The sequence below is a fragment of the Triticum dicoccoides genome, chromosome 4A (genome assembly GCF_002162155.2).
Source record: "Triticum dicoccoides isolate Atlit2015 ecotype Zavitan chromosome 4A, WEW_v2.0, whole genome shotgun sequence".
Lineage (NCBI taxonomy): Eukaryota > Viridiplantae > Streptophyta > Magnoliopsida > Poales > Poaceae > Triticum > Triticum dicoccoides.
In genome coordinates this window covers 234,345,060-234,414,181 of record NC_041386.1, presented here as the reverse complement: position 1 = coordinate 234,414,181, position 69,122 = coordinate 234,345,060, and the positions used below count along the sequence as shown (strand labels likewise).

At 42.4% G+C, this 69,122-nt stretch overlaps 1 protein-coding gene across 1 annotated transcript; it reads left to right on the top strand.

The window, feature by feature from the left end:
* Positions 1-54,306: 54,306 nt before the first annotated feature.
* On the top strand, positions 54,307-61,134 carry LOC119285709 (RNA polymerase II C-terminal domain phosphatase-like 3). Its single transcript, XM_037565035.1, has 11 exons — positions 54,307-55,179; positions 55,259-55,397; positions 55,472-55,527; positions 55,618-55,678; positions 55,764-57,152; positions 57,386-57,976; positions 58,057-58,203; positions 58,295-58,584; positions 58,670-58,781; positions 58,871-59,175; positions 59,286-61,134. The coding sequence occupies exons 1-11, from the start codon at positions 54,572-54,574 to the stop codon at positions 59,344-59,346; spliced, it is 3,759 nt and encodes a 1,252-aa protein (XP_037420932.1). The 5' UTR covers positions 54,307-54,571; the 3' UTR covers positions 59,347-61,134.
* The last annotated feature ends 7,988 nt before the right edge of the window (positions 61,135-69,122 follow it).

The following is a 69,122-nucleotide window of genomic DNA, read 5'->3' as shown; positions in this document are numbered from 1 at the left end:
AACAACAACAACAACAACAACAACAACAACAACAACAACAACAACAACAACAACAACAACAACAACAACAACAACAACAACAACAACAACAACAACAACAACAACAACAACAACAACAACAACAACAACAACAACAACAACAACAACAACAACAACAACAACAACAACAACAACAACAACAACAACAACAACAACAACAACAACAACAACAACAACAACAACAACAACAACAACAACAACAACAACAACAACAACAACAACGCCTTCCAAATCAAGTGGGACGGACACTGCGCATTCCCCTTGAGCCTGGTCAAAATTCTAGTGTCGCTGTTGATGCTTCTGTAGCTCCTGCTGCTACTGCAGAGGTGGAGGACCATTACGAGGATGAGGTTGATCAAAATCAGAACTACGTGCAACCACCAGCACCACCGCCACCAGGTCGTCCTCATGCATATCATCGCAATGGTAGGGATGCACAACCACCTCAGGTACGTGATCATGACCATCTCCCTAAACTGAAATTGAACATTCCACCATTTGAGGGTAGATATGTTCCAGATATATATCTTACTTGGGAGTTAGAAACTGAACAACGATTTACATGTTTACAATATCCTGAGGAGAGATGTGTTCCTGCTGCTGTTTGTGCTTTCACTAGCTTTGCATGTGTTTGGTGGTCTGAACATTGTAGATTATATCATATTCCAGCTACTTGGGATGCTTTGAAAACTGCTATGCGTACTCGTTGGGTTCCACCATACTATCAACGTGAATTACTTCAAAAATTGCAGCGTTTAAAACAAGGAAAAAATTCCGTAGAAGAATATCATCAGGAATTACAAACTGGCAGGATTAGATGTGGCATTATTGAGGAGAATGAAGCTATGCTTGCACGTTTTATGGGTGGATTAAATAGAGAGATTCAGACCATTCTAGAGTATAAGGAGTATACTAATATCACTCGTTTATTCCATCTTGCTTGTAAAGCTAAACGTGAAGTGCAGGATCGACAGGCATTGGCGTGAACTAACTTTTCTGCAGGTCGATCTTCATCATGGACACCACGTGCATCCTCTATTTCCACTGCACCAGCACCTCCATCAGGTGCCACCTCCAGCCGTGATACAAGAAAGCAAGCACAACCACCACTATCTGCCAAGAGCATACCTGCTGGGCCTACATAGAGTTCTTCTTCTTCCATGGCATCAACAGGGCACATAAGTGATATTATTTGTCGTCATTGTAAGGGAAGAGGACATTTTGCGAGAGAATGCAAATCTCAGCGTGTGATGATTGTTACTGAGGATGGTGGGTATGAGTCCGCTAGTGACTATGATGAGGAGACTTTGGCTCTTATTACACATGAAGAACACGGTGGAGAGGATTCTGATCATGAGACGCAATACATGGCTGTTGAAGATGCTGACAAGTATGAATGTTTAGTTGCTCAACGTGTTTTGATTGTGCAGGTTACACAAGCTGAGCAAAATTAGAGGCATAACTTGTTCCATACAAAGGGAGTTGTGAAGGAACATTCTGTTCGTGTCATCATAGATGGAGGGAGCTGCAATAACTTGGGTAGAATGGAGATGGTGGAGAAGCTATCTCTCACCACAAGACCACATCCACATCCTTACTACATCCAATGGTTCAACAATAGCGGCAAGGTTAAGGTAACATGTACTGTTCGTGTGCATTTTAGTATCTCTACATATGCTGATTATGTTGATTGTGATGTGGTACCTATGCAAACATGTTCCTTATTACTTGGTAGACCATGGCAATTTGATAAAAATTCTGTACACCATGGTAGAAACAATCAGTATACTCTTGTTCATAAGGATAAAAATATTACTTTGCTTCTGACTCTTGATTCCATTTTGAAAGATGATATTAATAGAGCTAATAAAGCAAAACGGGAGAAAAATAAGAGTGAAAATCAGATTGTGGCAAAAGAATTTGAGCAACAAATGAAGCCTAATAATAAACCATCTAGTGTTGTTTCTAAAATTAAATTGAAAAGTGCATGTTTACTTGCCACCAAATCTGATATTGATGATCTAGATTTTAGCAAATTTGTTTGCTATGCTTTTGTGCGCAAAGAGGCATTATTTTCATTCGAGGACGTGCCTTCCTCTTTGCCTCCTGCTGTCACTAACATTTTGCAGGAGTTTGTTGACGTCTTTCCACAAGACGTGCCACCGGGATTACCACCTATTAGAGGGATTGAGCATCTAATTGACTTAATTCATGGTGCATCATTACCCAACCATGCACCATACCGTACCAATCCAGAGGAGACGAAGGAGATTATGCGTCAAGTACAAGAACTGCTCGACAAAGGTTATATACGCGAATCCCTTAGTCCTTGTGTTGTTCCTATCATTTTAGTGCCGAAAAAGGATGGTACGTCACGTATGTGCGTTGATTGTAGAGGCATTAATAATATTACTATTCATTATCATCATCCTATTCCTAGGCTAGATGATATGCTTGATGAATTGAGTGGCTCTACAATATTCTCCAAAGTTGATTTGCGTAGTGGATACCATCAAATTCGTATGAAATTGGGATATGAATGGAAAACAGCATTTAAAACTAAGTTTGGATTTATGAGTGGTTAGTCATGCCTTTTGGGTTAACTAATGCACCTAGTACTTTCATGAGATTAATGAACGAAGTTTTACGTGCTTTCATTGGACGATTTGTGGTAGTTTACTTTGATGACATATTGATTTATAGCAAATCTTTGGAGGAACATTTGGAACATTTACGTGATGTTTTTATTGCTCTATGTGATGCACGTTTGTTTGGTAACCTTGGAAAGTGCACCTTTTGCACCGACCGAGTATCTTTTCTTGGCTATGTTGTTACTCCAGAGGGAATTGAAGTTGATAAAGCCAAGATTGAAGCTATTGAGAGTTGGCCGCAGCCCAAAACGGTCACAGAAGTGAGGAGTTTCCTTGGACTCGCTGGATTCTATAGGTGTTTTGTGAGAGATTTCAGCACCATTGCTGCACCTCTCAACGAGCTTACAAAGAAGGATGTGCCTTTTGTTTGGGGAACCGCACAGGAAGAAGCCTTCACGGTATTGAAAGATAAGTTGACACATGCTCCTTTACTCCAACTTCCTAATTTTAATAAGACTTTTGAGCTTGAATGTGATGCTAGTGGAATTGGATTAGGAGGTGTGTTATTACAAGATGGCAAACCTGTTGCATACTTTTCTGAAAAATTGAGTGAGCCTAGTCTGAACTATTCTACTTATGATAAAGAATTATATGCTCTTGTTCGGACCTTAGAAACATGGCAACATTATTTATGGCCCAAGGAATTTGTTATACATTCTGATCATGAATCTTTGAAACACATTAAAAGTCAAGCAAAACTGAACCATAGACATGCTAAATGGGTTGAATTCATTGAGACTTTCCCTTATGTCATTAAACACAAGAAGGGTAAACAAAATGTTATTGCTGATGCATTGTCTCGTCGTTATACTATGCTTTCACGACTTGACTTTAAAATATTTGGTTTGGAGACCATCAAAGATCAATATGTGCATGATGCTGAATTTAAAGATGTATTGCAGAATTGTAAGGAAGGGAGAACTTGGAACAAGTTCGTTCTTAACGATGGATTTGTGTTTCGTGCTAACAAGCTATGCATTCCAGCTAGCTCCGTTCGTCTTTTGTTGTTGCAGGAGGCGCATGGAGGAGGATTAATGGGACACTTTGGCGTCAAGAAGACGGAGGATATACTTGCTACACATTTATTTTAGCCAAAGATGAGACGGGATGTTGAGCGTTTTGTTGCTCGCTGCACTACATGTCAAAAAGCTAAGTCACGACTCAATCCTCATGGTTTATATATGCCTTTGCCTGTACCTAGTGTTCCTTGGGAGGATATATCTATGGACTTTGTTTTAGGTTTACCTCGAACAAAGAAGGGGAGGGATAGCATATTTGTTGTCGTGGATAGGTTCTCGAAAATGACACACTTTATACCATGTCATAAAAGCGATGATGCTGTTAATGTTGCTGATTTGTTCTTTCGTGAAATTATTCACTTGCATGATGTGCCAAATACTATTGTTTCACATCGTGATACTAAATTTCTTAGCCACTTTCGGAGATGTTTATGGGCTAAGTTGGGGACTAAACTGCTTTTTAGTACTACTTGTCACCCCCAAACTTACGGACAAACTGAAGTAGTCAATGGAACATTGTCTACTATGCTTAGGGCTGTTTTGAAGAATAACAAGAAAATGTGGGAAGAATGCTTGCTTCATATTGAATTTTCTTATAATCGTTCATTGCATTATACTACTAAGATGTGCCCTTTTGAAATTGTGTATGGTTTCCTACCTCGTGCACCTATTGATTTGTTACCTCTTCCATCTTCGGAGAAGGTTCATTTTGATGCTAAAGAACGTGTTGAATTGATTTTAAAAATGCATGAGTTAACTAAGGAAAACATTGAGTGTATGAATGCTCAATATAAACTTGCTGGAGATAAGGGTAGAAAACATGTTGTGTTTGCACCTGGAGATCTTGTTTGGTTACATTTGCGTAAGGATAGATTTCCTAATTTGCACAAACCAAAGCTAATGCCACGTGTTGATGGTCCTTTTAAGGTGTTAGAGAAAATAAATGATAATGCATATAAACTTGAGCTGCCTGCAGATTTTGAGGTTAGTCCCACTTTTAACATTGCAGATTTGAAGCCTTTTTTGGGTGAGGACGATGAACTTTCATCGAGGATGACTTCATTTCAAGAAGGGGAGGATGATGAGGACATCAATACCATTGTTACACCCACAGCCCCTGCTGCTATACACACTAGACCAATTACTAGAGCTCGCGCATGCCAATTGAATTATTAGGTACTTTCGTTTCTTGGTAACGATTCTAATGTTCATGAGAATATGATGTTGCCTAAATTGGATACATTTGTTTTGCTAACAAATGAAGGGCCTAGCTTGGACAAGAAAGATGAACCTTGGAGCAAGTTCAAGCATGGAGATGATGGCATGTGCAAGGGGATCAAGAACGGAGTTACAAGTGATGATTTCAGGACTTTGAAGCCACCATAAGGAATGCATGAAGCCTTAGATGAAATATACAAGATGCCACTTCATAAATTTCGTCCAGAGGCTATTTTAGGTGCTGCATCACCTCATTATTGGGCCAGGCCCATGTATTTTCGAAATACTTAAGTATAGGTTGTTTTTAGAGTCTGTATGTGTGGGGAAACAAGAGTTAGGGTTGGTTTCGGACCCCTCCTCCAAGGGCCATGAAATCCCCCTCTTCCTCCATATATGCATTATTGTATATTTCATAGCCGCAACTTCGTGTACTTCGTTTGTGTCCAACGATGATGACCCACAAGTATAGGGGATCTATCGTAGTCCTTTCGATAAGTAAGAGTGTCGAACCCAACGAGGAGTAGAAGTAAATAATAAGCGGTTTCCAGCAAGGTATTCTCTACAAGTACTGAAATAAGTGGTAAAAGATAGTTTTGTGATAGGATAATTTGTAACGAGCAACAAGTAACAAAAGTAAATAAAGTGCAGCAAGGTGGCCCAATCCTTTTTGTAGCAAAGGACAAGCCTGGACAAACTCTTATATAGATAAAAGCGCTCCCCAGGACACATGGGAATATCGTCAAGCTAGTTTTCATCACGTTCATATGATTCATGTTCGGTACTTTGATAATTTGGTATGTGGGTGGACCGGTGCTTGGGTACTGTCCTTACTTGGACAAGCATCCCACTTATGATTAACCTCTATTGCAAGCATCCGCAACTACAAAAAAAGTATTAAGGTAAACCTAACCATAGCATGAAACATATGGATCCAAATCAGCCCCTTACAAAGCAACGCATAAACTAGGGTTTAAGCTTCTGTCACTCTAGCAACCCATCATCTACTTATTACTTCCCAATGCCTTCCTCTAGGCCCAAATAATGGTGAAGTGTTATGTAGTCGATGTTCACATAACACCACTAGAGGAGAGACAACATACATCTCATCAAAATATCGAAGGAATACCAAATTCACATGACCACTAATAGCAAGACTTCTCCCATGTCCTCAGGAACAAACGTAACTAATCACAAAGCATAATCATGTTCATAATCAGAGGGGTATTAATATGCATATAGGATCTGAACATATGATCTTCCACCAAATAAACCAACTAGCATCAACTTCAAGGAGTAATTAACACTACTAGCAACCTACTAGCACCAATCCCGGACTTTAAGACAAGAATTGGATACAAGAGATGAACTAGGGTTTTGAGAGGAGATGGTGATGATGAAGATGTTGATGGAGATTGCCCTCTCCCGATGAGAGGAGCGTTGGTGATGGCGATGGCGATGATTTCCCCCTCCCGGAGGGAAGTTTCCCTGGCAGAACAGCTCTGCCGGAGCCCTAGATTGGTTCCGCCAAGGTTCTGCCTCGTGGCGGCGGAGTTTCGTCCGAGGAGATGGCTTCTGATTTTTTTTCTCGTTGAAAGACTCCATATATCAAAAGATGGACATCGGAGGGCCACCAGGGGGGCCACGAGGTAGGGGCACGCCCAGGGGGGTAGGGCGCGCCCCCCACCCTCGTGGGCAGGGTGTGGCCCCCCTGGTGAACTTCTTGTGCTCGGTATTCTTTTATATACTCTGAAAACGTCTTCCGTGAAGTTTCAGGACTTTTTGAGCTATGTAGAATAGGTCTCTAATATTTGCTCCTTTTCCAGCCCAGAATCCCAGCTGTCGGCATTCTCCTTCTTTATGTAAACCTTGTAAAATAAGAGAGAATAGGCATAAGTATTGTGACATAATGTGTAATAACAGCCCATAATGCAATAAATATCGATATAAAAGCATGATGCAAAATGGACGTATCAACTCCCCCAAGCTTAGACCTCGCTTGTCCTCAAGCGAAAGCCGAAATCCAAAAATATGTCCACATGTTTAGAGATAGAGCTGTCGATAAAAGTAAAATACGGACATGAGGGCATCATGATCATTCTTAGAACAGCAACTTACATAATTCTTGTCATATGATTTTTTATGCTAGAGTAATAATTCAATCACAATTTCAAGTATGAATCATAAACTTCATTGAAAACTAACAAACTATAATCTCAGTCATTGGAGCAATTGCAATTTATCATAACATAGGAAAGAGTGAATGTATAAGAGCTTTTCAGCAAGTCCACATACTCAACTATCATATAGTCTTTCACAATTGCTAACACTCACGCAATACTTATGGGTATGGAGTTTTAATCGGACACAGAGAAAGATGGGGGCTTATAGTTTTGCCTGCCAACGTTTTACCTCAAGGGTAATGTCAACAATAATAGTTCATGAAAACTCACATCCAATTAGCCATATATACCAGGATCTTTCCAACATACTGTGCTTGCCAAAGGATAAAATGTAAAAAGGAAGGGTGAAGATCACCATGACTCTTATGCAAGGTAGGAGATAAAAGTAAAAGATAGGCCCTTCGCAGAGGGAAGCAGAGGTTGTCATGCACTTTTATGGTTGGATGCACAAAATCTTAATGTGAAAGAACGTCACTTTATATTGCCACTTGTGATATGGACCTTTATTATGCAGTCTGTCGCTTTTATTTCTTCCATATCACACGACCGTATAATGCTTATTTTCTCCCACACTAATAAGTCATACATATTTAGAGAGCAATTTTTATTGCTTGCACCGATGACAACTTACTTGGAGGATCTTACTCAATCCATAGGTAGGTATGGTGGACTCTCATGGCAAAACTGGTTTAAGGGTATTTGGAAGCACAAGTAGTATCTCTACTTGGTGCGATGAATTTGGCTAGCATGAGGGGGAAAGGCAAGCTCAACCATGTTGGACGATCCATGACAATCTAATTTATCTCAGATGTAAGAAAACATAACCCATTACGTTGTCTTCCTTATCCAACGTCAACTCTTTAGCATGTCATATTTTAATGAGTGCTCACAATCATAAAAGATGTCCAAGATAGTATATTTATATGTGAAGACCTCTCTTTCTTTATTACTTCCTATTAATTGCAACGATGACCAAAACTATGTTTGTCAACTCTCAACAACTTTTATTCATCATACTTTTTCTATGTGAGCTCATTACTCTCCATAAGATTCACATGATCTATTTGTTTCTTTTTATTTCTTTCTCTTTTCTTTTATTCCCTTAGGATCATCACAAAATAATCAAGCCCTGACTCAACACTAATCTTTATTATATAGCTCACGGACTCGATTACATAGAAGGATCATAAAGCAAAACTCAAAACTAGATCATGTCATAAACTTTATTCTACTAGATCAAGATATTACCAAAAGGATCGAACTAAGGAAAATGGTAAAGATAAAAGTGATGGTGATACCATACCGGGGCACTCCCCCAAGCTTGGCAGTTGCCAAGGGGAGTGCCCGTACCAGATACTCAATTCTTCTTTGTTGGTGAAGAAGGTGATGGTTTTGTTGATGGTGTAGGCTTCTTCCTTAATTTGCGCTTGAGGGCAGAATTTTGGTCCCTTAGGTCCTCGATCTCCTGTTCTAGGCTCAGTATCTTTTTGCATAGTTCCTGCTTGTTTTCCTGCAAGAGGCGAAAAGGGATAAAGTCGATCTTAGGTTTCTTTACTCTATCCGAGAGGCTTGACTTTTTGAACTCCACATGCATGTCCCTAGGTTGAGGTAGTGGGACTTCATCTTCATCTGAGCTCGTCTCCTCCTTTCCCTTGGGTTCATAGTCCTCTTCTTCTTCCGTAGTCCAACCCCAATGCTCCACATCCCCATAGACCTTAGGATCTGCAAGGTAATCAACCACATAGCTTTCTCCTTCCGAATCCTGGGACGACATGTTGCTCTGTCTGCAGCAGGACAACTCAAAACAAAGACAAGAGATATTTGCGTGATACAGGAGTCAAAACCTCCGGGAGATTATATAATGAATTTTTACCGACCAAAATATGTGTCGTGTACGAAAACGGAGTCCGGAGAGCGCACGAGGTGCCCACGAGGTAGGGGCGCGCCAGTAGGGTAGGGCGTTCCCTCCACCCTCGTGGAGGCCTCGTGTCCTTCCCGGATTGCTTCTTATTTTTTTATTTTTCTAAATATTCCAAAACAGAGAAATATTGCCTTAAATACTGTTTTGGAGTCGGTTTACTTACCGTACCACATACCTATTCCTTTTTGGAGTCTGAAACATTCCGGAAAGTGTCCCTTATGTATTCCTCCAGGGTTACAGTTTCAATAACATTGGTTTCAACATTTATGGGATTACCAGAGATATAATGTTTGATTCTTTGACCGTTCACCACCTTCAGATTTGTGCCTTCGGAGTTGTTGATTTTTATGGCACCGGAACGATAGACCTCGTTGATAACGTAAGGACCTTCCCATTTAGAGAGAAGTTTTCCTGCGAAAAATCTTAAACGAGAGTTGTATAGCAATACATAATCTCCTACATTAAACTCACGCTTTTGTATCATTTTATCGTGCCATGTTTTAACTTTTTCTTTAAACAACTTGGCATTTTTGTAGGCTTGGGTTCTCCATTCATCGAGTGAGCTAATATCAAATGACCTCTTCTCACCGGCAAGTTTAAAATCATAATTGAGCTCTTTAATAGCCCAATATGCCTTGTGTTCTAGTTCGAGAGGTAAGTGACATGCTTTTCCATAAACCATTTTATATGGAGACATACCCATACGATTTTTATATGCAGCTCTATAGGCCCATAATGCATCATCAAGTTTCTTGGACCAATTCTTTCTAGATCTATTAACAGTTTTTTGCAAAATTAATTTGAGCTCTCTATTACTCAGTTCTACTTGACAACTAAACTGAGGGTGATAAGGGGATGCAATTCTATGATTAATGATTAACATCATACTTAGCAAGCATTTTACGGAAAGCACCATCAATAAAATGTGAACCACCATCAGTCATTAAATATCTAGGGACTCCAAATCTTGGAAAAATAACTTCTTTAAGCATTTTAATAGAAGTGTTATGATCATCACTACTAGTTGGAATAGCTTCTACCCACTTAGTAACGTAATCAATAGCAACTAAAATATGTGTATATCCATTAGAGGAAGGAAAAGGTCCCATATAGTCAAAGCCCCAAACATCAAATGGTTCAATAACGAGTGAATAGTTCATAGGCATTTCTTGACGTCTACTAATATTACCAATTCTTTGACATTCATCACAAGATAAGACAAACTTACGGGCATCCTTGAAGAGAGTAGGCCAATAAAAACCAGATTGCAATACCTTATGTGCAGTTCTATCTCCAGCATGGTGTCCTCCATAAGCTTCAGAGTGACACTTGCATAGGATCTGTTCCTGTTCATGCTCAGGTACACAACATCTAATAACACCATCTACTCCTTCTTTATAAAGATGTGGGTCATCCCAAAAGTAATGCCTCAAATCATAGAAAAACTTTTTCTTTTGCTGGTATGTGAAACTAGGTGGTATAAACTTAGCAACAATGTAATTAGCATAATCAGCATACCATGGAGCAGTATGAGAAGCATTTATGACATTTAATTGCTCATTAGGAAAGCTATCATCAATAGGAAGTGGGTCATCAAGCACATTTTCTAACCTAGAGAAGTTGTCTTCAACGGGGTTCTCAGCTCCCTTTCTATCAACAATATGTAAGTCAAATTCTTGTAGCAAGAGAACCCATCTAATAAGTCAAGGTTTAGCATCTTTCTTTTCCATAAGATATTTAATAGCAGCATGATCAGTGTGAATAGTTACTTTAGAATCAACAATATAAGTTCTGAACTTATCACAAGCAAATACAACTGCTAAGAATTCTTTTTCAGTAGTAGCATAATTTCTTTGAGCATTGTCTAGGGTTTTACTAGCATATTGAATAACGTTTAATTTTTATCAACTCTTTGCCCTAGAACAGCACCTACAGCATAATCACTAGCATCACACATAATTTCAAAGGGTAAATTCCAATCAGGTGGCTGAACAATAGGTGCAGAGATCAATGCTTTCTTAAGTATTTCAAATTCTTCTACACAATCATCATCAGAGACAAATGGTATATCTTTTTGTAATAAATTAGTCAGAGGCCGAGAAATTTTTGAGAAGTCCTTAATGAACCTACTATAAAATCCGGCGTGACCAAGGAAACTTGTTATACCTTTGATGTCCTTGGGGCATGGCATTTTTCAATAGCATCAACCTTGGCTTTATCAACTTCAATACCTCTTTCAGAACCTTATGCCCCAAGACAATACCTTCATTAACAATAAAGTGGCACTTTTCCCAATTCAAGACAAGATTAGTTTCTTCACATCTCTACAAAACTCGATCAAGTTTGCTCAAGCAATCATCAAAAAAAGATCCATAGACGGAGAAATCGTCCATGAAAACCTCACAAATCTTTTCACAGAAGTCAGAGAATATAGCCATCATGCATCTTTGAAAGGTAGCAGGTGCATTACATAAACCAAAAGGCATACGTCTATAAGCAAAAGTACCAAAAGGGCAAGTAAAAGTAGTCTTTGATTGATCTTTGGCTGACACAGGTATTTGAGAGAAACCAGAATAACCATCTAGAAAGCAAAAATGTGTATGTTTGGATAATCTTTCTAGCATTTGATCGATAAAAGGTAAGGGGTAATGATCCTTTTCAGTGGCCTTATTTAATTTGCGGAAATCAATTACCATCCTATAACCTGTAATAATTCTTTGAGGAATCAGTTCATCTTTATCATTAGGAACGACAGTAATACCTCCCTTCTTAGGGACACAATGGACAGGACTTACCCACTGACTATCAGCAACGGGATAAATTATACCTGCCTCAAGGAGCGTTAGTATTTCCTTTCTTACCACTTCCTTTATTTTAGGATTCAGTCGTCGTTGATGATCACGAACTGGTTTAACATCTTCTTCCAAATTTATTTTATGTTGACATAGAGTGGGACTAATGCCCTTAAGATCATCAAGAGTATACCCAATAGCAGCACGGTGCTTCTTCAGAGTTTTCAATAATCTCTCTTCCTCATGCTCTGAAAGGTTAGCACTAATAATAACATGATATATTTTTTTCTCATCAAGATAAGCATATTTAAGAGTATCAGGCAATGGTTTAAGCTCAAACACGGGATCACCCTTGGGTGGAGGAGGATCCCCTAGGATTTCAATAGGCAAATTGTGTTTCATAATAGGTTCCTATTTAAAGAATACTTCATCTCTTTCCCTTCTTTCATTCATAAATATATCATTTTCATGGTCTAGCAAATATTGTTCTAAAGGATCACTAGGAGGTACGCAATAGAAGCAAGACCAATAATTTCATCCTTACTAGGTAATTCTTCTTCACGGTGTTGTCTACTAAATTTAGAGGAATTAAATTCATGAGACATATCATCTAAACCGATGGTAACAACATCCTTTTTGCAATCTATCTTAGCATTAACTGTGTTTAAGAAGGGTCTACCAAATATAATGGGACAAAAGCTATCTTGTGGGGAACCAAGAACAAGCAAATCAGCAGGATATTTAGTTTTCCCACACAAGACTTCAACATCTCTAACAATTCCCATTGGTGAAATAGTATCTCTATTGGCAAGCTTAATTGTGACATCAATATATTCTATCTCAACAGATGCAATATCATGCATAATTTCTTTGTATAAGGCGTCAGGTATTGCACTAGCACTAGCACCCATATCACATAAGCCATGATAACAATGATCTCCTATTTTAACAGAAATAACAGGCATGCCTACCACAGGTCTATTTTTATCTTTAGCACAAGGTTTAGCAATTCTAGTAGTCTCATCAAGGAAATGAATAACATGCCCATCAATATTATCAGACAAGAGATCTTTAACAATAGCAATATCAGGTTCAACTTTAATTTGCTCAGAAGGTGTATAAGTTTTAATATTGCTTTTACGAACCACAGTTGAAGCTTTAGCATGATCCTTTATCCTGACAAGGAAAGGTGGTTTCTCAACATAAGAAGTAGGAACAATAGGATCATTATAAGTGATAGTCTTTTCTTCAACTTTAATAGGTGCAGCTACTTTTACTTCTATGGGAGGATGATATTTAAACCACTTCTCCTTGGGGAGATCAACATAAGTAGAAAAAGATTCACAGAAAGAAGCTACTATCTTAGAGTCAAGTCCATATTTAGTGCTAAATTTACAGAAAACATCGGTATTCATAAAAGATTTAACACAATCAAACCTAGGTGTCATACCTGACTCCTTACCTTCGTCGAGGTCCCAATCTTCAGAGTTGCGTTTAATTCTTTCCAATAAATCCCATTTGAATTCAATAGTCTTCATCATAAAAGAGCCAGCACAAGAAGTATCAAGCATGGTGCGATTGCTATCAGAAAGCCGAGCATAAATTTTTTGAATAATCATTTCTCTTGAGAGCTCATGATTGGGGCATGAATATAACATTGATTTAAGCCTCCTCCAAGCTTGAGCGATGCTTTCTCCTTACCGAGGCCAAAAATTATATATATAATTGTGATCACGATGAACAAGATGCATAGGATAAAACTTCTGATGAAATTCCAATTTCAATCGTTTGTAATTCCATGACCCCGTATCATCACATAGCCTATACCATGTCGATGCATCTCCCTTCAAAGATAAAGGGAAGTCCTTCTCCTTAACAACATCTCCGGGTACACCTGCAAGCTTAAATAATCCACAAACTTCATCCACATATATTAAGTGCTCATTAGGATGCTTTGTTCCATCTCCTACAAAAGGATTAGCTACCAGTTTTTCTATTATACCCGAAGGAATTTCGAAGCAGACATTTTCATTTTCAGTAGGTTCAGTAGGTTGAGGAGCAACTCTTTGCTCTACTGGTCGGGGTGAAGATACCCCGAACAAGCCCCTCAGAGGATTACTTTCCATAGTAATAAGTGACAGTAAATTTCAGCACACTATATAAATTTTTCCTTACCAAATTCCACCTACCAAAGGCGCTTCACTCCCCGGCAACGGCGCCGGAAAAGAGTCTTGATGACCCACAAGTATAGGGGATCTATCGTAGTCCTTTCGATAAGTAAGAGTGTCGAACCCAACGAGGAGCAGAAGGAAATAATAAGCGGTTTTCAGCAAGGTATTCTCTGCAAGTACTGAAATAAGTGGTAACAGATAGTTTTGTGATAGGATAATTTGTAACGAGCAACAAGTAACAAAAGTAAATAAAGTGCAGCAAGGTGTCCCAATCCTTTTTGTAGCAAAGGACAAGCCTGAATAAACTCTAATATAGAGAAAAGCGCTCCCGAGGACACATGGGAATATCGTCAAGCTAGTTTTCATCATGTTCATATGATTTGCGTTCGGTACTTTGATAATTTGGTATGTTGGTGGACCGGTGCTTGGGTACTGTCCTTACTTGGACAAGCATCCCACTTATGATTAACCTCTATTGCAAGCATCCGCAACTACAACAAAAGTATTAAGGTAAACCTAACCATAACATGAAACATATGGATCCAAATCAGCCCCTTACGAAGCAACGCATAAACTAGGGTTTAAGCTTCTGTCACTCTAGCAACCCATCATCTACTTATTACTTCCCAATGCCTTCCTCTAGTCCCAAATAATGGTGAAGTGTTATGTAGTCGACATTCACATAACACCACTAGAGGAGAGACAACATACATCTCATCAAAATATCGAACGAATACCAAATTCACATGACTACTAATAGCAAGACTTCTCCCATGTCCTCAGGAACAAATGTAACTACTCACAAAGCATAATCATGTTCATAATCAGAGGGGTATTAATATGCATATAGGATCTGAACATATGATCTTCCACCAAATAAACCAACTAGCATCAACTACAAGGAGTAATTAACACTACTAGCAACCTACTAGCACCAATCCCGAACTTGAAGACAAGAATTGGATACAAGAGATGAACTAGGGTTTTGAGAGAAGATGGTGCTGATGAAGATGTTGATGGAGATTGCCCTTTCCCGGTGAGAGGAGCGTTGGTGATGACGATGGCGATGATTTCCCCCTCCTGGAGGGAAGTTTCCCCGGCAGAACAGCTTTGCCAGAGCCCTAGATTGGTTCCGGCGGCGGAGTTTCGTCCGAGGAGATGGCTTCTGATTTTTTTTTTCTCATCGAAAGACTCCATATATCAGAAGATGGACATCGGAGGGCCACCAATGGGCCCACGAGGTAGGGGGGCACCCAGGGGGGTAGGGCGCTCCCCCCACCCTCGTGGGCAGGGTGTGGCCCCTGTTGAACTTCTTGCGCTCGGTATTTTTTATATATTCTGAAAACGTCTTCCGTGAAGTTTCAGGACTTTTGGAGCTGTGCAGAATAGGTCTCTAATATTTGCTCCTTTTCCAGCCCAGAATCCCAGCTGCCGGCATTCTCCCTCTTTATGTCAACCTTGTAAAATAAGAGAGAATAGGCATAAGTATTGTGACATAATGTGTAATAACAACCCATAATGCAATAAATATCGATATAAAAGCATGATGCAAAATGGACGTATCAAGCGACCAGACCAAGACGTCACAGAACCCCACCTTGATCAATAAAGCTTTCATCTTATATTCGCAATATCCAGGTTGCAATCTCAGTTTCTTGCTTGTTCTTCGTTTGCTCGCGGGAAATAGGCCCTCGTGGTCAGGTTGATCGTGCTCTGGCGTGGTCAATAACCCCTCGGAGTTGGTTTAGCAATTGCTAAGGCGCGACGTCCTCACACGTTCGTAGTCGGATCATCAAAGTCGACTTCCTCTAAAACGATAGCCACCATCTCATCGAAAGACGGGACACCTTTGCCTCTATTAGAGTGCCTTGGTGGCAGTTGCTGCAATTGGTTCCCGATAGAGTTGGTCGGCACAGATCAGTGTGTCCTTCTTGTCAGAGTGGATGGTGATGATGGTCATTGGCCCCGGCATCTTCAGCGTGTTGTAGGCTTAATGCGACGCCGCCATGAACTTGGCTAGTGCCGGCGACTGAGGATCCCGTTGTAGGGCAAGGGGATCTCGGCTACATCGAAGACAATCCTATCTGTCCTGTAGTTTAACTCGCCTCCAAACATCACAAGCAGAGTGACCTTACCCTTCGGCTGACTCCTCCCCGGGTTGACCCCTTGAAACGTGCCCGTCTCTTTGAGGTCTTCATCAGGAATCTGCAGCCTTTTGATCACAACGGGCGAGATCAAATTCAGGCCGGCCTCGCCATCAACTAGCATCTTGGTCACCTTGAGGTTGCGTATTGTTGGCGAGACCAACAACAGCAAACACACGACCATAGTTGTGCGATCAGTGTGGTCCTCGGTGTCAAAAATGATAGGCGTGTCGGACCACTTCAGTGGCTTCTGAGCATCGAGCGATGGTTCCGCTGCTGTGATCTCACGCGCCCACTGCTTGAGCTAGCGGTGAGAGGTGTGCAGCGAGGCGCCACCGTCGATGCACATGGCCTTCGTAGCCTTTTGGAACTCATGCTCTCCGGACTCGTCATCTTCGTCATGATCATCATCTCCTTGCTTCTTGTCGCGACCCCGAGCGGGCCTCTCTTGCTGGTTATCCTTTCCGTGGCGACCTCCTTGGCTGCCATGCTTCTTGCCAGATCCCTCGGCACCATCCTAGCCCTTCTCCTTGTCCCGCCTCTCATACTTAGCTTTTTGCTTCTTAGCAAGCAGCTCGACTTGCCGGCAGTTCTGGAGGTCGTGGCCCTTGGGGCGGTGGATCTTGCAGTATTGCTTTTCGAAGCCTCCTGGCTTGTCGGCAGCCGCCAAGGCCCAGCAGGCGACGCGCCCGGCAATTTCCTTGTCGGGGTCGTCTGTCTTGGCCTTCTTGGCAGCGCCAGTGTCCTTGGATCCCTCGACAGCAAGCACGGTCTTGCCCTTGCGCTTCCTGTTGCAGCGCCGACCCTTCTTCATCGGGGTGGTTGTGCCTTCGTCTGTGGAGTCGGTTTCCGTGTCGGTGTCCTCGCCGGGGTACTTCCTCCCCTCTTCAGCTCGAGCACACCTATCGGCCAGAACATAAAGTTCGGCCACATCTTTGACCTTGTTCATCACCAGCTCTTCACGCATCTTGCGGTTGCACACATTCTGATGAAATGCACTGATCACGGCGGCAGGATGAACATCTGGGATGTTGTACTGCACCCGGCTGAACCTATGTATGTACTTGCGCAGGGTTTCACCTTCCTTCTGGGGGATGATATGCAAATCGCTTGCCTGGCCATGAGCTTGGTGGCCTCCGGTGAAGGCGCCAATGAACTCATGGCATAAGTCCAACCAAGAAGAAATGGAATCCGCCGGCAAGTGCATCAACCACGACATAACATTGGGTTTAAGTGCCAAGGGGAAGTAATTGGCAAGCACCTTGTCATTGCGGGCTCCAGCAGCTTGCATCGCGGTGGTGTAGATGCTGAGGAACTCTGATGGGTGGGTCTTGCCGTTGTACTTCTCGCCAACGTCGAGCTTGAATGTGCGGTGGGAGGGCCACTGGAACTGCCGCAGCTCACGGGTAAAGGCTAGGCAACCCACCTCGTAGGGTAGGCCGCCAAAGTCTCCTGATGTTGGGTGGTCCATAGTGGGCCCCGCCCGCCGATCTGATTGGTGGCGTGCGTCACGCCGGCGCTCGATGGTGGTTCAAGCGTCTTCATGGGCTTGCTCCCGAAGAACTTGGCGCTGATCGCGGTGGGTCTGTGGGTCGGATGACGCTATGGATACGTTATCACAAGCGCCATCACGATGGACCGGCACCCGCGGCGATGGACGTAGGGGAGGAGAGTGCATCATGGCCGCAGCACCTCCGATCCTTCCGCCACTGGCAGGTGGTGGCTTGACGGAGCGCCGGCCTAAGGGCCCCAATAGTTGTGGTTCATCTTTGTTGGCAACACCGACGAGACTCCGGATGGTGGCTCTCCACTCGTCGAGCTTTTCCGCAACAGGAGGAAAGTCGAGGAGCAACTGCGCGCGTGCCAAAGGTTCTGCTGGTGTGGGTGGCAGCGAAAGCTGCGTGGACCGTGACGCGCTCTGACTCCTAACCTCATTAGAAGGATCTCTATCACGGCCTGGCGGCCGTGCACCATTTTCGCCAGCGTCTCGGCATGCATGCTGGCCTTCTACGTCCCGCAAATGATGCACGGGACTCTTCCCACAGCGGCGCCCAGGGTCACCAGTGGGGTGACGCTACTCATCGCGTGCAACCTAGGAGGAGCGCGTCGCAGGCGCCGGTGTAGGTGCCTCAGAAGTCGCCGCGCCGCCCCTGGAGGGCCCCGCGCCACCTGCGGAGGGGCCGACTCCGTCTTTGGATTTGGTGGCATGTGGCCCGTCGTCTCGCGCATGAACGACACCACTCTCCAGGCTTTGGCTGCCAGAGCGATGCAGGTGTTCGCGGGCCGCACCTCGGCTTCCATCCGCGACCGCCCCACCACTCGCCCGCACTGGTACGGGCCATTCAGCCCGCGACAAACCGATCGCTATGATCGTCTTCTTCTTTGGAGCCATGGCGATGAAGAACTGCTAAACTTACTGCTAGACCAGATTTTCACAACTGCGCACCCCCTACCTGGCGCGCCAGAGATGTTGGTGGGAAACGATACCTATGGGGTCACTGGGATCCCCTCTATGATTGGCGGGCGCGGGGTTGTGCAAAGAGCGGGTCTGGCGGTCAGCACAAGGTCATTTACCCAGGTTTGGGCCACAGAGACGCGTAAAACCCTAGTCCTGCTTTGATGTATATTTGAGTTCTTAAGTTCTTGAACTAGCTATGGTGTCTCCCTGGTTCCAAAGATCCGAATTCCCCTCCAATACACCTCGGGCCTCCTTTTATAGACAAAGGGGGTCGCCACAGTGGCATACAGGAGGTGGAAAGGTGCATCGCGGCTGAGTCTATATTCTGGCACCATTGGACGAACGCATTTAATGCGCTGCTGACGTGCCCCTCTTGCTTTATCAGGGACAGCGAGGAAGCTCGTCCCAGCTGTCGCCGCCTCGCCTGGCTCCGACGTGCCTCTGAGCTGATTAGGCGTTGTAGCGCCACGTTGGCTGGTTGCTGGGCTGGCGTGATGGCGGAGCCTTCACGAAGATCTGCATGCCACCACGTAGGTGCTTGCTGAGTCGGTGTGGAGGCCGCACGCTGCCACGCAGACGCCTGCCCAACTGGTTAAGCTAGCAGCTGCATGGGAGCGGCGATGGAGTCTTGGCAGACGTGGGCCTGGATGTGGCCCCGCAGACGTCCTCGGCAAGGGTCTTGCTGAGGGCCCGACAAGGGTCTTGCCGTGGCACTACGGTCGTCCCTGGCAAGGATCTTGCCGGGGGTCTCGTGGGTTTCCTTGGCAAGGATCTCGCCAAGGATCATCGTCTTCTGGTTCTCATCCGATCTTGCGTATTTATGATCTCTACAAACATCTGCATGCCACCATGGAGGTGCCTCCCGAGCCTTGGTTTTGATGTGGCTGATGGCGTCGAAAACCCTTGGGCTCAAGGGTGGCGCGCTCTGCTGGCGTCAGGCAAGTTGCCCCGGCAAGGATCTTGCCGGGGCTATGTGTAACACCCCGGATATGATTTGCCCAATATGTAATCCAACTCTTGCCGTTTCCGGCCTTAAGTTATTTTATTTACTCGGGTTCGGGTCTTTGTCTCCGTGTGTTGTTATCGTTGTCATGCATCTCATATCATGTCATCATGTGCATTGCATTTGCATACGTGTTCATCTCATGCATTCGAGCATTTTCCCCGTTGTCCGTTTTGAATTCCGGCGCTTCGTTCTCCTCCGGTGGTCATTTCTACCTTTCTTTCGTGTGTGGGGATTAAACATTTCCGGATTGGACCGAGACTTGCCAAGAGGCCTTGGTTTACTACCGGTAGACCGCCTGTCAAGTTTGGTACCATTTGGACTTCGTTTGATGCTCCAACGGTTAACCGAGGGACCAAAAAGGTCTCGTTTGTGTTGCAGCCCAACACCCCTCCAAGTTGGCCCAAAACCCACCAAAACCCTCTCCATCATATAGAGCGTTCGATCACGATCGCGTGGTCGCAAACCGCACCTCATTTGGACTCTCCTAGCTCCCTCTATGCCTATAAATAGGTCCTCCTCCGAAAATTCGGATCTCTCCCCCGAAACCCTAGCCCTCTTCTTCCTCCGTGCGCCGGACAACGTCCGCCGGCGCCGGACGTGTCCGCTGCACCCGCCGCCGCCACGTGGCACCTCCCCATACGCCCGGCCGCCTCCATCCGCCGCCGGCCCGCCGAGCCCAGGCGGGGCCCCCGCAGCCCGCATCGCGCACCGCCCGCCGCGCCATCCCCGCGACCGAGCCCGACCCTCGCTGCCGTTCCGCCCGGGCCGCGCCGCCCTTCGCCGGAGAGCGCCACCCCGCGCCGGCGTCCGCTTCCTCCGCCGCCTCGCCGCTCCACCTCGCCGCCCGAAGCCGGCGACAGCCCCGGTGCTCCCTCCGGCCGGCGAGCCCCTCCACTCCGGTGCCCCGCGACAACTCCGGCGAGACACGACACTGTTCTGGCGAGTTCTTCAGCTCCGGCCGGCCATCCTCGACATCCGCGCCAGATCCGGATCTGAGATCCCGTTTGGGTTGACTTTTTCCCTGAAACCCTAGCTCATATGCTCATGTTCATTGCATCATAACTCCGCATCCGTAGCTCCGTTTTGGGCATTTAGCATATCAAAATGTTCGTCTCAAAGAGCACATCATTTCATTCCATTGCATCATTTTCATTTGAGTTCATCTTGATGCCCGAAATGCTGTTAGAAGAGTGCTACTTGAGATAATTGTCAGATCTGCTACTCCATTTAGATGTTTGTCATTTTTGCCATGATTATTGCGTGCATGATATGCCCATGAGTTCTACATATGTTTTGTTAAGGGTTTTGCCATCTTTCCAGAGGTGCAACCCATGTATTTTTGTGATGTGTGTGGTGACAAGCACAAGCTTGCAAAGTGAGGCACTTGATAATTCTGATTTCAGGGACTTAGCATTTCCACTAAGTCCTTGACCTGTTTATCTCATATGGCCATATGTTCATGTTGTTTCCGAGTGATCCGTGCCTCTTTGAGGATGATCAGTAAGGATGTTTTGTTAATCTTATAGTGCTCTATCCCTCCATGTCTTTGTTTGCAATTATGGAGCACCCTAGCTTGAGTCAATCGAGCTCTACTTTTGCTACTTCGTGAATCTGGGCAGATTGTCTACTTGTTAGCGATTTTGCCGAGGATGTTGTAGTTGATCCGTGCATGCTATGCTATTGTTCTTGCCATGTCTAGCTTGCATTTTGTGTATTCTTGATGGGTGTATGCTTAGCTTGTCATGACTTGCTCCGTAGTGAGTGCATCGAGCTCGTAAACATGCCTACTTGATATCTGTTTTCAGCATGCTCCAGTTTTCACTAAGTCTGAGAACTGATTATGTTTTTGCCATGTTCACATGCTTGCAATTGTATTTTCTAATCCCTTTTGGCTCAAGGTCACTAAGGGACTTTTGTTAAGCTCTTTGAGTAGCTCCACGCCATGCTTTACTTTGTCATGTTCAGGTCCTATAGCATATAGTTTTGTTGCTCCGAAGAGTGCTATCCGATCTGAAATTCCAGACAAGTGTTAATTTCACTAAGTCTGAGATCTGTTTACCAAATGCATTTTTTCCATGCTTGTTTGAACCTGTTAATGGATGAATTGGCCGTAGCTCAGTGCTAGACTTTTGTTAAGCATCATGAATGCATCCCTGCCATGTATTTTGTTGTCATGTTTGAATGCTGTAGCATGTTCATCTCATTGCATTTACATGACTACTTGTTGTAAATCGCAAAACATGGTCATATTTGAATTGCTTGCCATTTCCAAACCGTAACTCCGATTCCGGCGTTCTTTATATCGTTTTCAAGCGATTTCATCTCATCTTTCCAGTGGCACACTTGGATTCCCAAGTTGAGGCCAGGTTCATGCATCCCTTGTCAAATCTTGGATATGCATCCCGCATCGCATCCCGCATAGCATATCATCTTTGCATCATATCATTTGAGCTTTGCACGTGGTTGATTGTGCCCTTGCTGCTTGTTTGTCTTGTTTGGGTAGAGCTAGGAGACGAGTTTGCTAACAAGGATTCCGTTGAGTTTGCTTTCGAGGATCCAGTCAACTCTGACAACTTTGCAGGCAAGATGATCCTACCCTCGAAATCACTACTATCTTTGCTTTGCTAGATGCTCGCTCTTTTGCTATGCCAATGCTATGATGCTTACCACTTGCTTTCAAGCCTCCCAAATTTCCATGTCAAACCCCTAACCCACCATGTCCTAGCAAACCATTCATTGGCTATGTTACCGCTTTGCTCAGCCCCTCTTATAGCGTTGCTAGTTGCAGGTGAAGATTGGAGGCCGTTCCATTTTGGAACATTATTTACTTATTGGGATATCATTATATTATCTTGTTATCTTAATGCATCTATATACTTGGTAAAGGGTGGAAGGCTCGGCCTCTCGCCTAGTGTTTTGTTCCACTCTTGCCGCCCTAGTTTCCGTCATATCGGTGTTATGTTCCCAGATTTTTGCGTTCCTTACGCGGTTGGGTTATAATGGGAACCCCTTGACAGTCCGTTTTGAATAAAACTCCTCCAGCAATGCCCAACCTTGGTTTTACCATTTGCCACCTAGCCTTTTCCCTTGGGTTTCGCGGACTCAAGGGTCATCTTATTTTAAACCCCTTGGGCCAGTGCTCCTCTGAGTGTTGGTCCAACCTAGAGCACCGTGCGGGGCCGTCCCTTGGCAACTTGGGTTACGTTGGCTCCCGTACGCTTAGCTTATCCGGTGTGCCCTGAGAACGAGATATGTGCAGCTCCTATCGGGATTTGTCGGCATAGCGGGTGGTGTTGCTGGACTTGTTTTACCATTGTCGGAGTTGTCTTGAAGAACCGGGATACTGAGTCTGATCGGAACATCTCGGGAGGAGGTCTATTCCTTCGTTGACCGTGAGAGCTTGTCATGGGCTAAGTTGGGACTCCCCTGCAGGGATTTGAACTTTCGAAAGCCGTGCCCACGGTTATGGGCAGATGGGAATTTGTTAATGTCCGGTTGTAGATAACTTGAACCTTAACTTAATTAAAATGAATCAACTGAGTGTGTTACTGTGATGGCCTCTTCTCGGCGGAGTCCGGGAAGTGGACACGGTGTTGGAGTAATGTTTGCGCAGGTTGTCCTCTAGTTTCTCGCTCGCGCTTTGCCTTCTCTTCTCGCTCTCTTTGGCGAACAGGATAGCCACCATATATGCTAGTCGCTTGTTGCAGCTCCACATATTTTACCTTGCCTTTCCTATAAGCTTAAATAGTCTTGATCGCGAGGGTGCGAGATTGCTGAGTCCCTGTGGCTCACAGATTACTATTACATTAGATGCAGGGCCTGATGATTCCGCTCCAGGTGACGCGCTTGAGCTCAAGTGGGAGTTCGACGAGGACTCTCAACGATACTATGTTTCCTTTCCTGATGATCAGTAGTGGTGCCCTGTTGGGGGTGATCGGGACCATGTCGCATGTTAGGTTATCTTTTATTTTGGCACCGTAGTCGGGTCATGAGTGTTTGGATGATGTAATGTTATTTATGTACCTTGATTGATGTGGCGAGTGTAAGCCAACTATGTTCTCCCCTTTATTATTTATATTACATGGGATGTTGTGAAGATTGCCTTACTTGCGACATATGCCTTCAATGCGATTATGCCTCTAAGTCGTGCCTCGACACGTGGGAGATATAGTCGCATCGAGGGTGTTACACTACGGAAGCCACCCCGGCAAGAGTCTTGCTAGGGGAGCCCACCTCTTCCTCTTGCTCTCTTTGTGCCCCTGGTCCTGGCGTTGCCTGGCTGTCTTGCGCTCCGGCATCCCTCCTCTGCCCTGTACAGTGCGGCCGTGGGCGTGGCTCTAACTGCCCATGCACAAGTAAAGGGGTGCAAAAGGAGAGCCCCTGCTTTTGTACACCACACATTTTAATTCCATAAAATTAAAAAATGATCAAAAAAACATGAAACCTTGCTTGATGTAATGTCATGCCATCAAGATGATGTGGTAAAAAAATTGGCATTTGTGACGAAAGTTTGGACACACACCCCTCACAAACCGGAGCAACTCACTAGAAGGCTCGTGGTTCGGAGAGGGACCAATGCATGTTTGATGACGAACACGAGATAGCTTCCTCTTATGGCCTTCAATTTTTTCTACGTTTAACATGCACTACTACAACTGTAATACGAAAATTCAGAAAACTCTAGGGGTCATTTGACCTTTTAAAGACATTTAAGTGCTTTTCTAGCCATTTAATGACCATAATTCAAATTTGAACTACATCTACATACAACGCCTAACCATAACGGTTTGAAAAATCATATTTGTGTACTTGTGTGCGAGTTAATTCCATGTGTAGTAAATTACAAGGAATTTTCAAACATATTTGTCTCACGACATGGACACATGCATATGTATGCATGGAGTGCAAAGGCATTTTAATTTTGAAAAAAATAAAAAAAATATCAGAAACACGTAAAACCTTAGTTGATGTAATGTCCTGCCATCAAGGTGATGTGGTAAAAAAATTGGCATGTTTGACGAAAGTTTGGACACACACCCCTCACAAAACAGGAGCAACTAACTAGAAGGCTCCTGGTTCCAAGAGGGAACAATGCATGTTTGATGACGAACGGGAGATAGCTTCCTCTTACGGCCTTCAAATTTTTTCTACATTTAACGTGCACTACTACAACTGTAATGTGAAAATTACGAAAACTCTATGGGTAACTTGACCTTTTAAAGACATTTAAGTGATTTTCTAGCCATTTAATTACCGTAATTCAAATTTGAACAACATCTACATGCAACGCCTAACAATAACGGTTTGAAAAATCATATTTGTGTACTTATGTGCAAGTTAATTCCATGTGCAGTAAATTAGAAGGAATTTTCAGACATGTTGGTCTCACGACATGGACACATGCATATGTATGCATGGAGTGCCATGGCATTTTAATTCCAAAAAATTAAAAAATGATCAGGAAAACATGAAACCTTGCTTGATGTAATGTCATGCCACCAAGATGATGTGGTAAAAAAATTGGCATGTTTGATGAAAGTTTGGACACACCCCTCACAAACCGGAGCAACTCACTAGAAGGTCGTGGTTCCGAGAGGGAACAATGCATGTTTGATGACGAATGGGAGATAGCTTCCTCTTACGACCTTCAAATTTTTTCTACGTTTAACGTGCACTACTACAACTGTAATATGAAAATTCGGAAAACTCTAGGGGTCATTTGACCTTTTAAAGACATTTAAGTGCTTTTCTAACCATTTAATGACCATAATTCAAATTCGAACTACATCTATATGCAATGCCTAACCATAACGGTTTGAAAAATCATATTTGTGTACTTGTGTGCGAGTTAATTCCATGTGTAGTAAATTACAAGGAATTTTCAAACATATTTGTCTCACGACATGGACACATGCATATGTATGCATGGAGTGCAAAGGCATTTTAATTTCGAAAAAATAAAAAAAATATCAGAAACACGTAAAACCTTAGTTGATGTAATGTCCTGCCATCAAGGTGATGTGGTAAAAAAATTGGCATGTTTGACGAAAGTTTGGACACACACCCCTCACAAAACAGGAGCAACTAACTAGAAGGCTCCTGGTTCCAAGAGGGAACAATGCATGTTTGATGACGAACGGGAGATAGCTTCCTCTTACGGCCTTCAAATTTTTTCTATGTTTAACGTGCACTACTACAACTGTAATGTGAAAATTACGAAAACTCTATGGGTAACTTGACCTTTTAAAGACATTTAAGTGATTTTCTAGCCATTTAATTACCGTAATTCAAATTTGAACAACATCTACATGCAACGCCTAACAATAACGGTTTGAAAAATCATATTTGTGTACTTATGTGCAAGTTAATTCCATGTGCAGTAAATTAGAAGGAATTTTCAGACATGTTGGTCTCACGACATGGACACATGCATATGTATGCATGGAGTGCCATGGCATTTTAATTCCAAAAAATTAAAAAATGATCAGGAAAACATGAAACCTTGCTTGATGTAATGTCATGCCACCAAGATGATGTGGTAAAAAAATTGGCATGTTTGATGAAAGTTTGGACACACCCCTCACAAACCGGAGCAACTCACTAGAAGGTCGTGGTTCCGAGAGGGAACAATGCATGTTTGATGACGAATGGGAGATAGCTTCCTCTTACGACCTTCAAAATTTTTCTACGTTTAACGTGCACTACTACAACTGTAATATGAAAATTCGGAAAACTCTAGGGGTCATTTGACCTTTTAAAGACATTTAAGTGCTTTTCTAACCATTTAATGACCATAATTCAAATTCGAACTACATCTATATGCAATGCCTAACCATAACGGTTTGAAAAATCATATTTGTGTACTTGTGTGCGAGTTAATTCCATGTGTAGTAAATTACAAGGAATTTTCAAACATATTTGTCTCACGACATGGACACATGCATATGTATGCATGGAGTGCAATGGCATTTTAATTTATAAAAAAATTAAAAAAAATATCAGAAACACATGAAACCTTAGTTGATGTAATGCCATGCCATCAAGGTGATGTGGTAAAAAATTTGGCATGTTTGACGAAAGTTCGGGCACACACCCCTCACAAAACCGGAGCAACTAACTAGAAGGCTCCTGGTTCCAAGAGGGAACAATGCATGTTTGATGACGAACGGGAGATAGCTTCCTCTTACGGCCTTCAAAAAATTTCTACGTTTACGTGCACTACTACAACTGTAATGTGAAAATTACGAAAACTCTAGGGGTAATTTGACCTTTTAAATACATTTAAGTGATTTTCTAGCCATTTAATTACCGTAATTCAAATTTGAACTACATCAAATGCAACACCTAACAATAACGGTTTGAAAAATCATATTTGTGTACTTGTGTAAGAGTTAATTCCATGTGCAGTAAATTAGAAGGAATTTTCAAACATATTGGTCTCACGACATGGACACATGCATATGTGTGCATGGAGTGCCATGGCATTTTAATCCCAAAAAATTAAAAAATGATGAGAAACGCATGAAACCTTGCTTGATGTAATGTCATGCCACCAAGATGATGTGGTAAACAATTGGCATGTTTGATGAAACTTTGGACACACCCCTCACAAATCGGAGCAACTCACTAGAAGGTCGTGGTTCTGAGAGGGAACAATGCATGTTTGATGACGAACGGGAGATAGCTTCCTCTTACGGCCTTCAAATTTTTTCTAAGTTTAACATGCACTATTACAACTGAATGAGAAAATTAGGAAAATTCTAGGGGTCATTTGACCTTTTAAAGACATTTAAGTGATTTTCTAGCCATTTAATGACCGTAATTCAAATTTGAACTACATCTACATGCAACGGCTAACCATAACGATTTGAAAAATCATATTTGTGTACTTGTGTGTGAGTTAATTCCATGTGGAGTAAAATAGAAGGAATTTTCAAACATATTGGTCTCACGGCATGGGCACGTGCATGGAGTGCCATGCCATTTTAATTCTAAAAAATTAAAATATGATCAGTAAAACATGAAACCTTGCTTGATGTAGTGTCATGCCACCAAGATGACGTGGTAAAAAATTGGCCTGTTTGACGAAAGTTTGGACACACACCCCTCACTAACCGGAGGAACTCACTAGAAGGTTCGTGGTTCCGAGAGCGAACAATGCATGTTTGATGACGAATGGGAGATAGCTTCATCTTACGGTCTTCAAAATTTTTCTACGTTTAACGTGCACTACTACAACTGTAATGTGAAATTTAGGAAAATTCTAGGGGTCATTTTGACCTTTTAAAGACATTTAAGTGATTTTCTTGCCATTTAATGACCGTAATTCAAATTTGAACTACATCTACTCGCAACGGCTAACCATAACGGTTTGAAAAATCATATTTGTGTACTTGTGTGCAAGTTTATTCCATGTGTACTAAATTAGAAGGAATTTTCAAACATATTTGTCTCACGACATGGACACATTCATACGTATGCATGGAGTGCCATGGCATTTTAATTCCAAAAAATTAGAAAATGATCAGAAACACATGAAACCTTGCTTGATGTAATATCATGCCACCAAGATGAGGTGGTGTAGCGACCAGACCCTAAACAGTCTGATCTCTGTGCTCCGGTGTCATCCCTGGATCAGTAATGCTGACACAACATAGTACTCGGAGGATTTATAGCAGAGTAGAAATCACACACTTATTACATCGAGTGTCTCAAAAGAGAACTTATTACAATAAATATGGCTTAAGGCCATCTAATAACTATAACAGTAGAAGGCTTGGAAGATAGGTGAGTCCATCACTCCAACGGCATCACTGAGTATAGAACCACGACCTAAAAACTCCTTAATCGTCGTCTGAAAAGTCTGCAACATTAACGTTGCAGCCCGAAACGGGTCAGCACATGGAATATGCTGGCAAGGTAACACATAGAGAGTAATGGAATGTAACAGCTATACTATATGCATATTTGGCTGGTGGAAAGCTCTATGGTTATAGTTTTGCGTAAAGCCAATTTTTCCCTACTTCAAAGGAATAAATTTATTTAACTATCAGGGTAGTTGTTAAACATTGAGAATGGTTGACAGCATTCTCAATCCCAATTAAGCATCATCATTAAACATAAGCCAACAAAATTAATTTAGAGTAACATGTTGAGATTCACATGAAAATCCAAGTACTAGATACTTAAGATGTCCATAACCGGGGACAAGGCTAACCATGATTAGTTTATTACACTCTGCAGAGGTTTGCGCACTTTTCCCCACAAGACTCGATCGCCTCCATTTGGTTTCTCGCACTACATGGTGTTTGAGACGACGGATGACTGAGACATAGTCTTTCAGAAGCGCTAGCACCTTACGATCGGGTAGACCGTACCACCTACATCCCCTACATCTGCTAGTCTACCACTGTAAGAGTTCGCACGACTTAGTCAACTATGCTAGAGCCCATAATAGCATGTGGCTGCACACGGAAGTTTCTAGTATGAATAGTCTCATGATCCCTTTGAGCCTGGGTGGCGGTCCAAAAGAAAACAGGCAAGTCCTGGAATACCCAGGTGCCTTAATCCACCTTGATGTGTGTTTAAGTTGCCACCTTAGATAAACCATTAATTAACAATCTCACATCTGTCATGGATATCACTCACCCAATCCACGTCTACTAGCATTGCATGGCATAATAAGCAAACATAGAAGTAACTCCCAAAGGTTTGATAATAACAGGTAATAGGTACTACCTCATCTACTTCCCATCCCACAATTTAATTAGATCCTAATCATGCAATGTGTGAGGATTGATCTAATGCAATAAAACTGGGTAGTAGAAAAGGTATGATCAAAGTGTTACTTGCCTTGCCGATGATCCACGAAACCTAACGATTCGAAGTAACAGGCGGCGCACTCCGGGTATTCTGTCGCAAACAAACAAACAAGCATACAATAAGTACTCATCTAATGCACAGGTAAAACTGAAATAAGAGATCTAACCAGAAGGTTCAACTTAAGAATTCCGGTTGGCAAAAAGAATCAAATCGAACGAAGCAACGAAAGTCAAGCGGCGAAAGAAAACAACTTCGTTCTAGTAATCTGGATCTAAGGCAAATTTTACAGTGGCAAAAACTTGTTTAAGTTGGTTAAACGGATAGAGGGTTTCGAGACGAAACTCTAGGCGCTTGAATCGCCTGATTCCGATAAACGAGCGAAAAGTTATACTAAAACGAAAATCGGATCAGGAATCGCGATCAGAAAAATCGCGGATTTAATCCGAGACAAATCTTTTTTTAACAACGGCATGGAAAATGAGGCGCGGCGAACCTCAGCGGCGGGATCCGGCGGCGGCGGACGACGGCGGCGGCGGCTTGGGGCGGCGGCTAGGGTTTGGGCGCTTAGGGTTTCTCCCCCGGGGCTGGGCCTCGGCTTATAAAGCCCTCCTGGGCCAGTGTCCAGGTCGGACACGGCCCGTTAAGTCGGTTCGCATTTTTTTAAAAAATTGTTCCGCTCGGAAGAAAAATAAAAAGAAATACTAAACGGACTTCAAAAATTCCGAAATAAATTTTCACGGGCTTCTAAAATCAAGCCGCACAAGGTGAACATTTATTTGGGACCTAAATGCAATTTTGAAAAATGCACATTTTCCTAAATTCAAATAAAACATCGGAAAAACTCCGAAATAAAATCTTATTTGATTTTATTATTAAATTCTCAATATTTCTTTATTTTGGGAAAGTCATTTTATTCCCTCTCTCCTATTTTTGTAATAGAAATAATTGACGATAAAATAAATAAAATCAAATGATCCTATTCTCAAAATTTGAGAAAACTCAAATATGAAAATAACGAAACCCCCAACTCTCTCCGTGGGTCCTTGAGTTGCTTAGGGTTTCTAGGATCATCCAAAATGAAAAATAAAATATGATATGCATAATGATCTAATGTATAACATTCCAAATTGAAAATTTGGGATGTTACAAACCTACCCCCCTTAAGATGAATCTCGCCCTCGAGATTCGGGTTGGCTAGAAAATAGGTGAGGGTGGTCCTTGAGTAAATCTTCCTCTCGCTCCCAAGTGGCTTCATCCTCCGTGTGGTGGCTCCACTGAACTTTGCAAAACTTAATAACCTTGTTGCGAGTAACTCGGTTGGCAAACTCGAGAATCTTGACTGGTTTCTCCTCATAGGTCAAATCATTATCCAACTGGATAGTTTCCAAAGGCACTGTGTCTCTCAACGGTATATCAGCCATCTCCGCGTGACATTTCTTTAACTGAGAAACGTGGAACACATCATGTACTCCTGACAATCCTTCGGGCAATTCCAACTTGTAGGCCACTTCTCCCATACGCTCCAAAACTCGATATGGTCCTACAAATCGTGGCGCTAACTTCCCTTTAACTCCAAAACGCTTTGTTCCTCGAAGTGGAGATACTCGAAGATAAGCTCTATCTCCGACTTCGCAAACTGTCTCCTTGCGTTTAGAATCTGCATAACTCTTCTGTCTGGACTGGGCTGCCTTGAGCCTATCGCGAATCAACTTCACCTTATGTTCAGACTCTTTAATCAAGTCAAGACCCAACAACTGGCGGTCTCCAACTTCGTCCCATGATAACGGTGTCCTGCACCTCCTTCCGTACAAGGCTTCGAAAGGGGCCATCTTTAAATTGGTATGGTAACTGTTGTTGTAAGAGAACTCTGCATATGGCAAATTATCGTCCCAACTAGATCCATAATCTAGCGCACAAGCTCTCAGCATATCCTCCAAAATCTGATTGACTCTCTCGGTCTGTCCATCTGTCTATGGATGAAAAGTTGTACTGAATTCTAACCTGGTACCCAAAGTTTCGTGCAACTGCTTCCAGAATTTTGAGGTAAACTGGGTTCCTCTAACTGATAGATACTCCTCGGAACTCCATGCAGACATACGATCCTGGTCATGTATATCTTTGCCAACTTAGCACTGGTATAAGTGGTCTTTACTGGGATGAAATGAGCTACTTTCGTCAATCGATCAACTACAACCCAAATCGAGTCATAGCCTGAATGAGTCCTGGGTAATCCCGTGATAAAATCCATGCCTAGCTTATCCCACTTCCATTCGGGTATCGGCAATGGTTGTAACAATCCTGCTGGCTTCTGATGCTCTGCCTTTACTCTCTGACATACATCACAAACTGCTACATACTCTGCAATATCCTTCCTCATTCCGGTCCACCAGAAAATATCCTTCAAATCCAGATACATCTTGGTATTTCCTGGGTGAATTGAATACGGTGAGTCGTGTGCCTCTTGCAATATCAACTTCCTGATCTCCGGGTCATTGGGCACGTAAACGCGGTCTTCAAACCATAGGGTGTCATGCTCATCCTCACGAAATCCTTTAGCTTTTCCTTTGCTCAGTTTCTCCTTTATAGCAGCAATCTCTTTGTCAGCTTTCTGAGCTTCCCTGATTTTATCCATCAAAGTTGACTGAATCTCCAATGCTGCTACATAGCCTCTCGGAACTATTTCCAAACATAGTTCACGAAGATTTTCGGCTAACTCCCTTGGTATTTCTCCCGTCATTAACGTATTGACATGTCTCTTGCGGCTTAATGCGTCTGCTACTACATTAGCCTTTCCAGGATGATAATGCAATTTCATATCATAATCCTTGATAAGCTCCAACCATCTCCTTTGTTTGAGATTTAACTCCTTCTGCGTGAAAATTTACTTCAAACTCTTATGATCCGTGTACACCTCACAATGATTTCCAATGAGGAAATGTCTCCATGTCTTCAATGCATGCACTACGCATGCGTAGCATAATTCAACTCATGAGGCTTCAGTTGTCTTGAGGCATATGAAACAACTCTCCCTTCCTGCATAAGCACTGCTCCAAGTCCTCGACGTGAAGCGTCGCAATACACCTCATAATCTTTGGTCTGGTCCGGCAAAAGCAACACTGGTGAGGTAACTAAGCGTTTCTTCAACTCCTAGAAACTAGCCTCACATTCCTCTGTCCATATGAACTTGGTATCCTTCTTTAACAACTCAGTCATAGGCTTCGCAATCTTTGAGAAATTCTCAATAAATCTCCGGTAGTATCCTGCGAGTCCAAGAAAACTCCGGATCTCTCCAACTGTTGTTGGGGCTTCCCACTTGGTCACGGTTTCAACTTTAGTGGGATCAACTGCTATACCTTCTCCAGATATAACGTGTCTGAGGAATCCTACTTCCTTCAACCAAAACTCACATTTGCTGAACTTGGCATATAATTGATGTGCTCTGAGCTTTCCAAGTACCAAACACAAATGTTCCTTATGCTCCTCTTCATTCTTCGAATAAACCAGGATATCATCAATGAACACTACGACGAACTTATCCAAAAACTCCATAAACACTTTGTTCATCATGTTCATAAAATAGGCAGGTGCATTAGTCAGACCAAATGACATAACGGTATACTCATACAGCCCATACCTGGTGGTAAAAGCTGTCTTCGGAATATCATGTTCTCGAATATTCAACTGGTGGTATCCTGATCGCAGATCAATCTTGGAAAATACCTTAGCTCCTTGCAATCGATCAAACAGATCGTTGATCATTGGTAGTCGGTACTTGTTCTTGATCGTTACTTCATTCAATCCTCGATAATCAACAACCATCCTTAACGATCCATCCTTCTTCTCCACTAGAAGTACTGGCGATCCCCAAGGCGAAGAACTTGGGCGAATATATCCCTTATCCAGTAACTCCTTAATATGCTTCTTAATTTCCAACAAATCCTTTGCTGGCATCCTATATGGTCTCTTTGATATTGGCCCTGTGCCTGGCAATAGCTCAATCAAAAACTCAATATCTCTATCCGGTGGCATGCCTGGCAACTCCTCTGGAAATACATCAGGGAAATCCCTTACCACTGGTACTTCCTCCTGCACAACTCCTGTTAAGCAATTTACTTGAGTCCTCTTTGGCACATGCCGGGATACATACTTGATCCTTCTCCCTTCTGGGGTGGTAAGCAAAATTGACTTACTAGCACATTCAATATTCCCTTAATACTTTGATAACCAATCCATGCCTAATATCACATCCAATCCTTGGGATTCCAATACTATTAGGTCTGAGGGAAAAACATAGTTACCAATCCTTAATGGTAACCGATCACACCATAGACTAGCCACATACTCTGCTCCGGGCGAGGTTACTAACATGGGTGACCTAAGGGCTTGGGTTGGTAGGTTATACTTATCCACAAATCCCCTTGAGATGTATGAATGTGATGCACCAGTATCAAAAAGAACGAGTGCAGTAAATGACTTAACCAAAAGCTTACCTATTACTGCATCGGGCTGAGCTTCAACCTTCTCCACGCTAACGTGGTTCACCTGTCCCCTGTTAAAAGGGTTCGGCTTCTTCCCAGAACTTCCATTGCCATTTTGGCCTTCAGGACATTCATTGGCATAGTGTCCGGTCTTCTGACACTTAAAACAAGTGACTTGGCTTAGGTCCTTCTTGGCTGGGGTTGATGGTTGGTGCGATTCTGGCCGTTGCTTCCTCCATTGCCATTTCCATTCTTGGTGCCATTGTGATTGTGCGAGCTACCTCCTCCATGGGTATGCTTAAAATGTCCTCCCGGTCTAGGGGTAAAACGTGGCTTTTGCTGAGCTCCTGAATTGTACTTTCCTTGTCCATACTTCCTCTTGCGGTTCTCAATCTGCTATTGCTTCCCTTCAATCATAAGAGCACGATCTACTAACTCCTGGTAGTTGTTGAAGGTTGCTACCATCAACTGCATGCTCAACTCATCATTCAGTCCTTCCAGAAACTTCTCCTCCTTAGCTGCATCTGTAGCGACGTCATCTGGGGCATAACGTGCTAACTTACTAAAGTCCTCCACATACTGGCCAACTATCCTTCCTCCTTGGCGTAAGTTGCGAAACGCACGCTTCTTCATGGCCATAGCTCCTGCTGAAACATGTGCAGTACGAAAAGCCTGCTGAAACTGGTCCCATGTGACAGTCTCAACTGGGAAAGTGGCTGTGAAATTCTCCCACCATGATGCTGCGGGTCCTTCTAACTGACGTGCGGCAAACTTCACCTTCTCGCATCTGTGCATCCTGCTGTGGTCAACTCCCTAGCTGTCTTGCAGAGCCAATCATCTGCTACTATCGGCTCGGTGCTACTGGAAAACACCGGCGGATTTAGCCTAAGAAAACAGGCTAAGTGGTCAACAGGTGGTGGTGGTGGTGGTGGTGGGTTGTTGTTGTTGTTCCCCTGATTCTGATTCTGGACTAGCAACTGCATCAATGTGTTCTACTGCTGGATCAACTAGGTGAGCTCCAGTGGAAAGGCAAATCCGGGGTCACGTCTCGAAGGCATCTGAGGGTTTAGAAAAGATGAGATATAAGAATAGAGGGGGTCTAAAGAGAAAACACTACCCATATGCACATGAGGCAAAAACAAACAATTCACTTCAATCAATCAAACAAGGGCATACAATCGATCTATCTATCGCAAAAGTGCTCGGACTACTATATTTACATGGTGGACTACTACTACTGATGAGGTGGTCTACTAGAAATATTCTTCGGTCACAGACTCCATAATATCTGCTCCAGCTTCATCAACATAGTCATCATTGCTACTATCTGCTTCCGAGTCGGTGCCGTCGATGATGATGTAGTCTTCCGGGCTAATTTCCTGGGGTTCTTCGTCTTCATCTACTGGCGTAGGGCCTCCCATAAATACTGCTAGCTTCATAGTTAGGTCGGCATTCTTATCCACCAATACTTCAATTTCCTCTTCATAATCTTCACGTGTAGCCTTGAGTTCTTCCTCCAGTTCCTTGATTCTAGCCTTAGCCTTCTTCAGATCTATCATGTCAGCACACATCTGGTTCTCCTGTCGTGGATTGTGCTGGTTTAACTCCTGGATAAAAGCTGCAATTGATCTACCCTTCCGGGTGTTAATCATCTCCCAGTGCTCATCTCGGCGCCCACAAATCTGGTAGATAGTATCCTTGAGGTCCTTGCGGTAGACTTCTCCAATGCGTCCCATGGCGATGTGAGATGCCATGCTCTTTCCTAGACTCCAAGTTGGTACATCAAAAGAAAATTCTATGGGCTCAGTGACTGGCATGAACGTCCTTCCTGGAACTTGAACTTGAATCATCCAGCGCTCTTCTTCAGGTAAAGTGGCATTGTAGGTTCCTGTGAAGCTTGGTACTCCTATGTTCAGGTATCTAGTGACTTCCTTCAAGTGACGTCCAAAGGGTGTATCTTCATCCGGTTGTGTGAACTTGTTCCTTGCACCCACCATCCTAAAGAATAGAAAAGATGAGAGGTCAGAAGAGGAGAGAGTGAATAGTGATCTAGGTCTTTAGCTTAGTGGTCGTGTCCTACAGTCAGCGTGTGCTCTGATACCATCTCTATAGCGACCAGACCTCAAACAGTCTGATCTCTGTGCTCCGGTGTCATCCCTGGATCAGTAATGCTGACACCACACAGTACTAGGAGGATTTATAGCAGAGTAGCAATCACACACTTATTACATCGAGTGTCTCAAAAGAGAACTTATTACAATAAATATGGCTTAAGGCCATCTAATAACTATAGCAGCGGAAGGCTTGGAAAATAGGTGAGTCCATCACTCCAACGGCATCACTGAGTATAGAACCACGACCTAAAAACTCCTTAATCGTCGTCTGAAAAGTCTGCAACATTAACGTTGCAGCCCGAAACGGGTCAGCACATGGAATATGCTGGCAAGGTAACACATAGAGAGTAATGGAATGTAACAGCTATACTATATGCATATTTGGCTGGTGGAAAGCTCTATGGTTACAGTTTTGCGTAAAGCCAATTTTTCCCTACTTCAAAGGAATAAATTTATTTAACTATCAGGGTAGTTGTTAAACATTGAGAATGGTTGACAGCATTCTCAATCCCAATTAAGCATCATCATTAAACATAACCCAACAAAATTAATTTAGAGTAACATGTTGAGATTCACATGAAAATCCAAGTACTAGATACTCAAGATGTCCATAACCGGGGACAAGGCTAACCATGATTAGTTTATTACACTCTGCAGAGGTTTGCGCACTTTTCCCCACAAGACTCGATCGCCTCCATTTGGTTTCTCGCACTACATGGTGTTTGAGACGACGGATGACTGAGACATAGTCTTTCAGAAGCGCTAGCACCTTACGATCGGGTAGACCGTACCACCTACATCCCCTACATCTGCTAGTCTACCACTGTAAGAGTTCGCATGACTTAGTCAACTATGCTAGAGCCCATAATAGCTTATGGCTGCACACAGAAGTTTCTAGTATGAATAGTCTCATGATCCCTTTGAGCCTGGGTGGCGGTCCAAAAGAAAACAGGCAAGTCCTGGAATACCCAGGTGCCTCAATCCACCTAGATGTGTGTTTAAGTTGCCACCTTAGATAAACCTTTAATTAACAATCTCACATCTGTCATGGATATCACTCACCCAATCCACGTCTACTAGCATAGCATGGCATAATAAGCAAACGTAGAAGTAACTTCCAAAGGTTTGATAATTACAGGTAATAGGTACTACCTCATCTACTTCCCATCCCACAATTTAATTAGATTCTAATCATGCAATGTGTGAGGATTGATCTAATGCAATAAAACTGGGTAGTAGAAAAGGTATGATCAAAGTGTTACTTGCCTTGCTGATGATCCGCGAAACCTAACGATTCGAAGTAACAGGCGGCGCACTTCGGGTATTCTATCGCAAACAAACAAGCATACAATAAGTACTCATCTAATGCACAGGTAAAACTCAAATAAGAGATCTAACCAGAAGGTTCAACTTAAGAACTCCGGTTGGCAAAAAGAATCAAATCGAACGAAGCAATGAAAGTCAAGCGGCGAAAGAAAACAACTTCGTTCTAGTAATCTGGATCTAAGGCAAATTTTACAGTAGCAAAATCTTGTTTAAGTTGGTTAAATGGATAGAGGGTTTCGAGACGAAACTCTAGGCGCTTGAATCGCCTGATTCCGATAAACGAGCGAAAAGTTATACTAAAACGAAAATCGGATCAGGAATCGCGATGAGAAATATCGCGGATTTAATCCAAGAAAAAGAAAAACGACGAACGCCGATCTTTTTTTAACAACGGCACGGAAAATGAGGCGCGGCGAACCTCGGCGGCGGGATCCGGCGGCGGCGGACAACGGCGGCGGCGCGGCGGTGGCGGCGGCTTGGGGCGGCGGCTAGGGTTTGGGCGCTTAGGGTTTCTCCCCCGGGGGTGGGCCTCGGCTTATAAAGCCCCCCCCCGGGCCAGTGTTCAGGTCGGACACGGCCTGTTAAGTCGGTTCACATTTTTTTTAAAATTATTCCGCTTGGAAGAAAATTAAAAAGAAATACTAAACAGACTTCAAAAATTCCGTCACGGGCTTTTAAAATCAAGCCGCACAAGGTAAACATTTATTTGGGACCTAAATGAAATTTTGAAAAACGCTCATTTTTCCTAAATTCAAATAAAACATCGGAAAAACTCCGAAATAAAATCTTATTTGATTTTATTATTAAATCCTCAATATTTCTTTATTTTGGGAAAGTCATTTTATTCCCTCTCTCCTATTTTTGTACTAGAAATAATTGACGATAAAATCAATAAAATCGAATGACCCTATTCTCAAAATTTGAGAAAACTCAAATATGAAAATAACGAAACCCCCAACTCTCTCCGTGGGTCCTTGAGTTGCTTAGAATTTCTAGGATCAACCAAAATGCAAAATAAAATATGATATGCATAATGATCTAATGTATAACATTCCAAATTGAAAATTTGGGATGTTACAGGTGGTCAAAAAATTGGCATGTTTGACGAAAGTTTGGACACACACCCCTCACAAACCGGAGCAACTCACTAGAAGGCTCGTGGTTCCGAGAGGGAACAATGCATGTTTGATGACGAACGGGAGATAGCTTCCTCTTACGGCCTTCAAATTTTTTCTATGTTTAACGTGCACTACTACAACTGTAATGTGAAATTTAGGAAAATTCTAGGGGTAATTTTACCTTTTAAAGACATTTAAGTGATTTTCTAGCCATTTAACGATCGTAATTCAAATTTGAACTACATGTACATGCAACGGCTAACCATAACGGTTTGAAAATCATATTTGTGTACTTGTGTGTGAGTTAATTCCATGTGTAGTACATTAGAAGGAATTTTCAAACATATTGGTCTCACGACATGGACCCATGCATATGTATGCATGGAGTGCCATGGCATTTTAATTCCAAAAAATTAGAAAATGATCAGAAACACATGAAACCTTGCTTGATGTAATGTCATGCCACCAAGCTGAGCTGGTAAAAAAATTTGCATGTGTGACGAAAGTTAGGACACACACCCTCGCAAAAACGGAGCAACTCACTAGAAGGCTCCTGGTTCCGAGAGGGAAGAATGCATGTTTGATGACGAACGGGAGATAGCTTCCTCTTACAGCCTTCAAATTTTTTTCTACATTTAACGTGCACTACTACAACTGTAATGTGAAAATTAGGATAACTCTAGGGGTCATTTGACCTGTTAAAGACATTTAAGTGATTTTTTAGCCATTTAATGATCATAATTCAAATTTGAACTACATCTACATGCAACGCCTAACCATAACAGTTTGAAAAATCATATTTGTGTACTTGTGTGCGAGTTAACTCCATGTGCAGTAAATTATAAGGAATTTTCAAACATATTTGTTTCACGACATGGACACATGCATATGTATGCATAGAGTGCCATGGCATTTTAATTTCAGAAAAATTAAAAAAAATTAGAAACACATGAAACCTTAGTTGATGTAATGTCATGACACCAAGGTGATGTGGTAAAAAATTTGGCATGTTTGACAAAAGTTTGGACACACACCCCTCACAAAACCGGAGCAACTCACTAGAAGGCTCCTGGTTCCGAGAGGGAAGAATGCATGCTTGATGAAGAACGGGAGATAGCTTCCTCTTACGGCATTCAAATTTTTTCTACATTTAATGTGCACTACTACAACTGTAATGTGAAAATTAGGAAAACTCTAGGGGTCATTTGACCTTTCGAAGACATTTAAGTGATTTTCTAGCCATTTGATGACCATAATTCAAATTTGAACTACATCTACATGCAACGCCTAACCATAACGGTTTGAAAAATCATATTTGTGTACTTGTGTGTGTGTTAATCCCATGTGCAGTAAATTCGAAGGAATTTTCAAACATATTGGTCTCTCGACATGGACACATGAATACGTATGCATGGAGTGCCATGGAATTTTATTTCCAAAAAATGAAAAAATGATCAGAAACACATGAAACCTTGCTTGATGTAATGTCATGCCACCAAGATGATGTGGTAAAAAAATTGGCATGTGTGATGAAAGTTTGGACACACACCCCTCACAAAGCGGAGCAACTCACTAGAAGGCTCGTGGTTCCGAGAGGGAACAATGCATGTTTGATGACGAACGGGAGATAGCTTCCTCTTACGGCCTTCAAATTTTTACTATGTTTAACGTGCACTACTACAACTGTAATGTGAAAATTAGGAAAATTCTAGGGGTCATTTGACCTTTTAAAGACATTTAAGTGATTTTCTAGCCATTTAATGCCCGTAATTCAAATTTGAACTACATCTACATGCAACGGCTAACCATAGCAGTTTGAAAAATTATATTTGTGTACTTGTGTGCGAGTTAATTCCATGTGCAGTAAATTAGAAGGAATTTTCAAACATATTGGTCTCACGACATGGACACATGCAGATGTATGCATGGAGTGTCATGGCATTTTAATTCCAGAAAATTAAAAAATGATCTAAAAACATGAAACCTTGCTTGATGTAATGTCATGCCACCAAGATGACGTGGTAAAAAAATTGGCATGTGTGACAAATGTTAGGACACACACCCCTCACAAACCGGAGCAACTCACTAGAAGGCTCGTGGTTCCGAGAGGAAACAATGCATGTTTGATGACGAACGGGAGATAGCTTCCTCTTATGGCCTTCAATTTTTTTTCTACATTTAACGTGCACTACTACAACTGTAATATGAAAATTCAGAAAACTCTAGGGGTCATTTGACCTTTTAAAGACAGTTAAGTGATTTTCTAGCCATTTAATGACCATAATTCAAATTTTGAACTACATCTACATGCAACGCCTAACCATAACGGTTTGAAAAATCATATTTGTGTACTTGCGTGCGAGTTAATTCCATATGCAGTAAATTACAACAAATTTTCAAACATATTTGTCTCACGACATGGATACATGCATATGTATGCATGGAGTGCCATGGCATTTTAATTTCAAAAAAATTAAAAAATCAGAAACACATGAAACCTTAGTTGATGTAATGTCATGACACCATGGTGATGTGGTAAAAATTTGGCATGTTCGACGAAAGTTTGGACACACACTCCTCACAAAACCGCAGCAACTCACTAGAAGGCTCCTGGTTCCAAGAGGGAACAATGCATGTTTGATGACGAACGGGAGATAGCTTCCTCTTACGGCCTTCAAATTTTTTCTACGTTTAACATGCACTACTACAACTATAATATGAAAATTAGGAAAACTCTAGGGGTCATTTGACCTTTTAAAGATATTTAAGTGATTTTCTAGCCATTTAATGACTATAATTCAAATTTGAACTACATCTACATGCAACGCCTAACCATAACGGTTTGAAAAATCATATTTGTGTACTTGTGTGCGAGTTAATTTCATGTGCAGTAAATTAGATGGAATTTTCGAATATATTGGTCTCACGACATGGACACATGCATATGTATGCATGGAGTGCCATGGCATTTTAATTCCACAAAATTAAAGAATGATCAGAAACACATGAAACCTTGCTCGATGTAATGTCATGCCACCGAGATAATATGGTAAAAAAATTGGCATGTTTGATGAAAGTTTGGACACACCCCTCACAAACCGGAGCAACTCACTAGAAGGTCGTGGTTTTGAGAGTGAACAATGCATGTTTGATGACGAATGGGAGATAGCTTCCTCTTACGGCCTTCAAGTTGTTTCTACATTTAACGTGCACTATTACAACTAAAATGTGAAAATTAGGAAAATTCTAGGGGTCATTTGACCTTTTAAAGACATTTAAGTGATTTTCTAGCCATTTAATGACCGTAATTCAAATTTGAACTACATCTACATGCAACGGCTAACCATAACAGTTTGAAAAATCATTTTTGTGTACTTGTGTGCGAGTTAATTCCATGTGCAATAAAATAGAAGGAATTTTCAAACATATTGGTCTCACGGCATGGGCACATGCATGGAGTGCCATGGCATTTTAGTTCCAAAAAATAAAAAAATGTTCAGTAAAACATGAAACCTTGCTTCATGTAATGTCATGCCACCAAGATGATGTGGTAAAAAAAGGCCTATTTGACGAAAGTTTGGACACACACCCCTCACAAACTGGAGCAACTCACTAGAAGGTTCGTGGTTCCGAGAGGGAACAATGCATATTTGATGACGAACGGGAGATAGCTTCCTCTTACGGCCTTCCATTTTTTTTCTACGTTTAACATGCACTAATACAACTGTCATGTGAAAAATTGGAAAATTTTAGGGGTCATTTGACCTTTTAAATACATTTAAGTAACTTTCTAGCCATTTAATGACCGTAATTCAAATTTGAACTACGTCTACATGCAACGGATAACCATAACGGTTTGAAAAATCATATTTTTGTGTACTTGTGTGCGAGTTAGAAAATCATCAGACGATGTAAATATCTAGTGTTCAAAAAAGAAAATGTAAAGATCTGGCAATACAACCGGCCCCCACACGATTGGCAGTCTATCTTGCGGCTCGGGGTTTGGTAGCTGAGTGGCGGGGATAATTAATTAGACACGGTTCTGTATTGGAAACCGTCAGCTATTATGTTCACACATGGATTATGCTGCGAGAATCGTGTGTAATTCAAACTACAGTACTCGTAAATTTCGGCGACCAGCGTGTGTACTGTTCCCGTTGATCTAGATTCCGGCCGCCAATAAATACTACCTTGCTCACGTCGTCCCGCCTGCATTCTCATCTACATCCTCCCCTCAGTCGCCCTCTCTCTCTCTCATATCTCTGCCATGGCGCCACCGGTCTGCCCACACGCCGATGAGGAGTCGCCGATCCCCGAGGACGCTCGCTCGAATAGCAGCGACGAGGAACCCTACGCGTCGCCGGACGAGGTTGCGCCGGACCCCCCAACTTTGGATTGGTTTTGGGGGCAGTACAATCTTTGTCTGTGGAAGTCGCTGTTGTCGGCTGAGAAAGCTAGGCAAGTGGCGTTCAAGAAGGAGATGGCGGAGGAGGAAGCTAGGTACCAGACGGCCTTTGAAGCCCCTGATGCCGCGTGGAAAAAGGAGGCGGCGGAACTTTGGGGGCGGGCGCATCGTCATGCGGAGGAGGTGTACGAAGACGGGTACATCGCGATGAAGGTCTTAGGCGTTGGGTGCCTCGTCGCTACGTAGAGGTGGGCCTATAAGCTCCAACGTGCCACTGACGGGGAGCTCCGGTGGGCGCCCAACGAAATGGCAAGATCGTTCGCGCATGTCCGCCAACAAGAGGCAGATCGGTACGTCAAGCGCTGCGAGGCGGAGGAAGCGGAGTACTGCCTCCGCACTAGGAAGACACCACGCACTAGGGAGCTGCTGGCGAGGGGCTGCCGGAATACTGGCCTAGGAGGGATTATTAGTTTTATTATTGTTCGTTTTCAATTTTATGCATTGTACCTAGTAGTTAAGTATCATCACGTATATGTGATGATATTATATATATATATATATATATATATATATATATATATATATATATATATATTCTTTAATGAGCTAATGAACAATTAATATATATATATATATATTATGAATTCCATTTTCTATCTGTTTTCTACTAATTTGAATCTAGTTATTATCATCCACATATACAGAATGGAAAGCGTATATACACACATTAAAACAGAACATATAAGAACGGAAAACAGAGTACACACATTGAAAACAGAGGAATAAACAGAGCAATACTATGATTAATGTGAATACATAGCTATCCACGTCGAAAAGACTCAATAAAATAAAACGCGTCCATGAGACCATGACCAGCAGCCCTTGCTTACGGTAGCTCTTGGCTCTGCCTGAACTCATACAGGCATTCGTCCAAGCGATCAACACGCTCGCGGTACATATGGAGCGTGATCTCGAGCTCCAAGTTGGCTATTTTATCAGAGATCACCAGCTCAAGGATGCGACGGCCATGTTCCTCTACTGCGCCCAGGTGGACACCTGGGCCAAGGAGGCGGTCGAGCCTACGGACCAGCGCATTGGCATCCAGCGGGCCACGGACAAGGCGAACGACGCGACCCATGCAAACAATGTGGCAGGCGTCTGGTGCAAGTACGGCGCGGCCAACCTCTGGTGCAAGTACGGCGCTGAGGGCCTCTGCCCACTCCTGGCGAGGAATGGGATACTAACGGGATGTGTACCCAGCCGCGACGCCGTGTCGACAGCAGGCAATCTTCGATGGATCTGGTCTTACTGTGCGGCGCGGCGTGCCTCTCACTCTGCAGCGAGCCGCAACCTATCGGTGCGGACGCGCCTAGCTTGCTTTGTGGCGCGCCATCGATCATTTTGTGCGGCGAGCTGCAGCCTGTTGGTGCTGACATGCCAATCTTGATCCGCGGCGCTCAAGCGCCATGCGCCAAAGGTCTGCTCAACCCTGGCGATGATGCGCATCACGTCGTCGTCCATCGCGTTGCCGGGGAGCTCCTCAGCCTCGACGGGCTGTGGCGCCTGCTCGTTTTCCTTGTCGACGAGGTTGATGGTAGAGGTGGCGCTTTTGTGGGTTGGCATGCTTGGAAAAGGTGGATGTGCTACAGGCTGCGCTTGTCGCCTCCGTGCATCACGCGTCGCCTAGGTTTATGCGAAATATCGCTGGGTGGCGGGAAATGGTGGCATGTTCATAAAACACCATCAATTAATAGAAACTTAGCATAGAAGGAACATCGAGCTGGCACAAGAAATAGATGATGATCAGATGAACATGAACCACACTAGGGAACCCGTCGGTGATAAATTCATCAATCGCAAACAGTTGAATACTAGCAAGCATTTGCCCACAACACACACAACTTATTCCATCACAAACAGGTCGGATGAATCAACTATATGCCACGTATCACATATTGTCAAAAAGTAATGCGGTAGACCTTCTTTAACATGTGTTAAAAAACAAGGACCTCGAGTCCAATGGCCAATAGATGTTGTGTAGACAGAGCATATCACGTACGTCTTATTAAAAGCAATCGTCCGTATTATTATCGATCTTCGCACACATTTCTAATTCCAGACCTGTTTGCCACGTATCACACACATCTTGATATATTGAACCGTTTCCATTCTCTTGTCTCAACACAAACAGTTCATTCGAGTGAACTGCATGCCGTATATTGCACACACCTTGATCTGGCTGACCGTTTCTTTTGTGTTGCCTAATCACAAATAGTTCATCCGAGTGAACCGTATATTGTATGTCGCACACACCTTCATCTGGCTGCCCGTTTCTTTTGTTCCTCCTCATCGCAAACAATTAATTGAACTGAAATGTATGCCCTGCATCGCACACTCAACTAAAATCTAAACCCTGTTGATGCATCCTCCATCGTAAACATTTTGCACCTTTTTTGACGGTTTTTTACACCACCGTTTATGATTATTGCATCGCACCCAGTTTCATCGATGGGTCTCTGATCGTAGTGTCGCGTTAGCAGCATCCTGCAGTAGTGTGTTACAGCTTGCACGGACGAACCAGCCTCCAAGGAATTTGTCTGGTTGTTTTCCCAGTTAACAACGCCATTGTGTTCAAGATAGTTGCTTGACACAGGGATGTCCATGTCAACTTGCTCACTTAACCTTGAGTTCCGCCCAGTTACCATGAATGTCTCATTCTGCAAATTTTGTTGGTTAAAAACAACAATAAGAAATTCTTATCCAACATACATGTTTTTCGCAAAAATGATTGGTCTTTTTATCATAATTATTTTCAGATAAGCTTGTTCCAACACTTATTTATTTTCCTCGTGTTTTTGCATTTTTTCAGTTTGTGATCATACCTCAGGACCAACGAGATATCGATCTGTGTGTGGTGAACCAAAAAAAGCAGCCTGCACAAGACAAAAGAAAGTTAAGCCAACTATCCTAAAACAAGTACTTTTTTATATGGATAACAAAATATTTTTTCTCGTAGTTCAAACCTCAGAGTCAGTGGCAAGTAGCATTTGTGTGTATGACATGTTCATGCCGAAGCCTTGACTCAACACCAATGCCTGCATTTTTTGTTTTTCTTGGTTCAAATTTTCAGTTAGATACAGTTCATATCAACTAAATACTGCGAAGAAACAATAACTTACTTACATCTTGTTTCTGCTGGGCAAAAGGGACATCATGTTGTCCAGTCACCGGAATTGATTTTTTACTCCCAATAGCCAGAGGATTTGATGATGTTCCAAACTCATGGACTTGATAGGCGAATGAGTAAGGTGGAATCACCTGCAGAAAATTAGCTCCATTGCTTTGCAACTAAAAAAGGCTTGGGTCAAAAACCATTCCTAGGTATTGAGAGCGCACATGCTGCAATCAAAACATACACGTAAGTTTATCTACATTTGTGTCCTGAGTCATATTTTTAAAGCCGAATCATACTCGAGTCCCAATGTAGTCGCCTGCATATATATCTTCATTTGGTGCAGATGCAATGTTACAATGAATCAAAACTTCTTTTGGAATAGATATTCAAAAAGTTTATGCTTGTGTTCTGTATGTGAAGATTCAAAGTTGTAGCTGCTTCTTTTTTCCGCCTAAAGATTTTTATCAAATGTAGGAGTGAACCACCACATGACACACACTATTTTACCTTAAAACATGCAAACCACAATTATATGCTCCTATTTTTTCTTATCAGTTATATGAACATTTTTTGGATTTCCTGTCAACATGCAGAACACACTGTGATTGAATTTAGTTTAAAAGTTCTTTCTCTCTTTTTTACTTGAGAATAGAGTGTTTCATTTACAAAATCATCATTTTTTCTCAATCCCTAACAAGTTAAGTTTGTTTGTCAATTACTCCAGTCAGCAGATTGTATGGATGGAACTATGAATGTGATTGCTTATGGCCATTTTCTCATTATGCATTCCCCCACTCTGAATATAATAATCATTCTCAACCATGTAAAATTCAGTCATTTTGCAGACTTTATTGCGTGATCAGTCTACGACTCTACATTAAATTTTCCGACACTACAATACACTGACATGTACTCCCTCCATTCCTAAATATAAGTCTTTGGAGTGATTTCACTATGGACCACATACAGAGCAAAATGAGTGAATCTATAGTTAAAATGCATCTATATACATCTGTATGTGGTTCATAATGAAATCACTACAAAGACTTATATTTAGGAACGGAGGGAGTACTTATTTATTGGCACACCACCAAAATTTTGTCCGTCTTATCATATACATATGGGCTTCTTAGCTTTGTTTTTTTGATCCAAAGATCAAGACAACAAATCTCTGAACTGACGACAACCTACTGCTATGTGTTTTTTCTATAGACCAGCATATGTTTGTTTCTCCCATCAAAAGATGGAAAAGAGAGAGGTTAAAGATGAGTTGGATTCAAGCAGAATTTAATATCTAGCATAACAAAGCATCTACAAGGTTACCCAGAGGATCTACAAGGAGGGGGCAAAATATGAACTCACCCTGGTAAAAGCCGCCAATGCCCGTCATGATTTCTTCTGCAACTGCCTTCTTTCTCCTATTAGAAGTAGAAGGTGCTCTGGTGCAATCCTTACCGACAGAAAAAGATTACAGTCTTGTTGTTCATCCATGACGGTTGTGTGTGGGGGAAGTAGGTGGGTGGTTTTGGGGTCGATTTGGAGGGTGGAGGACGAAGGGAAGAGGAGGGTGGGATGGGGTGGCCAGCTGTAAAGTACACAGAAAAGCTGCATAAACCCTGTCTGGGTGTTAATTTCCCAGCCACCCAAACTTCTTTTGCAAGCAAGCTAAGTGCTTTTTCGAACAAACAAAGTCCATGCCTATTTTCCTGGAAACCGAACAAAAAGGCAAAAAAAAATCCCAACAAACAAGGCCCAGGAGGTGGGGGTAGTTGGGCTAGGTGAGGTGGGGTGATGAGGGACAAAACAATATAGGACGACACCTACAAACAAGTGTCTACGTGGGTGGGTGCGGGGATCAGAAGCAAACAGGCCATGGGGGTAGTTTTTAGAGGGTGGCGGGACATTATATGTGAGGTATTATCTCACATCTAGATGTGACATGGCAGACCCTTATTATTAGGTAAAAATAATGATATATATTCATTAAAACCATGATTAATACTCCCCCCGGTCCTTTTTACTTCGCATATAAGATTTGACTGAAGTCAAGCCTCATAAAGTTTGACCAACTTTATAGAAAAAAGTGCCAACATTCACAATCTGAAATCAATACCATTAGATGTGTCATGACTTAAAGTTTCATATTATATAACTTTAGCATGGCAGATGTTAATATATTTTTATATAAATATGGTCAAACTTTGTGAAGTTTGACTTCAAAGAATTCTAATATGCAGAGTAAAAAGGACCGGAGGGAGTACTATCTTAATATCTGGATTTTACTTAGAGAGCTGTCTCAAAATTCTTGTCTTAAATTTGTCTAATCTAGATACAAATGTATCTAATACTAAAACATGACTTACATCCGTATTTAGACAAATTTAAGACAATAATTTTGGGCCGGAGGGAGTACTTGTACTTCCTATATACAGAGTAAATGCGAACCAACCTGTGGTTGGATAGTTAGAGGGACTGTGGTATCCCCAGCTCACCAGGGTTCAAATCCTGGTTCTCATAGAGGTAGGGTGTGCGTGCGTGCATTCATAGGGGTGCGTGTATGCGCGTGTATATGAGCTCTTGTGTCTGTACTGATGTTCAGAAAAAAAATACACAGAGTAAATTCTTTCTTTTTAGCTGCGGAGTAAATTCTTTAGGAAGACGGAGAAAGTATCTAACGTTGGATATCACGAGTAATGCCGAACACAAGTAGGAAAGCAGGAGGGAAAAGCGCGAGCCGGCGTACCGGTACCGTCGATTATTAGGTAATACTAGTAAGCGTGCACGTGCAACACACATATCCTAATAAAGTACAGTAAAAACATGAACTTTCACCTATGTTTTTACCAGAACATTTAAATGCGTGTCACGCCCAATGATTTGAATGCAATAATTTATTTTAGATTAAGTCATAAGTCTTGTTTGATCGGTGAAAGACTTCCATTGTTGAAATGTTGTGATCCCAAAATTCCAAAAAACAAAATGAAAAAACCCGTGCATGTAACACACGACCAATACACATGTCTTCACATAAAATTAACAATGACATAGTTTCAAGTATACTTAAAAGTACTTAAAAATAACAACTAATGAACATTATCTAGTAATCATTATTTGATGATGATCCTCTCTGGAAGGTCCATCTTTTGATTCGATCTATGATGCTTCGTTCTAAGACCGGGATATTGTTTAAAACTTCATTCTCTTCATACTTCAAAATATGAACCAAAAAACGCTTCCTCAGTTCAAAATCATCCTACATATGCATTATATAACATTGTTATTAAAAACATGTGTATCATGTGTAGAAATGAGCATGATGTCAATACTTACCTTGGGTACTGGAAAATATAGCGTCCCATCGTGCCATGAGTGCATTAAATTGAAAACCAAATAACCAGACAGGGGACTACATGTATGAAATGTTACATGCAAGTTGAATGAATCAAGTAAGATTATGATGTATTGACAAGATTCGTACCTGTATGAGTTTGTGGGAACAGCTGGAACTTTGCATCCCCATTTCAAAATGTTGTCCTTGAAGGCAGGGTTTGCAGCTTGGAGTGCAAGGTTTAGATCGTTGGCCATAGTTTCAAGTATATGCTTTCCAAAAGTGGGTATTGAAAGCGGGTCCAAAATAGATATAACTTTTTTATGTTGGTCCAAGACAAACAATAAAAATAACCCAAGAATATCACGAGGCAATAAAATCTACAATGATACATGCATTTAGAAATACATCAATAATTATCATTCATTAAGCACAAAAAAACAATAAATTTAAATTTAAATCTTACCGTATCACATTCTGAGATATGATACTCATTACTGTCAGGCCAGCTATCAAACAATTGTGCCAACATAGCAATGTCCATACCGTCACGATGACTTGGGACTCGTGCATAGTGGGACATGGACTACAATATTGTAAGAAAATATTAGTAGAACGAGGCAGAATGTAAAATGTGATTAAAATAACTTACACAGAATCGTAGATCCATATAGTGTACTGGGACATCTCTAGCAAGCTGGACGTCGTGGCACGCTAGTATCCTCACAGCCATGTTAAAACAATCAGCATCCATGTACTCATCATTTTTCAATATGTTCTTTAATTGTCTCAAGTTTAAACTAATAGGGTAAGGCTGAGAGCTTTTCACCCATTCGCTCCTGTGAAATGGGAATTCTGTCATTATACAAGAGTAATAGTTTATTACAAACAAAAATGAACTGCAAAAATGTGTCTTACTCTAGCATCGGGACATCATCAACCATGCTGATGAACAAGCAAAGTTCATCTATTAAATCGTCATTTGTTGGAGTGACAGACGGCGAAAGGATAAAAGATTGCGAGATGAGCTCAACTTGTGACGATGAGCCTGATGCGTTAGGTTTGCTAGGAGGTCTTTCAACAATCATACAATCAGAAGGATCCGTGTTGGTTTCATCATCATCCAAGTCTCGGTTTCTTATATCGTCATCATTAAATTCCGAGTTGACTAAAATGACAGCTAATTTTGTTCTAAAAAAATCTGTCATGTGAACCTAAAGTGAAGTAGTAATAAGACTTAGTTTCTAAATAATGGTACAACATGAAATACTTAATATCATGATACGATGCAAAATATACATGTTCGGGAGTGTCGGACAAACTATCTCCTGTGAAGTACTCCATGTAATTTAACATCTAGAGACCACAAGATGACCTTGACGATAAAGAAATTTTGTTATGATTAATATCAAAAATATTTAATAAAAAATAGTATCATAAACTGATGATGACTGAACCATATTGTCAATTGGGACACGCTCGATAAAAAAAGAATTGAACAACATTTGCCGCGAATATAACAAATTAATAATGAACATCATACATGTATGTAAATCAGAGGTCCGGTTTTCTTGCGGTCCAAAATTATGCGCTGGAAATTGGGTGGTGTCATCGGGGGTCTGAACATACGGCATCCAACGATTCCAACCAGTCTCCCCACGTGGGAAAAACAGTGGATATGACAATGGGTCATAGCAGCCATAGTACGCTCTAATATAGAGGGGTCGGTCTCCTTTTTTGGCATGTACGACAACACTCCTGTCAAAACAATTTTGTGGGTCGCTCCCTTCAACCCATATCGCTGCCACTTCAGAAGTCGTTGGGGCATTGTACCTACGTTGATCCAACTTGATATCTGTGTTCAGTGAGATCTTGTACTCATCTAGATTCGGAACAGACCCAAGGCTCTTGAAAGCCTGTGCATAAGGGTTTTGCTCTAGTATTCCCAGATTTTCCGTATGAGATCTATATCTAGATCTGGAGACCTCTTAGTCCTGTGCACCAAGTTATGATCTGTATCATAAATATAGAGCTGCAAATGCCTAGGGCCATTATCAGTCGGCACCAGCTCATCAAGAGCGTGGTACAACCCCCCACATGCACGAAAGGTATATACGCCGGTTCCTGCTGCAGTGCTTACTCGACGATCAAGGGTGACCCCAAGACTTGTGAATGAGAAGTGAGAGTTGGAATACCGTATATTGTCTCGAAAATGTTTAGCATCATCATCACCTTGACTTGTGAACAACCGTTTCAACTCGTTCGGGACCTCGGGACTAAATAAACCTACTTTCCCCTTTCTGCAACAAAATGCAGGTCCCTCATATTGAAACTACAATGCTCCACAGTGGAGGCAGTCCCTAACTTTTCTAAGGACGTGGTGATTTTTGGGAAGTTTAATGTAAACCCTATCATGAGGATCATTTGTGGGTGTTCCATCAGTGTGACATCATTCAACTCGGTAGGATTCAAAGTCAACATCTGGAACGGAATATGAATATTAATTAATATATTGCCACGCCACGAAAAGACAGTATTATATTATATATGGAAACTCATGATAGCAACAAGGTACCTTGGTGGGCTAACATCCTAGCTTCTTCATCAGGCTCAACATATTCAGTTTCAAACATGTGGTTTTCACCTCCCAAGCAGTCTATAGTAGACAAATTTTAGTTTGTAATAATTATAAGATCTCCTAAACTAAACATAGGACCGTAGGTGCACTAATGTGTACCATCCATATTTGTTGTGTTGTCATCGGGCTCCAGTATTCCATATGCATCATCGGCATGGTCGTTGCCTGACAGCATATGTTGCAAAATGGGCAAGTATCAGCGATTAATTCAAGGTATGAACCAATATGTAGTCAATTAAAGCACCATTATAATTGTCGACGGGATGGTGCCCACATGACGACGCAGTGAGTATGTTGTCTCGCCTCATCCTTCTTCCAATGTTTTGTATCAGGTATGTATCATTTGTGTGTAGCCAATCACAATCTTCATCAGCTACAGAAACATTGAGTGAATCTCAGTTAGGAAATCAAAGATAAGATATACAGTGTATCATGTAGCTGGCATCACCTGTATCAGATTGGTTTTGTTCTCCAGTTGTAAGCACTACTGTAGATTTGGCTGCACGACGTTTGTCATGTAGGCTTTGCAATATCTCTTCTTTATGTTGCTCATACCGCGCATTTTCCCTCTGCCTCTTCAGTGCTTGTTTTGCTTCTGTATAGTCAGTGTGAATTAGGTTCAAGACAACATGAGCAACACACGTTTATACTATGTACTATGTATGTGTGAATTATGTATGATAGTTAATATGAGCCAGAAATGATTACCATATGAACTGCTGCATCTGTAGGATTGAAGTGGCGGTCGTAACACAGTCAGTTGGGAGGACTCAATGGCAGAGTTGATAGTATTAACATTTTCATTGTTAGAGACGACAACATCTGGTGTTGTTAGTGAACATGGACCATGAAGTGGAGTCTGATCACTCATTACCACATCAATAGTTATGCCTGCATCAAAATTGCATTACCAAAGTCAGTTGCTGACACACAAAAGCCGCATGTCGCCTGGATGTAGGAGAACACATGACCTTCCACAACTCGTGTGTGTCGTTGCTGGGTGATAGCAGACTGTGCATTGGGAATCCCCACAGTGTCAGAACCTGTCCAAAGTGACTTTTAATTAACATGAATTTAGATGTCATTAATGAAATGTATGATAAAGAGCAGAGAAAATTGAGTAACCAGGCGACATGGCCACGGGTGGCTTAGATGGAGTGTTCGTTCCATTTGAAATAGCGGGCATAGCTTTCTTACGATCCCTTGCCTCCTTTCTTTTTTTCAATATTGCATCCCTGTTTAGTGCATACCTCTCCCTTTCCCTCTGTCTCTTTAGTTCTTTTGGATCTGTTTTTTGACCTGCGAGGCAATGACATAGTCGGTACTTACATGATCTTAGTTGCTAAGAGTAGGTGATATCTGTATTTACCTGAACTGTCGTTGTTCGTCAGGTCCTGAAAGGGAGTACGTACCCCACTACGCTGAGATCCGGACATATTGTCTTCTCAATGGCTTCTGTTGTGAAACACTTACTGAACCGTGCCTCAACTCAGTTTGCTATGCAAATCATTATGTACTGTAAGTATCAAATTATAGGTTGTCAGATTAAAAGAGCAATTCCCTTTGTCTTATGTCTGACCAAAAGACGCGCAAATTCAATTGATCTAACCTGTGCACTCGCAGGTCCGTTAGATGTTTTGGAGATGTTGCTCGCCACCGTGGTGATGACACCGGAGGTAAGGCAGCGCGCCGGGTCGAGGACATCGCAGACACCGGGGGAGAGGGCGGCGTGGTGACGACGACGTACTAAGGAGAGTTAGGGCTGCAAGGCGGGTCGAGGATGTCGCGGAGACCAGGGGCGAGGGTCGTCTGGCGAGGGCGGCGTGGTGGGGCGGAGTGAGGACGACGGGGCGGAGCGAGGACGGCGAGGCGGCGTGCCGACGCGAGGTTCATGGCGTGGTGGTGGCGTTGATCCCGGAAATTCTGTTTATTCGCTGGAAGGAGGTGTTATCGTGGGGATGTGTAGGAGTCTGGACGTGGGAGTCTGCTGGCAGAACATTTGCTTACAACCGTCGATCTGGTTGTAGTATGGTTGATGAAACGTGGACAGTTGGATGGTAGTAAGTGGGTCTGATCGGACGTCTGGGGTTATCCTGTGTGCACTTTCTCGTGTGGATGTAGGGGAAATCACCTTTGGTCTTTTAACAGTAGTATAGATAGAAGTATAGTATAGATATAGAAAAAAAAAGAGTCCCCCATCCTCACGAAGCCACAACCTTGACACTACACGTCCACATATCCCGACCGTGGAAATCAAACACAAACGGTCGGATTAAAACTTGGGTTCGGTATAAGTTTCTGCAAAAGCCTCACGAGCCCCTCCCCGTCTCCCCGAAATCCGGCGCCGCGCTGTCTTTTCGTCTACCCTCGCATCTCCGATCCAGCGAAATCCGGTGGGCGGTCTCCCCATTCTGACGGGGCTCTGATCCATTGGTGTGATTCGGCGGCTGCTGGATCGGTCGGCGCCACAGGGAGCTGCGGATTCAGCTCCGGGTAGCCAGATTTGACTGCGTAGAACGAGACCTGGGAGGCGCGCCCATCGCCAGAGGTGCTCGCCGCGGACGGCACATGCGCGTGACTCTCACGCCCAAGGACGAGGATTGGCTGGTCGTGCTGATGACGAGGGAGCGCCCGCGGTCGGCGGTGGTCGCGCCTGGGGGGGACGTCTTCACCGCCGGTGGCGGCGGGGAGACGTCCGATGGGGACTCCTCAGAGTCGCTGGAAGAAATTAGTGCCGCCGACTTTAAGGAGTCGTCCAGTGGCACCGCTGCTCCGTCGGCGTCGTCGCAGAGATCTAGGGTTTGGATGGGGTACACCATGTCCCGGAGTTATGCACCGGCGTTCCACAGCTTTGCTTGGGCGCAAGCTGTGCAGAACAAGCCTCTCGTTCCGCGGCCTGCTGCCGACGAGGACGAGGTAGAGCACCTCGTCGACACCTCGGACGAGGAGAAGGAAGAGGGCGAGATTGAGGAGGGGGAGGCCGTACAGTCCACTTCCCCTCCAATTAAGCAGCCTGAGACCATCGACTTGGACTCTGATGCGCAGGACAAGTCAGAGTCAGTGGACATGGAGCAGACCCGTTTGGCCGTTGAGGCGGCTGATGAGCTGGATTTTGACCAGCGCGTGGGGAGTATACTGGAGGAGCTTGAGAGGCTTTCCATTGAGGAAGCTGAGAAGTATGTACTCATGTTTCATGGCTAGGATAATGTTTGATTCAGTTTCTGAGAGATATAAGTTACTAATGTTGTGTTGTAGGTCATTTGAGGCTTCGTGTGCCCGCCTGCGGTCTTGCTTTGAGAGCCTTAAGCCGCTGTTCCCAGAGAGCGGTAGCCCGATGCCTATGCTTGATGCTCTTGTGCAACAGGCTTTTGTTGGAATCGACACCATCACCACTGTAAGGCTGACTGCTGGATTGTTTCCTTTCCAAACTGGCAAACCATAGTGCTCACATCGTTTTCATTGTTGTAGGTAGCTAATTCATATGCGATGCCGAAGAGGGAGCAGAACAAGAACATGCTGTTGAAGTAAATATAAGTCATCTTTTGCTAATCATTTAGTATTGATTAAAACTGACTTGTTATCTTATAACCAATTGGTCCCTTTTCAATTGCTAGGCTGCTGTTTCACATAAAGAACAGATATTCAGACATGCTGGCACTCAACCAGCGAGATGAGGTTTGCATTTTTTGTAGCTCGTGGGGCTTCATGAGCGAGTAGGTTGTGCTCGAATGCTAACTTTCTGTTTCTTTTCTGTGGACAGCTCGATAGTCGTGTGAGACAGTTAGTTTTTGTAGATGGAGAAGACAATGCCGGTTCCAATTGTAGCACCAAAACAGTGAATGTGGTTGTTCCATCTGGACAGGTTCCATCAGATAGACTGCCAGTCGAGTCAGGAGCAGCAAATCCACCTAGGGGCTCTAGTTTCCCCAGCTGGGAGATACCGGCGAATAATAGAATTGTTAGCCCCTTGTTGGACCTTCATGCAGATTATGACGAGAACAGCTTACCCTCACCCACCCGAGTTAGTGCCCCACCTTTTCCTGTGCCAAAGCCCATTGGGTTTGGAGTATTTCCAATGGCACCTGACAGATATTTTTCGGCGGAAAGAATTGATCCTTCGAAAATTTTTCTTTATCCATGTGTGAATGATGCGCTAAAGGATGTTTCCTCGTACCGACAGAAGTATGGCCCGACATCTACCTTTGCAAGTGATGATCTTCCAAGCCCAACCCCATCTGATGATGGGGATAAATCTGGAGACAAAGAAGGTGATATATTTGGTGAAGTTTCAAGCTTTTCAGCTTCTAATAAGTCTGCTCCGCCAAGTGGGAATCTGATGCCTGCTTCCCGACCTAGTGCAGTTATCAGCAGCAATGACAGTTTTGCAGGTGGTCCTCCAGGTTATGCTAAACAAATTGAACAGTCTGTTTCAGGACCCAGCCATGCTCTTAAGCCTTCAGCTAAAAGTAGAGATCCAAGGCTCAGGTTTTTGAACCGTGATTCTGGTGGTACTGCAGATGCAAATATACATGTAAATTTGGCAGAGCCAAATGCTTCCAAAGATGGGACCTTGGGGGGTGTTGTATCAGATAATAGCCGGAAGCACAAGGCAACTGGCCAACCTCTCATGGATGAAACCGTGTTAAAAAGAGCTAGGGAGAGTACTGGGAGTCCCAGAGACATTCTGGTACCACCTGGTAGAGATGGAAGTAACATCAGCTCCTATTCAGGTGACAGGGTTCAATCAAATAAGCATACAGGGCTTGAAACTAAGACAGCCAGGAATCCTAGTATTAGGACCAGTAGTCAACTTATTAGCAATGTAAGTAGTATCCCAGACAGTACTGGAACTCTCCAAGCCTCCCAACCTAATTCAGTTCCACAGACCAGTGCAGCTCCTATTGTTTCATTGCCTGCAGTGTTAAAGGACATTGCTGTGAACCCGACTGTGCTCATGCATTGGATTCAAATGGAACATCAGAAGAGGTCCGCATCAGAGCCTCAGCCTGCTTCAGGTATCATCTCTAGTGGCATGATCAATAATGTCACTGCTGGGATGGTTATACCACCTGGCAATGCTCTGAAGACCGCAGAAGTTGCACACATTCCTTCTTATAGGCCACAAGCAACATCGCAAACAGCCTCTGTGGTAAAGCCCTGATGAATGTCACTATCATATTATTTTATAGTGACTTAGATTTGTTTGGTGACATATTTTTAGGCATATTAAGTGAAGATTATTTTTTAAATCACAATGCTCATGCTGAGGTTGTAGTAACTTGTAGGTTATGCGGTGTCAATATTTTTACATGAACTTTTTTCTTTTCTTTTAGTGCCAATTCCTGGCTTTACTGTAAGTACTGACCATATGTTTTGCTGTAGAATTCACAAAATGACCCTGGAGTAATACGTATGAAGGCGCGTGATCCCCGTCGTGTCCTCCACAATAACACATCACAGAAGAACGATACTCTGAACTCTGATCAAGCCAAAAGCAATGGTATCGCCCTGCCGGCCTTCCAGGACAGCAAAGACAATTTGATTAACCGTCAACAACTGGCAGAGCAACTTCAGACTACTGTGTTGCCATCTCAACCAGTCTCATTATCCAGCATTGCTCGACAGTCCACCATGAGCGCGAGTAAGGTCGATCCTGTCTCTAATTCACAGTTAGCTGCTTCATCACTCATTGCTCCTCAAGAAAGTTTAGTCAGCGTAAATAGGGCAGATCCAAGAGTAGCTGCTGGACAGAATGATTCCAATAATGCTGCCCCTGCTACAACACTTGGTACCAGGCCACCAGCTAACCAGTGGGGTGATCTTGATGATCTCCTTAACGGTTATGATGACCAGCAGAAGGCTCTCATACAGAAGGAAAGGGCAAGACGGATCATGGAACAGCACACGATGTTTTCATCGAGGAAACTTTGTTTAGTGCTTGATTTGGATCACACTCTCCTCAATTCTGCGAAGGTATTAGACTTTGTAGCCTAAGACTTAAATTGTTTCACTATTCGTCAAGTGCACTAATATTGTATGCACTTATAATTCAGTTTATAGAAGTGGATCCTATTCATGAAGAGATTTTGCGGAAGAAAGAGGAACAAGACTGGGAAAGGTCAGAGCGGCATCTGTTCCGATTCCATCATATGCAAATGTGGACTAAACTAAGACCAGGAATATGGAATTTTCTCGAGAAGGTTTGTTGTCTTTAGGTTTCTCAATCACTGCTCATGGACGCATTTTCCACTTCGTGTTGAAGGTTGATGTATTTGGTGCTTTATGCTGTAGGCGAGCAAGCTTTACGAGTTACATCTGTACACGATGGGGAACAAGCTGTATGCTACTGAGATGGCTAAGGTTCTTGATCCTAGTGGAACCCTGTTTGCAGGGAGAGTAATCTCAAGGGGTGGTGATGGTATCTCAAGAGGTGGTGACGGTGATACATTTGACAGCGATGACCGTGTACCAAAAAGTAAAGATCTTGATGGGGTATTGGGGATGGAATCTGCAGTAGTGATCATCGATGACTCTGTGAGAGTCTGGCCCCACAACAAAAACAATATGATTGTTGTAGAGAGGCATGTATCTCTGTCAAATATTTACTCTGATGTGAGTTAATAGCAAGTGCATCTTACTAAGTCCTTTTCAAACAATTATCTGCAGATACACCTATTTCCCTTGCAGCAGACGGCAATTTGGCCTTCCTGGACCATCACTTCTTGAAATTGATCGTGATGAAAGGCCTGAGGATGGCACTCTTGCTTCTTCGTTGGCGGTAATGATGGATCCATCCCTCAAGTAAACTCCTGAGAACTGAAATACACAGTTGATTATACTGACAAACTTGTCACATTCTTGAAATAGGTTATTGGGCGCATTCATCAAAACTTCTTTTCTCATCCCAACCTCAATGATGCTGATGTGCGCAGCATACTATCATCTGAGCAGCGGAGGATCCTTGCCGGCTGCCGTATTGTCTTTAGCCGGATTTTCCCTGTTGGAGAGGCTAACCCCCACTTGCATCCTCTCTGGCAGACTGCAGAGCAGTTCGGTGCAGTGTGCACGAACCAGATTGACGATCGGGTTACTCATGTTGTCGCCAACTCACTAGGAACCGACAAGGTGAATTGGGCACTACAAACAGGCAGATTCGTCGTTCATCCAGGATGGTGAGGAATTTATCACTGAAGAACTTCAACCCATTTTCTTATTTAATAATACCAGCTCCAGAAATAACCCATCATTTAACTAAGACTCTTACCTTGTTTGCTATCAACAGGGTAGAAGCTTCAGCACTTCTATACCGGCGTGCCAATGAACACGATTTTGCAGTAAAATAACCATTCCTGAGTCCAAATTCCTCATCCAAGAGGAATCCTCTTGGGACACAGTCTGGGTCATGAAAACCGAACAACACAAGTAAAAACTGGACCAGACTAAGAAAACCATGGGCCCATAAGAAAACCACATGCCATAACAGGTAATGAAAAATGATTTATGCAAAGCCTGAATTGGTAGAGGTCGGGCCAAAATAATTTTTGGGTTGGTGAGTATTGCTTGTGAAGGGGTTCAGATGGATCATGGAAAAAAGAATGCTAAAGTGAAAAATAGATCATCCAAGACTACCACCCTCCCTTGTAATAAACATGTGAAAATGTACTATGTTTGTGGTGCCCTCACCTCGTGCAAAGACTGCCTGCCGCAGAAATGGGTTAATGGCAGCTAGTGGTCATAAAGTAGCCAGAGAAGCAACCATTGGGGATGAACGAGGCATTAAAGTCCACGGACCCCTTTGTAGCTGTTGCCGTGTGGTGTGGCTCCAGGTGTCGATGGCTGGATTCCTTGGCGTGCCAAAGGGAAATGCAGGGTTTGATATCATGACGTGCCTGTAGCATTTGCGTTGTTCAGTTGGGCAACATTTTGTGTGAACACGTGATAGCAGATAACAATGCGAGAGAGGTGATCAGTTGGTTAATGAACTTGTTTGAAGATTATATTAACTTTTGAAACTACAAGGGCTTGTGGGGAGGTAATGATGGAAATTAACCTGCATGGGCTTTTTGACATACTCCCTTGGTCCTCAAATAAGTGGAAATATAGAAATATTAAGACATATTATGAAGTGGAGTAGACAATGCATTAAGAAGGTGCAAGTCATAATCTCTCCTTTTTAATTTTCAATGAGCTAAGTGCATGTAGAAAGTACAAAGATTATTGGTCTTGATTTTCGTGTGATAAGAAAGAAACAAAATTTGAATGCTAAACGCCCACTTAGAGGGTGCTTGGATACGTTTTAGTCCCATGACTAAAAGTAATGGGACTAAAACTTGCTAGCCTCATCCATGCTTGGATTCAAATACTAAAGAGACTAAAATCAAGTTATTGAGCATTTATTATCCTCCAAATCCTTCAATCCGGAATTCGCATGTGTTAAATGAGAGGAATTAAACGAGGAGAGAGGGCTAATACATATTTTAGTTGGTTTCCTATAACTAAAAATTTTTAGCCTCAAGACTAGTCCTAGCCTCTCTTTAGTCAGGGGTGCTTGAAACTTTAGCCTCTAAAAGAGACTATTTTTAGTCAGATTAAAAATAGTACCTTGGATCCAAGCATCCTCTTATTTGAGGACGGAGGGAGTAACTTCTAAATTGTGGGTGATTGTTCATTAAAAACTTTTCCTTTCTTTTTCAACTTCGAAAATACAAATGTGAACACAAATACTTTGGTCCCTATCTACCTCATTTGGTTTTGGGGAATCCTACCTAATCAATCTCAACATAGTGTTCCCATATCATCGAAGTTGTTACTCCCTCCGTACATGGTATTCGGCACATTATGAAAACTAGATGCTTTAACTCCCCACCTTGTTCCTTGTTTCTTGTCATGAAAAAAGGAATCAGCTAGGTGGGGTGTGTATTCCTTCAACAAATTGAGACTACCTAGCACGACATGCTGTGTCAGTTCTCTGTATGCAATGGTAGGGATTAGAAAAGACAAGTTCTCTTGTTTTCCCAAGAGCAAGTAGCATTTGTCCAACCTATGCATCAGAATGCTTTACTATGTAACATGTATGTAACATGTATTAGTACATTCTAAATGAGTTTAAATCACATTGCATTTAATTGTAACATCTTGATGCCTGTCCATGCCATCATGGTGACATGTGACATGCCGCGCGCAGATGGCGCACTGCGAGACCTGACTAGATCATTGCATGCTGTCACCCTAAATCCGGAGATCGTGCTCTCGTGTTCGCCCCAAAGTTCTACCGGAGAATCACGACGAAAACGTGTGCCAACCCCTATGTATAGGTTCATGGGTGGAACCTGCAAGTTGATCACCAAAACATACATCAAGTGAATCACGTGATATCCCATTGTCACCACAGATATCCACGGCAAGACATACATCAAGTGTTCTCAAATCTTTAAAGACTCAATCCGATAAGATTACTTCAAAGGGGAAACTCGATTCATTACAAGAGAGAAGAGGGGGAGGAGAAACATAAGATCCAACTAATAACAAAGCTCGCGATACATCAAGATCGTATCATCTCAAGAACACGAGAGAGAGATCAAACACATAGCTACTGGTACATACCCTCAGCCTCGAGGGAGAACTACTCCCTCCTCGTCATGGAGAGCACCGGGATGATGAAGATGGCCACCAGAGAAGGATTGCCCCCTCCGGCAGGGTGCCGGAACGGGTCTAGATTGGTTTTCGGTGGCTACGGAGGCTTCTGGCGGCGGAACTCCCGATCTATGTTGCGTTCTGGAAGTTTTAGGTCACATGGAGTTATATAGGCGGAAGAAGCACATTAGGGGAGCCACGGGGGCCCCACGTGGCAGGGGGGCACGCCCTAGGGGGGTGGGCGCGCCCCCACCCTCGTGGGCAGCTCCTGTATCTTCTGACATGGGGTACAAGTTCATCAGGTGTCTTTCCTTCCAAAAATAACTTCTCTAGTTGATTTCGTTCCGTTTCGACTCTGTCTGATATTCCTTTTCTTCAAAACACTGAAATAGGCATAAAACAGCAAATCTGGGCCAGGCCTCCGGTTAATAGGTTAGTCCCAAAAGTAATATAAATGTGGATAATAAAGCCCAAAACAGTAGATAATATAGCATGGAGCAATCAAAAATTATAGATACATTGGAGACGTATCAATGGGCTCAACCTTGTGTAGATTGCATCATGGCATGAATTTCTTGACTCGTTCCTGTGATACTTGTTTCCTTTCTCAAAGCATCCCAACAATGATCTCTTGTTTCTAGTTGTGATGTCTTTGATGGTTGTGTGTTTGGAGTTCATTAATATACAATAAGATAATATTAAGCCATGTGCTATGCTTTCAAGCAAAGATCTCATTGTTATTTCCTTTGACTCCCGTTTGGATATATTATTCTTTCCTTTTGTAACTATTTCATGTGTACATCCTTCTTTGTTGATATATATCACCATGATTGTCATCTACCTAGAATCTTATACATGTGAGAGAAGTTACATCTCTAGTTGATATCCCTATTCTTTCATGTCCACCGTTTCGTTCTCTTTTTATATCTTTGGTGGCTCCGTGGAAGCATTCGTTGTATGAGTGTGTGTCTTACCTCTTTGCATCTTACTTCACTCATGTTTGGTGAAGTTTGTTGTCCTCGTGCTTGTCCTGACAAGCCTATTATTTTCTATCTTCACCATGGGTTGTCACAAGCTTTGATTTTTAATTTGCTACTAGTGAGCTTGTGAACCCATTTGCTTGATGTGTGTGACCTGCTTAACTTCATGTGTGTGGGAAGGACATGTCTGGCACCTTATATCTCATTTACTCAAGACTATGTTGATGCTTAATTCTCATCATTATATTAGTCTTCTCAAGTGCTTTGACGTGACTCACACACATCGATTTGGTTGTGCCTATTATTAGGTTACCTCATTTACATGTTGCTCAACCATATCTTTGTTGCAATTGCTAGGATTCTTTTCTTATCTATGCTTGCTTGCAATTGTTTTGTGTTCCTATTGATTTTGGGGGAGTGATGATCCTATTTTGTGCACTTGTATCCAAATAAAAAAACTAAATAGTGCGCAAATCATGGGGAGCTTCTCTATTTTCCTTAGAACACTCCTTTGCTCAAATCATAATATTCTTTTATCTTTCTGGCTCATCGGATCTTTTGATTGCTTGCGTCACTTTGTGTTATGCAAATGAGATCAATTTGTGCCATGTGCTTTGTGCCATGCGCCTTGCTCTTATGCTAGGCTCAAAGTTATATAATAGTGGATTCACCTGTGGATATCATGTTCTTATCAATTACAACCTTTTTGTGTATACGGGTTTCTTTGTGGATACATATTATTGGCCACTTAGAAACTTTTATACATAAGAAAGTTCATATCTTTCCTTGATATCATTTATTCCTTGCCAATCACTTTGTGTGTTCCTTTTATTCATATAGTGGCTTCGGTAAGAGGTTGTGTCGTGAGTGCTTGTATGCATTGCATATATCCTTGCGCACTCATGTGTTTTGGATGTATTTTGGACCCATACTTGACATGATGATCACATTGGATATTCCTATTTTATCTTGTCCAAAATATGTTCTTTGGATCTTTTGAATATGTTCCTTCCATGTTTAATCTTATTTTCATATCATACTATCTTGTTGCATTCTAGATCCTAAATATGGGTTGAGCTCCTCAAATTTTTCATCATTGAATATGTGCATTTGATTTCACTCACATTTTCGCGATATGCACACATTAAGGAGGAACTCATACTATATTAGTCTTCTAGATTTTTTTCATCCATTTTGGCATTTGTTGCCAATGGGGGAGAAGTTTAGAGGGTTTAAGATAAGTATTTTTGTAGTGCTTGTTGTCACTCATGCATATCTACCCTTGTTATATATTCTTGTTGCATGGATGAGTATTGTATATAGAGAAATATTCTCCTAGTTTATGTCAACCAATATATGCAATGACATTCAAAGTTCATTCACACATGCATGTATTGTGGGGGAGTTTGCTCTATATACTATGGGTGTACTATCATCAAATGCTTGTGTAGTGTCTTGATGATAGTACAACCATCCCAAGTATATAGTTTATCCTTGGATAAATTGCATGCTTGTTTAAAAGTTCATTATATAAACCCTCTGGTTGAGATTGTCATCAATTACCAAAATGGGGGATATTGAAAGTACATGTAGCCCCCATGTGTGGTTTTAGTAATTAAATAACAATCCTATAGGACTAATGTTGCATTGAGATATACATTTGAAGGTTAGTCCCATTGAAAAATGATTGAAGAATAATGGAAGACAACTCCTTTGAAGCAACAATTACATCAAGATGATCAAAATGGAGTTCATTGGAGTATCTTAAGGGTTGCCATGCTTAGAGCTATGGTTTGAGCCATAATGGATCAAGATCTTAAAAGGATGATTTGAATGATGAATTCTAGGAGTGGCTCAAGGATATGATCATAATGGACTCATGTGTTGAGTCATGATTGAGCAAGCTATTCAAGTGAAGAATTCAATATACCCTTCATGACGTCAAGATTAAACATGGAGTAGAGATATCGGTTGACCAAGATGAAGCTCGGAGATCGAACTCTAAATGGTCAACACACGAGCACAAATGATGCACCATATAGGATCTTGTGGTATGATAAGAAATTATCAATTGTACTCTGTGTACTAACCCATACTATGTGTTGTCTATGTTTTTGAGGGTTAGGTGATTCTCATGGGATCGCATCGAGAGAGAGAGAGAGATCTCAAGTGTCCATGAGAAGATGACATCAAGTGTTGATGATCATGGTTGACAAGGGCAGTTCAAGATAGCCATCTTGAAGGATTACATGCTTGAAGCTTGTGGATGATCACATGACGAACATATGAAGATGAATACAATGCAATGCTCCCCACATGGCTTATGGGGCAGCTATTGGAAGCCTTCACCAAGTATCATGATCAAGATCATTGTTCTGACTTGAGCCAAGCATAAACGTCAACATCAAGCTCAATTGGAATGCTTTAGTCAAAGGTATTAGTTCCTTTGGCTTTAGTTGTGAGGATCGATGACCATCGAAAAGGATATATGCTCAAGAATGAGTTTCTAGAAGCTATCTAGTATAGTTTTTTTAATGATTCTTGAGTTATAGGGATCCCACACTATTAAGAAGGGATCAAAGGGGTTAGTGATAGATTTGCTCAAGTCAGCATATTCTATTTCTACTTCCTCACATCATATTCCAACATAGGCATATTTGACTCCTATCCAATACAAATACAAAATGCCTATACATCTACCAAAGAAAATCCAAAGCCAAATAGGTTACTGCTACCTCTTGAGCACTGCGTTGGTTTTCCCCGAAGAGGAAGGGATGATGCAGCAAAGTAGCGTAAGTATTTCCCTCAGTTTGTGATAACCAAGGTATCAATCCAGTAGGAGGCTACGCGCGAGTCCCTCATACCTGCACAAAACAAATAAATCCTCGCAACCAATGCGATAAGGGGTTGTCAATCCCTACACGGCCACTTACGAGAGTGAGATCTGATAGATATGAGAAGATAATATTTTTGGTAGTTTTATGATAAAGATGCAAAGTAAAATAAAAGCAAAGTGAAAAGCAAAGGAAATTACTAAGTATTGGAAGATTAATATGATGAAGATAGACCCGAGGGCCATAGGTTTCACTAGTGGCTTCTCTCAAGAGCATAAGTATTCTACGGTGGGTGAACAAATTACTGTTGAGCAATTGACAGAATTGAGAATAGTTATGAGAATATCTAGGTATGATCATGTATATAGGCATCACGTCCGAGACAAGTAGACCAACTCCTACTTGCATCTACTACTATTACTCCACTCATCGACCGCTATCCAGCATGCATCTAGAGTATTAAGTTAATGAAAACAGAGTAACGCCTTAAGCAAGATGACATGATGTAGAGGGATAAACTCATGCAATATGATGAAAACCCCATCTTGTTATCCTCGATGGCAACAATACAATACGTGCCTTGCTGCCCCTACTGTCACTGGGAAAGGACACCGCAAGATTGAACCCAAAGCTAAGCACTTCTCCCATTGCAAGAAAGATCAATCTAGTAGGCCAAACCAAACTGATAATTCGAAGAGACTTGCAAAGATAACCAATCATACATAAAAGAATTCAGAGAAGATTCAAATATTGTCCACAGATAGACTTGATCATAAACCCACAATTCATCGGTCTCAACAAACACACCGCAAAAAGAAGATTACATCGAATAGATCTCCACAAGAGAGGGGGAGAACATTGTATTGAGATCCAAAAAGAGAGAAGAAGCCATCTAGCTAATAACTATGGACCCGTAGGTCTGAGGTAAACTATTCACACTTCATCGGAGGGGCTATGGTGATGATGTAGAAGCCCTCCGTGATCGATGCCCCCTCCGGCGGAGCTCCGGAATAGGCCCCAAGATGGGATCTCGTGGATACAGAAAGTTGCGGCGGTGGAATTATGGTTTTGGCTCCGTATCTGATCGTTTGGGGGTAGGTAGGTATATATAGGAGGAAGGAGTACGTCAGTGGAGCAACAGGGGGCCCACGAGGGTGGAGGGCGTGCTTGGGAGGGGGGGGGGGGTAGGCGCGCCCCCTACCTCGTGGCCTCCTCTTTCGTTTCTTGACGTAGGGTCCAAGTCTCCCAGGTCTTGTTCGTTGAGAAAATCACGTTCCTGAAGGTTTCATTCCGTTTGGACTCTGTTTGATATTCCTTTTCTTCGAAACCCTAAAATAGGCAAAAAACAACAATTCTGGGTTGGGCCTCCGGTTAATAGGTTAGTCCCAAAAATAATATAAAAGTGGATAATAAAGCCCAATAATGTCCAAAATAGTAGATAATATAGCATGGAGCAATCAAAAATTATAGATACGTTGGAGACGTATCAAGCATCCCCAAGCTTAATTCCTGCTCGTCCTCGAGTAGGTAAATGATAAAAACAGAATTTTTGATGTGGAGTGCTACTTGGCATAATTTTAATGTAATTCTTCTTAACTGTGGTTTGAATATTCAGATCCGAAAGATTCAAGACAAAAGTTCATATCGACATAAAAATAATAATACTTTAAGCATACTAACTAAGCAATTATGTCTTCTCAAAATACCATGGCCAAATAAAGTCCATCCCTACAAAATCATATAGTTTAGTCATGCTCCATTTTCGTCACACAAGAATGCTCTCATCATGCACAACCCCGATGACAAGCCAAGCAATTGTTTCATACCTTAGTATTCTCAAACCTATAAACTTTCACGCAATATATGAGCACGAGCCGTGGACATAGCACTATGGGTGGAATAGAATATGATGATGGGGGTTATGCGGAGAAAAAAAGGAGAAAGTCTCACATCAATGAGGCTAATCAATGGGCTATGGAGATGCCCACTGATTGATGTTAATGCAAGGAGTAGGGATTGCCATGCAACAGATGCACTAGAGCTATAAATGTATGAAAGCTCAACAAAAGAAACTAAGTGGGTGTGCATCCAACTTGCTTGCTCACGAAGACCTAGGGCACTTGAGGAGGCCCATTGTTGGAATATACAAGCCAAGTTCTATAATGAAAATTTCCCACTAGTATATGAAAGTGACAAAACAAGAGACTCTCTATCATGAAGATCATGGTGCTACTTTGAAGCACAAGTGTGGCAAAGGATAGTAGCATTGTCCCTTCTCTCTTTTTCTCCCATTTTTTTATTTGGGCCTGTCTCTTTTTTTTAATATGGCCTTTCTCTTTCTTTATTTTTATTTCCTCACTTGGGACAATGCTCTAGAAAATGATGATCATCACACTTCTATTTATTTACAACTCAATGATTACAACTCGATACTAGAACGAAAGATGACTCTATATGAATGCCTCCGGTGGTGTACCGGGATATGCAATGAACCAAGAGTGACATGTATGAAAGAATTATGAACGGTGGCTTTGCCACAAATACTATGCCAACTGCATGATCATGCTAAGCAATATGACAATGATGAACGTGTCATGATAAACGAAATGGTGGAAAGTTGCATGGCAATATATCTCAGAATGGCTATGGAAATGCCATAATAGGTAGGTATGGTGGCTGTTTTGAGGAAGATATAAGGAGGTTTATGTGTGAAAGAGCGTATCATATCACGGGGTTTGGATGCACCGACGAAGTTTGCACCAACTCTCAATGTGAGAAAGGGCAATGCATAGTACCGAAGTGGCTAGCAATGATGGAAGGGTGAGAGTGCGTATAATCCATGGACTCAACATTAGTCATAAAGAACTCACATACTTATTGCAAAAATTTACAAGTCATCAAAAACCTTGGCACTACGTGTAACATCCCAAATTTTCAATTTGGAATGTTATACATAGATCATTCTTGCATATCATATTTTATTGCATTTCGTCTCGCGATCCTCGAAATCCTAAGCAACTCAAGGACCCTCGGAGAGAGTTGGAGATTTCCCCGGTTTTCAAATTTGATTTTTATCAAATATTGAAACAAGGATTTTTCGTTTTAATTATTTTTCCCTCTAAAAATATTTCATATTAAAGTATATGAGAGGAGATAATATGACTTCTCCAAAATAATTGAAATATTGGAGGAAAAATATTAAAATCAAATATTTGTTTTTGTTGGATTTTATTGCAATTTTGTTTGCATTAGAAAAATTGCACATTTTCAAAATTGCATTTTAGGGCCAAAAAAATGTTCATCTCGTTCTAAATATTTTATTTAGACGGTGGAAATTTGTTTTGGCATTTTTAGATTTTTATTTTATTTTCTAAGATTTTTTTTTCTGTTCGGCGGAATTGTTTTAAAAAAAATCTTCGGGCGCCGACTGGGCCGAAACCCAGCCGGGCCGGCCCATCTTCCCCGCCGCCTCGTCCCGCGTCAGGACAGCGCCGCCGCCGCTGACTCGGACGGAGTCCGAGCCGGACTCCGCCTCCCTGCCGCCTTGCCCCTCCCCCAAGCCACCTCCCCCTTCCCTCTTTAAATACCCAAGCCCCCCGCCACCACCACCCACCCTACCGCCCGTAGCCCCGCCACCGTAGCCGCGCCGCCGCCTCTACCGCGCCTCGCCGC

Excerpts from the sequence above, each read along its gene's own strand:
- LOC119285709 (XM_037565035.1), top strand. The coding sequence starts at position 54,572 with ATGCGCGTGACTCTCACGCCCAAGGACGAGGATTGGCTGGTCGTGCTG. Across the intron at positions 57,153-57,385 it reads CATCGCAAACAGCCTCTGTG|AATTCACAAAATGACCCTGG; the intron begins GTAAAGCCCTGA and ends GTTTTGCTGTAG. Across the intron at positions 59,176-59,285 it reads TTCGTCGTTCATCCAGGATG|GGTAGAAGCTTCAGCACTTC; the intron begins GTGAGGAATTTA and ends TGCTATCAACAG.